The 68,470-nt window shown below is 45.7% G+C and overlaps 2 protein-coding genes across 2 annotated transcripts; both read left to right on the top strand.

Moving 5' to 3' along the window:
• Nucleotides 1-21,092: 21,092 nt before the first annotated feature.
• PIK3R6 (phosphoinositide-3-kinase regulatory subunit 6) lies at nt 21,093-59,590 on the top strand (the record flags this gene model as incomplete). Its single annotated transcript, XM_084237917.1, has 19 exons — nt 21,093-21,171; nt 22,517-22,600; nt 23,181-23,272; nt 24,312-24,380; nt 24,811-24,943; nt 25,126-25,195; nt 26,184-26,367; nt 28,704-28,869; nt 30,625-30,711; nt 31,747-32,170; nt 32,572-32,650; nt 33,322-33,444; nt 38,570-38,680; nt 41,866-41,953; nt 43,706-43,776; nt 44,225-44,315; nt 46,891-47,006; nt 58,795-58,907; nt 59,440-59,590. The coding sequence occupies 19 exons, from the start codon at nt 21,093-21,095 to the stop codon at nt 59,588-59,590; spliced, it is 2,331 nt and encodes a 776-aa protein (XP_084094043.1).
• Nucleotides 59,591-62,672: 3,082 nt separating this feature from the next.
• Nucleotides 62,673-64,534, top strand: MFSD6L (major facilitator superfamily domain containing 6 like; the record flags this gene model as incomplete). Its single annotated transcript, XM_084238637.1, has 1 exon — nt 62,673-64,534. Exon 1 carries the CDS (start codon nt 62,747-62,749, stop codon nt 64,532-64,534), a length of 1,788 nt encoding a protein of 595 aa, XP_084094763.1. The 5' UTR covers nt 62,673-62,746.
• Nucleotides 64,535-68,470: the final 3,936 nt, after the last annotated feature.

The raw sequence follows: 68,470 nt of genomic DNA, 5'->3' as shown, positions 1-68,470 counted from the left end.
TCTCTGGAGGGTAACTTTGCTTCCACTGACTGACCAGGTAATGTGGGAACTAGAGCAATAAATATAGACAGCCCTAAAAAAAATTAAAAAAAAAATAAAAATACTTGTTCTTGCACCACTGGCTATATATATTCAATAAAATAACCTCACAGTTCTAGAAAATAAATAAATAAATAAAGCCCTAACTCTCAGTTCTGATGCTGATGGCCCATATGGCCTTGCTGAAGGAGGGGAGGACAGGGGCTGTTTCTGGGAAATGGTGCAGATGAGAAACCTGACAACAGCACAGCCTGGAAAACCCAGATTAAACAAACTCTAGGGACAGCATTGAGAAAGAAGGCATGGCTGGAATGGGTCAAAGAAGCAGTGCTGCCCCGCCTGGGTGATGATATGGGTGGTGAACAGTGGGTAGATAGGGGGGCCTCCGTCTTTCTGCTGTCTACCTCCCCCTGGCTCTCTCCTGTTCTGGCTGGCCATTCACTATGTGTCCTCAAAAATGAAGGCCCTTTAGTTCCTCCTTGCAGGGGACAGCTCTAGGGCTGTCCACAGTCACCAGCTGTACCACAGTCCATGTAGTTACAAGATAGCAGCTGATAAGAGGAGCAGCAATGCAGCCCCGCAAAGTCAGTGTCAGCTTGTGATTTCCGATTCAGTTAGACCAGAACTGATAAAGATAGGGAGCTGCCCTCACTGGCCACATTGCTCGACTGCTGCTGAGTCCTGAACCTGTACAGGCTGAGTTTTTGGTCCCTTTATTATGTCCTGGAATTACTCATTTCATTCACCCATTCACTCAACCATTCATTCATTTGCTTTATTTAACAAGCCAAGTATTCTCTTAATATTTTGTTACCCTGTGATGGGTGGATTATAAGATCTAGCCTCTCCTTTCCCAGAACTTATTGTGGGTGGAGTGGGGGACGAAGCAGACATGTGACCTGAGAACTCTCATACAAAGATGCAAGATAGAATGTGATTCAAGTCACAAGAGGCAGGGTGGGGAGGGAGTCAGAAAAGTACTTATGGGAGAAAGAAGGAGACAGAATCATAGAGTAAATGATCTAAATTTATGGATTTTTCTGTTTTCAAGTGGTCTGTTATATAAAAATAAGGAATGGAACAGAACCATTCAAGCTGTTGTGGTAAAAGACCAGCAACTTCTCCTTCTGTGACAAGTGACAGAAACCCAACACAAACAAGCTTTATCAAAAAGGAGGGAGTGTATTGGGTCACATAGTGGAACAACTTTAGTAGATCAAGGGGTCAGGGTTTCAGGTACAGCTGAATCCAGGTGTTCAAATAGTGTCACCAGCGATCTGTCTATATCCAGACCGATTAGGTCAGGCAGGAGGAGAACTTAGGATCTGTGAGCATTTCAAAGGTCTAAAATTGCCTTGAAGTTCTTCAAAATATTGTTTGGCTTCAAAATATAAGTAGAAGAAAGACTGACAAAATAGCAAACGTGTCATTTGGCGGTGATGTGCTTTCTCAGTACTGCTTCCCTGGTTCTGCTGTCTGCTAGTTGCATTGAGAAAAAAGGCAAGGCTGGAATGGCACAGCTGCAGTCTGGAGACGGCACAGCTGCTCAGCTTCTCTAAGAAGCTATCTTTGATGCTCTTGGCTGTCCTCTTCTCCTGGACACTCTCTCTGCCCCCAGCTTTGGAAACACTCCACTTTTCCTCCTGCTTCCCTGACTTGTTTTTCGCTCTTCTCTGTTGAACAGAGGATAACTAGGGGTGAGCCAGAAGAAGCGTTGGGAAAAGAATCCTACACGTGGATTGTAGAGGAACTGTGATTGTTGAGAATGTCAGAGAGGGGTTAGAGTGAGGAAACAAAGCCTGAGTTTGGAGAGTAAGGAAGTACTAGATCAAGAAGGGCCTTGCAAGTCACTCCAAGGATTTAGGTCATTTTCTTGAAGGAAATAGGGAGGCACTGAAGGTTGTAACAGGTATAATATTATCAGAATTGTGTTTCACCCTCAGAATGAGAGCTTTGACTGAGAAGAGGAGGGAAGATTAGAGGTAGATGTCAGACAGATGCAGTACTTCAGGAGAAAGACATCAGTGGCTTCATGAAGCAGTGATGGTGTGCAGATGGAAAAAAGGGGGTTGATTCGTGAGATATTGAGAGGACTTGGTGCTGGTTAGTGTAACCAGAATGAAAGGGAGGTGTTGAGCATGAAGACCAGGTTTTTGCTTCTGAGGTAAAAAACAGAGAAGTGGGTGCAGAAGGGGAAATGATGAGCGTATTTTTTACACATTGAGTTGGAGGTGCTTGAGAGCACTCTGGCTGACAATGTCAGGGTGGGGGGCAGGGACAGTTGGTGAGTTCAGGAGAGAGGTCAAGTCTCCCAGCATTACTAGTAAATTAGCAAATTAGCACCAGAGAGGGGCCCTATGGAGCTGCCCCTCCTGCCTGGTTGGAATAAAGAAACTCCAGTGACCATAGATGACCACAGATGCTTCTTTAGAAAGCAACCTCATGGCAGGATGTGTTCTGGGAGGAGCTTTGAGAGCCATGGGGAAGGGAAAGGAAGAGGAGGGGACAGGCCAATGTGACACTAGGCTTTTCTCTGCAGATCCGGAGACGGCACAGCTGCTCAGCTTCTCTAAGACCCTGGGTTCTTGGGACTGGTCGCCCCCCTGGGCAGGACTATGAAGATCTAATCTGGGAGCTGAGCTGCAGCAGTCAAGCTAAGGTACTGTGCTGGCTGGGACTGGGAGGGAGTTGGGAGAGGTAGATCTGAGCAGAACATGTGGAGGGATGCTGGAAGGGGAGCCCGTGGGGGCAGGGGGCGGCGAGACACCCCTAGCTCTTTGGAACCCAAGGCTCGTCCTTCTGAGGAGGGTTATCCTGATGTGGGGGCCACTAGAGTCACTGCCAAATTAAGATAATTCATTTTCAAAAGCGGGAAGGACATGGGACTCTGTGAGAAATCTCTTTCTTCTCTATATCCTATAAATGCCAATAATAATAGGACTAATCAAACATGCCTAGTGCTGCAGAGTATACTCACTCTCCCATTAGATTCTCAGGAGCAATTGGAGGTAAGGTGAATGAATCTTAATGCCCATTTCATAGGTCAGAAGACTGAGGTTTAGAGAGATACAGCATCTTGCCAAAGATTTCAGAGTAGGTAGCAAGGCACAGGACTCAGAGAGAATCTTCTGGGTTCCTAGGGTGCTCCCTTTTGGGGACATCATCTGAGGAAGTTGGTGATTGTCGTGCTGATCTGGATTGACCATCTTCCGCATGGGCGGCCAGGGTCTGACCAGATCTCCATTCTTGAGAAGCTGACCACGTGATTGAGGGGTTGAGACACCACTGTGAGTAACTAACATGGAAATTTTGGTGTGCCTGGCCTCAGGGAGGCAAGGTGGGTGCACAGGGGAGACGCCATTAGGTGCAGGATCAGGGAGGACTTGGCAGAAGATGGCACCTGAGCCTGGGAGAAGGTCTGTGTGCAGAGGTGAGGTGACAGGCATCCCAGTGAGCAGAACAAAGTGCACAAACCCAAGAGTGGGAAAGTGGGTAGGAAAGCCGGGAGGAAGAGAGAGGGCCGCCAGAGATTCCATCTGACTGCTAAGGATGTACAGGCATAGGCATGTCGGTTCCATTTCTTATTTTAGTTCTAAGTGGATTTTGAATTTCGTCTCATTTAGTCCCCTCACGGGGTTACTGTGAAGTAGGTGCTATAAGGGCTCCTTTAAAAACAGAGCAGCTGAGGCACAAATGTTTTAAGCAAATAGCCCAAGTCGCCATGGCAACAGAGAGCCTTGGCACCAGGCAGCCCAGTATCAAATGTGATCGATCTGCTTAGCCACTTTACTGCCCAACCTCTCACCAGGGCCAAGCTCAGATAACGTGGTAGACGTGAATGCCAGGCTGCATGCATCTCCATCTGGCCCCGGGACTCCCAGTCTGTTTTTGAGCCTCATTAGATTCCTCCCAGGCTCCCTGCCTCGGGGAACAATGCTTCCCTCCCTCGTTGCCCCCACCAGACTGCTTCACTCACATCCAGGTGTTTCCTTCCCCGTCAATGGCAGACACAATAGCGGAAACAGGCTGGCCAGGGAAGCTGAGCCCTCATCTACCCGGCCCCTGGGAATCTCGGAAGCCCAAGTGGGCCTGGTGATGAGTTTTAAGGTTGAGAGAGATAGGATGCAGGGGGGCAGTCCTGGGAAACTCTATCTTTTCTTCCCAGTTTTAGTCTGGAAGGGATGGCCACAGGGAAGTTTGGGTGGCAAGTTCTTCTGTCTGCACAGCGTGGGCTAGGATCCAAGAATGGGGGTTAGGGTGCTGGGTTGGGCAGGGTTCATCAGAAGCTGGGTTCTTCGTTGTTGAAACACTGACTCTGGGCCAGGTCCTCTCATATCCTCCTCTAAATCCTGCTTTCTTCTGTCCTTCCCCAAGGACTAAAGTCTTTCCCAAGTTATCTTGCACCACCTGTGGGTAGCAGCTGCTGCAAACAGGCCTCCCCACAACCTTGTCTGCTTCCTCCTGCTGCACCTCGCTGAACCACCTCTGGTCCTGGAGTTATTTCCCTCCAAGGTAGGGGCTAGCTGTGTGTTTGTACCTGCCAAGGGAGTGTTCCTTGTGAATGTTCTGTTTTTTAAGAATGCCCTCTGAATTCCAATTCATTCGTGATTCTTTGTCGTGGGTCTCATATCTGTCAAGAAGTTGGAAGGGTGTGAGATTTCATTCTACTTGTAACAACCAAGTTAGCCTGCCACAGTTTCAGAAAACACCAGATTCTAGATGTGTTACTCAAAGCACAACAACTAGCATGAATGTTAAGCTTTTGGTTTCCCCTTGCCCCCCAAGTGTCATGGGGACAGCAGAGGCTGTGTATCATAGCCCTGAACTTAGGAAACTCCAGTTTCCACAATGGGCTATTATAAGCAAACTTGCCCAACCTTTGATCTGGCTGAAGACGCTGCCTCTACTATACCAGACAGCAAATAAAACAGCCCTCTGCCCTGAAGGAAGACACTAGCTCTCTCTTCTGAGGCTGTTCACAATACAAATATTCTTGAAGAGGTGATATGGAACAAAAGTTCTCAAGGCGTGCACAAACACAAACCATGGAGGATTATCTCTCAACACCCTCCCACTGTTCCCGTGCTATTACATTCCTGCCACACTTGAAAGTCTCAGCCACCTCTCACTTCAGAGCTTGGCCCCAGTGATGCCTTTCCTGGGACTGTGTTTCTTGCAGAGTTCACCTGTCTTGCTGATTTCCTCCTGCAGGTTTCTATTCAGTTATACCTTTTCAGTGAAACCTCCCATCACCTTTTTTTTTTAAAAAGATTTATTTATTCATGCATACAAAAACCAGGGTACAAGCCAGATGTGCAGGAGGGTGAGAGGACCCACCAGAGACAGATTGGAGAACAGAACTGGCAGACAGACCAAACATACTGCTGAAGGGAGCAGTGGGCGAGAGAGGAGAGGTCTGCCGTGCCATGTGGCTATCTCCCTGGCTGGCCAGGATCAAACCCAGCCTGCAGAGGCTGCGGACAGCTTCACAGCGCTGCGCTCAACTGCCTGTGCCACCAGGGAGGCCCTCCCATTACCCTTTTAAAAATTCTACCCCCAGCTCTGGAACTCCACATTCCCCTTCCCAGTCTTATGGGCTTCTTACATCAGCATCTAAAAGAGAAGTCTTTAAAAAAACTTATTGAAGTATCACTTCAAAAATACAATTTAATTATTGTGTGTGTTCTCTGTCCTTTCCATCCTTAATACATACCCACTAGAACTGATGGGTATGCATACACAGTGGAATTTTACTGAGCAATCAAAAAAGATAAACTCATGAATTTGCAGCAACATGGATAGAGTTAGAAAGGATAATGCTAGGTGCAATAAGTCAGAAGGAGAAAGATAAATACCGAATGATATCACTAATATGTGGAATATAGAGAGACCAAACTAAGGGTTAGATAAAGACAAGCTTAAAAGCCAGCCCTTGAAAGCTGACTATAGAAATGAAGCATCTAGAGGGGAGAGGGGTTGGGGAAGGAGTAAGAAAGAGGGAAGGAAGCACAGTGGACTATGGTGGTAGACTATGGGTGATTTGGTGATGGGTGCCCTATGGTGGCAACCCGATGGAGAAGATTCTAATGTCATCTCAATTTAAAAAATATTTAGGGCCTCTCTGGTGGTGCAGGGGGTTGAGAAAACCTTCAGAGGTGTATTCTAGAGCTTAAACAGGCAAGCTTTATTTCCTAAGAAATTCATCCCATTCCTGGAGTAAAGACAAATGAGGTGTTGATGCATTTTAAGAATGACCTGAGTTCTGCTTGTTTCCATTTCCTGTCTCAGAGCAACTTTGCCCCCCACCAAGGCTCTCCCCCACACTGGTGCGGTCAGCAGCCCCAAAGGACAGGAAATAGATTACAGAGGTCCCTTGTGGAGAAGCAAGGGGGCCCTCACAAAGCATGCCCAGCACCTGCACAAAGATAGTTGAGCACTGAAGAATGCTTCGTGAGTAAGTGACAGAATGAGCGAATGAATGAATGAATGAAGCTTTCTGATAATGACTATTAGTTTAAACTTTGTAGAATTTTGTTTTCAATTAAAAATCAATCCAGAACACCCTCAGCTTTACACAGTAACTCCTGACACATGTGATCCTCTTTTGGTTTGCATCTCATGATTTCTTCTCCTTTGAGGCTGAGCATTCATTTTATTTCACTAGGGCAGTGGATGCTCTGAGCTTTGAAGGCATGGAAGAAGGGATGTTAAGGCTAAGGAGGTGGCCACACATCCAGGTTGAGATCTGAGCTCTAGGCCTAGTTTCATCATTCAATGGCCTAGTGACTTTTGGAAAGACACTTTACCTTTGTTCACTCATCAAATACTTGTCAAAAAAATTTATTCATTTTCTACTGAATGGCCAAAACTTCCCTAGATGATGGAAATGCTATAGTGAATAAGACACAACAGAACCCAGGGTTTGGTGTACTCACAATTGATACAGTTGCCAAGAAAACCAATCATACACAGGACAATTTCCAATACTGATAAATGATAAGAATAAAATAAAAGACGTGCTAGATCACTGCCAGGTAAGCTATTAGAGTGATGAGAATAGATCGCTGTAAGGAGGTGACATTTAAAATGAGACCTTTATACTGTGGGGAAAACTGAGGGAAAGGCAGAGGTATGCAAAGGCCCTGAGGTAGGACTGGACTTGGCAAATTGAAGCCATACAAAAAGACACCCATGAGGTGAGAAGATGGCAAACCAGAGGGAGAAGGGGAAGAGGCGAAGCTGGAGAGGAATTCTTGGGCAGAGTGAGGACCTAAGAGATGCCATTGGAGGGCTTTAATTAGAGACTGGATGGTAGAAGAGAACAGTGACCCACTGGGGGCACTGCAGTAAGCAAAGCAAGAGAGGCTGGTGACTTGGACCCAACAGGTGCCATGGGGCTGAAGCATTTGTCACTACCATCATTCTCCACAAACACACAGTTAAAAGAGGGTAACCTGGGAACTTAACTTTCTGGGTCCCCTTTGAGAAGCTTCTCTTAGCCCCTCCCCCACTACCACTGGATATGGGGTTGGGACCTGTCCACCTGTGTGGTGACTCTGACTGCAGTGTTGCCACTTTCCACCTCTCCCCCTAGTATAGGAACCACCCGAAGGCAGCCAGTCTTCATTCAGGGCCAGATTTTCATTTTGAATTTTCTTTTTAAAAAAATTAAATTTATTTATTTATTTTCTTACATCCGTGTTAATTTTGGGATAGTATTTGTCTTCTCCCCTCAGGTTATAGTCCCCGTAGTTCTCCCACCACCATTGCACCCGCGATGCATTTTTTTTTAATGTTCTTTCTAAAATTTTTTTTTACATCATTGTTCATTTTTAAACAATATTTGCTTCCCCCCCCACCTCCCTCGGGTGTAGTCCCCATAGAATTTCCTTCCCCAAGGCACCCGTGCACCATCACCTCAGTCCCCTGTGCTCCTCCCTCCCTCCCTCTGCTGCCTCTCCCTCCTCCTCGCCTGCAGGATGTCTCTGGTTTCTAATTGTTTTGGTTTTGTTGTGTTTTGTATTGGTATTATTTTTTTACATTTATGTCTTATTTGGTTCCCTTATATTCCTCCTATAAGAGAAACCATCTGATATTTTTCTTTTTCTTTCTGACATATCTCACTGAGCATAATTCCTTCTAGCTCCTCAGTCTACTAAAAATGGAGCTACCATATGACCCAGCAATTCTACTCCTAGGGATCTATCTACCCAAAGGACGCAAAAACATTGATTCAGAAGACCATCTGTACCCCTATGTTTATTGCAGCACTATTTATAATAGGTAAAATTTGGAAACAACCCAAATGCCCACAATGCATTTTGAATCTTCATAGCTCATTCAGAGGTGGAGATCTACTCTGACCTACAACATTGTACCATCCAGCATTTTTAGAGATAGTGTGAAGGCATGGCACAGTGCTCTCTTAGTGGAGTTCTGGGTTGGTGACCTCCACGCTGGTGTTTCATCAGATGTCATGGTGCCGTGACATAGCTGACATGTGACCTGAGTGCACACCTCACAAAGATGGAGAAAGGGTCACACATGGGGAGCTGGGAACTGAAACTTGAGCTCGATCCTTCACATCCTAGTTCATCCGCCTCACAGCTCAGCAGTCTTGAGAGCTGGGAAGGGAGACAAGAGCAATTATTTTAATAGCTTTATTGTCTCTCCCTCACCCCTATTTTGCCATGGCTGTGTTCTAATGCCATTCAGCTTCACAACTTACCTTTATGTCAGTGTTCCTCTTTTGGGTACCATATGCCACCTAATAAAAATAATGTCAAACATAATATTAAGTCATCAGAAGGAGTAGAAATGTATGAAAATTAGCTGCAAGAGAATGCAGCAGAAGTTACCCCGTGCTGGTTCTAAGCCGAAATCTATGAAGGCCCAACAGCTTTCACTCATAATGGGCCCCCTCCATTTAACTTCCCATATGCCCTTACCACCACCCCATCTTCCTTGCAATCAAGATAACAGAGCGTTTGTTCTGTAGAGTTGTTCTGGGTCTGGAAGTTTTATCCTGGAATTAGTGTGTATCAGCAAGTCCTGTGTTACCTATAAAATGGTGATTGGATATGGAGGCATATTTGTATTTAGAATATACAAAGCATGCACAAAAAATGTAATGGTAAAACCAAGTTCCTGGAACCTTGGGGTGGGCAGGGGTTTGGGAGGGCAGGGGCACAGACCCCCTATGCAGTCAAAATCTGCCTACTTATCGCTGGTCCTTCATATCTGCAGGTTCCACATTTCTGAATTCACTCAACCAATATGTGCAGTTGGTGGATTAAAAAAAAAGTCTGCGTATAGTGGATCCTGCAGTTCAAACTCCTGTTGTTCAAAGGTGAACTGTATATTGAAATGTCAGTCACCTTCCCACCCCAGTTCCTCAGGGTATCCCCAGGGACAGCATGTGTCTTTCGTGTACGTGTACGTGATCTGGTTTTATAAAACCAGGAGAAGGCCTTCCCTGGTGGCGCAGGCAGTTGCGCTCAGCGCTGTGAAGCTGTCCACAGCCTCTGCAGCGCCGGTTCCATCCCGGCCACCGGCGTGCGTCCCACATGGCGCAGCAGACCTCTGCCGACTCGCCTGCTGCTCCCCTCAGCAGTGTATTTCAGTCAGTCTGCCTGTTCTGTTCCCAGCTCTGTCTCTGGTGAATCCTCTCACCCTCCCACACATCTGGCCTATACCCCGCTTCTGGTATAAATAAAAACCTTTAAAAAAAAAAACCGGGAGAACTTTATAAAATAATCTTGTGTTTTGGAAGATACAAACAGTATTCTTTTTTTTTTTTTTTTGTAAAGTCTGGTATTGTATATTAACCTCATATCCTATGACCTCGCTAAATTCCTTATTGTTTTAGGAGAATTTTTGTAGATTCTTTGGGGTTTTCTAAGTAGATTTATCACCTGAAAATTGGGTCATATTATTTTCAAATTTTATTTGAAATTTCATTTCCTTTCATATATATATACCTCTTTCCCTATCTTTTTTTCTTTTGTTCCTTTTTATATTGGTTAGAACTTGTAACATTATGTTAAATAGGAATGTTGAGGATAGATATACTTGTCTTTTCCTAGTCTTTTAGGAGATACTCTTTTATCAATGGGGTTTTTGGTTGCTGCCCTTTATCTGATTATTAAAGTTCCCTTTTATTCCTAATTTGTTCTACGTTGTTATCATGAATGAGTATTGAAATTTGTCAAAAATTTTTACTGTAATAATTGTTAGGATCACATATGTGTGGTTTTTCGTTTTTAGTCTCTGTGTGATAGCTCACACTGACTGACTTTCAAAGATGGAAGCAGCCTTAACTCCTGGAATAGGCCCCAGGAGGTGATTGTGTGTTATTCTTCTTATATAATGTTTGACGTGATTTGCTATATTTTGTTGAGAAGTTTTCCATATGTGTTCAAAAGGGATATCATTTTTTTTTCTTCCCTTGTACCATCTTTGTATAGTTTCTTTATCGGGCTAATGCTAGGCACATACAAAGCTGGAGAGTGTTCCCTCTTTGATTTTCTGAGCTCATGGATTATTGTTTAATATCCAAGTGTTTGGGGATTTTCTAGTTATCATTGTGTTTGCTGATTTCAAGTATAATCTTATTATGTACAGATAATCTACTTAGTATGATTTCAATATTGTAAATTTGCTAAGGCTTATTTTATGCCCCATGGAATGTTTGATCTTGGTAAATGTTTCATGTACATGTGAAAAGAAGTTATAGCGCACTTCATGCTATACGTAGTAATCTATAAATGTTAGTAAACTCACTTGCTTGGTAGTATTCAGTTTTTCTCTATTCTTGCTGGCTTTTCATTTGCTAGTTCTAGCAATTCCTGAGGGAGCTATTAAATATCTCTAACTATAATTGTGGAATTGTTTGCTTAGTTTTTCCTTCGTGTATTTTTGAAGCCCTGCTATTAGGTGCTTACAAGTTTAAGATTGTTATAGCTTCTTCATGCATGGACCCTTTAATCATTAGGAAATGTTGTTCTTTATTCCTGGTAATTTTACTTGCTCTGAAATCTATTTTGTCTCATTTTAATATAGTCAAGTCAGTTTTTTTTTTGGTTAGTGTTTCCGTAATAATTTTTCTTTTGTTTTTAGCATATCTATATTGCTATATTTGAAATGAATTTATGGTGGACAGCATAGTTGGTTCCGTTTTTTTAATTTAAAATTAAAAAGTTTAAAGAAAATGTCTGTTTTTTAAATGTCTGGGGTTTTTTGTTGTTGTTGTTTTCCAAAGATTTATTTACTTATTTATTTATACAAGCACTGGGCACAGTCAGAAGCGTGGGAGGGCAAGAGAATTCACCAGAGCCAGAGCCGGAAACAGAACAGGCAGGAGGACCAAAGTACACTGCTGAGGGGAGCAGTGGGTGCAGCAGGAGAGGTCTGCGTGCCATGCAGGACCCTTGCCCAGCGGCCGGTGATCAAACCGGTGCTACAGAGACTGCGGGCAGCCTCGCAGCCCAGTGCTCAACCGCTGTGTCACCAGGGAGACCCTAAATGTCTGTTTTTTAATGGTGTGTTCAGACCATTTATATCTAATGTAATTAATTTGCTTTTATTTAGATTTACCATTTTATTATTAATTTTCTGTTTGCTATTTTTGGTTTTTTTGATACAGAAAAAAAAAAAGCAATAGGATTCTTCCCATGTCTTACGGTCCATAGTTCTTATAGCCAGATAGAAGAATTCTCCTTCCTCCAAATTTTAGGCACTGGCATGGCCACCATCACTGTTGCTGTTGTAACTATTGAAGGACTGCCTGGGGGCTATCACAGGAGAAAATGGAAAAGAAAAGGGGAATTGCCCCAACTTTGTAAATCTTAGGGAGCCTTTTACTTTTTTGTTCCTCAGATAAGATAAAAAGGCTTTTCCTCTAGCTATTTCTGCCTGCCCTTGGTGTGTACTTCTGTGTTTTAGGTTGCCTTTGTGTTTGGGCCAAGGTACAACATAGGTGGGAAAAGCAGAAAACTCATTGCCAAATTTTCTTACTTCAGGTACTTGTTTCCTTCTCCATTCTATCTGCTACCATTTACTTTCTAGAATTCTCAGATAGCTAGTCCATACATATTATCTAGAGTAGTTAGCTGTATTCAGGAGGAGAACTATAGTGGAGTGGACTTATTCTGTTTTAGCCAGAACTAGAACCTCCAGTGTCACATTTTCATGTTCAGTTTTCCTGACCTTTTTAATGCATATATGCAAATTTAGAAACATGCTTTACAAAATTAATGTATTAGAAATGTTAGCTGTTTTATTACCTAATGTTTAAAATGCACAATTCTGACAATTATTTTTAATTCAGTAAATATAGATAGACATAATTATTTTTAATTCAGTAGATGTAGATACTTTTTAAAAAAAAAAAAAGATTTATTTATTTATTTATACAAGCATTGGGTACAGTCAGAAGCATGGGAGGGTGAGAGAATTCACCAGAGCCAGACCGGAGAAGAGAACAGGTAGACTGACGAAGCACACTGCTGAGGGGAGCAGCGGGCAGCAGGAGAGGTCTGTGCGCCATGTGGGACCCTCACCCGGTGGCCAGGGATCGAACTGACACAGCAGAGGCTGCAGGCAGCTTCGCAACCCAGCACTCAACCACTGCGCCACCGGGAAGGCCCTAGATAGACATTTTTATGACTGCATACTACTCTACTACCCAGATTACTCAGATTCACTTGATACTCTATAGTTGGGTCTTTAAGGTTCTCCTGTTTTTTCTCCATTATAGACAGCTTTTATGGTTATTGTTGCACATACTCTTTATTTATCTGTGCAATTATTTCCTTACAATAAATTCCTGTAACTGGATTTGCTTGGGCAAAAATTACTCACTTTTAAAAATTTTATACCAATTGCTCAGGTGCCTTCCCGAAAAGCTATACCAATTTCCATTCTCACCAAATGAGTAAGATAGAGAAATTTTTTTCAAATCCTCACCTACCTTGAATGTTATTTTATTTTTTCTAACTTTTGCCCATCGTTTCACAGAGAGATACTCATTTCTATGATCATCAAAGGCTAAAATTATTCATAGTGCTTTCTTTTGATTTGTTGAATTCAATGAATTGATAATAATTTTAAAATATTACATCTATACTTATGGTGATCCTGGTCTATTTTTTTTATTACCTATTTACCATTTTAACCATTTGTAGTATAAAATTCACTGACTCACTTGTATTTACTTGATCCACCTGCCCAGATATGAGAACTCACTTGCTTGAACCCCAAGACTTGCAGGCTGCTGAACTAGACACTGAAAATAATAACAAAAATGTGCCTTACCCATAAGATTAATATTAATATTAAAGAGCACATTGTGCTGTTGGATCATCAGGGCTATTCATATTCAAAATTGGGTATTCATTTCCAAAATTTTCTTCATCACTCCAAACAGAAATTCTGTATCCATTAAACAATAGCTCCCATTCTTTCTACCCCCCACAGCTCCTGGTAACCTCCATTATACTTTCTGTCTCTATGAATTTGCCTATTTTAGATAAGTGGAATCATATAGTATGTGTTCTTTTGTGTCTTTCTACTTGTTGGGGGAACAGTATGTTCTGAATGAACTCCACCCACTAACCTTTTAAGGACTCCACCTCCACCCTCATGCCACAGAGATCCCAGGTGCCGGAGGACTACAACTCCCATGACTCTTCACTTCTTGAAGCAGGGATTGCTGGGAACGAAGTGTGGAGTTATGCAGCCATGCTTGGTATAAAGCTGAACATAAGTATATGGGCCTGCAGGGGTCTTGGTTTTGCCTGCCTTCAGCATGCGTCCAGGGTCCCAGCTCAGATAGTATTACTGGTAGGACTGTTGACCAATTAATCCCTTTCTCTGTGCTCCCCTTCTCCTCATTTCCCTTGTAAACAAACCTTTTACTAACCTTTCTCTGTGTGCTTATCCTTTGGTCTTGTCCTGAGTTTTAGTAAGCACTTGAGTGAGGACTCACACCCAAGCCATCCCATTTCCCTTTGGGGTTGCCCAGTAACATTATTTCTCTTAACCTGATGTTTCCAAAGTTCATCTATGTTATAGCATGTATCAGAATTTTTTTCCTTTTTTGAGCCTCCCTGGTAACTTAGGGCTTAGGTCTCAGTGTTGTCACCACTACAGCCTGGGTTCGAGCCCCAGCCACGGAGCTACCCACATGGCACAGCAGACCTCTTCTGACTCGCCCTCTGCTCCCCTCAGCAGTGTATTTCAGTAGATCTGCCTGTTCTGCTACCCACTCCGTCTTTAGTGAATCCTCTCACACCCTGCACCTCTGGCCTACACCCCAGTTCTCCTATGCAAAAATAAATAAAAATTAAAAAAAAAAATCTCTTTCCTATTTCAGACTGAATAATTTTCCTTTTTCTGTGTATGACACATTTTCTTATCCACTTTATCAGCTGATAAACATCTGAATTATTTCTATCATTTGGCTATTTAGAATAATGCTGCTATGAACATTGCTATGCAAGTATCTCTTACAGAATCTATGTTCAATTCTTTTATATATTTACCTAGAAGTGGAATTTCTGGGTCTATGGTAATAATGTTTAACTTTTTTTTTTCCAAAGATTTATTTATACAAGCAATGGGCACAGTCAGAAGCACGGGAGGGTGAGAGAACTCACCAGAGCCAGAGTTGAGAAATCACCATATTGTTTTTGACAGGAGTGGCACCATTTATAATTCCAGCCAGCAATGGATCAGCGCTCTAATTTTGCCACACGCTCACCAACGCTTGTTGTTTTTCTATTTAAAATAGCCATCCCAATAGGTGTGAAGTTATCTTCAAGTTTTTTTTTAAGCTATCTTTACTAGATTTTGGTATCAAGAGACTCTTTCCTTCTTTTTTGCACTTTGGAATATTTCAAATAACATAGACATTTTCTTTCCTCTGAGGGTTGAAAGAACTTATCAGAGGAACTGTCTGAGCCAGATTATTTTCTCTATTTCCTCACTGATTAATAATATAAGAAACTTCTCTAACTTTTCTGGAGCCTTTTGGGTAGTTTTTGTTTTCCTAAAAAATTACGTATGATTTTTGTATTATACATATGTACGTATGTATATATGACATGAAGGGTTCGGATTTTCTTTTTCACTACAAATATATATATGTGATATTTGTCATTTCTAATATTGTCTCATTGCTCTCTCTCTCTCTCTCTCTCTCTCTCTCTCTCTCTCTCTGTCTCTCTCTTAGCTTTCTTAGGTATGAATTTTTTTCTCCAAAGAACAAGCTCTTGGAATTTTTCAGAGTTCCTCTGCTTTTCAGTTGTTGTCAGGTTTGTTGCTCTAGGGAGCAGACTTTGGGAGTGCCTCCCTCAGGGGTCTCAGTCACTATGGGAGTGCCCCCTCACAGGGCAGCCGGGGGTCATGATGAGAGCATAAGCTTTGGTGCCATTGGTCTGAGTTCAACTGGTCATTCCTTTATTTCCCAGCTATATGACCTTGACTTAACCTCTCTGTGCTTTTGTTCCTCCATCTGCAGAATGGGGACAATACAGTGCCTGCTTCATAAGGTCAATATTAATATTAAAGAGTTGATCTCTGTGAGCTCTTAGCAGAGTAGCTGGCACATAGCAAAACCATATAAATATTTCTTTTTTTTTTTTACATTTCACCCTTTTATTATTTTTAAGATTTTATGCTCCTTACTCAATTTTTATTATCTTTTCTAATTGAGATAGCATTGGTTTACAAAACTGTATGTGATATAGAGGAATAGGTTCACAATTCTGTTTTTTTAATGCATAATCTTATTTTATTTTTAAACAATATTTGCTTCCCTCCACCCCCTCAGATTGAGTCCCCATAGAATTACCTTCTCCAAGGCACCGTGCACCATCACCCCGTGCACCATCACCACAGTCCCTTGTGCTCCTCCCTTCCTCCCTCTGATGCCTCTCCCTCCTCCTCCCTGCAGGATGTCTCTGATTTATAATTGTCTGTTTTTGCTTTGTTGCATTTTGTACTGTTATTATAATTTTTTACACTGATGTCTTATTTGGTTCCCCTTTATTCCTGTTATAAGTGAAACCATCCGATATTTTTCTTTTTCCTTCTGGCTTATTTTACTGAGCATAATTCCTTCTAGCTCTATCCACATTGCTGCAAATATTTCTTAAATAAATCTAAACTTCCCTCCAGCATGCTAAAAGCCTGGGTCCCCTTGGAGCCTCTCCATTCCCCATATACACTGTATACCCCTTCCCACTACTTACACTAGCTGCCTCTTCTTTTGCAGTACTACCTCTGTACAGAAAAACAACCACATAACTTTCCATTCTGCCGCCTGAGACAACCACTTCCTCCTCACATGCTGCAGGCCCCGATGGAGAGCTCAGGTCAGTATGATCAGGGGAGGGGGTCTGGGCACTTGAGAAGAATGTTCCCAGAGCTGGCGCGACCGCCGCCATCAGCCAGGCTGTGAGACTCCAATTCCAATGTGAGAATAATGACAGTAATAACTAAGAATTACTACCGAACATGAGTACTTACTGAACAAAAATGTACATAGTGCTAATAATATATTAAGCAGTGATAAAAGCACTTGATAATTATTAACTCACTTAGTCTTCATAATGATTGCATAAGATAGGTATTGTTATAACTCATTTTATAGATGGGGGAAGTATTGTCCCCAAGGTGGGGACAAGAAGGGTGGATATGGGGCCTCCCTGGTGGCACAGGGGTTAAGTCTCAGTGCTATCAAGCTAATACCAGCACTGAGGCTTGAGTTTGATCCTCAGGCAGGGAGATGACCCACATGGCACAGCAGACCTCTCCTGACTCACCCACTGCTCCCCTCAGTGTATTTCAGTAGATCCACTTGTTCTGCTCACCAATCTGTCACTGGTGAATCCTCTTACCCCCTGCACTTCTGGCCTAAACCCCAGTTTTTGTATGGATAAATAAATAAAAATAAATCTTTAAAAATAAAAGAAGTGTAGTCCCCATGGTCACATAGATATTGGATTGTTGAATTAGGACTGAAACTCAGTAATGTAGTGTCCAGGCTCATTTAATGACTTCATTATGGATTGCCTCATGCAAATGTCAGAAGGAATCTATAAAAACAGGGTGATCAGCATTATTAAACTCATTTTACTGGAAGAGATACTGAGGTTTATAGAGGTTAGGTTATACTGCAAAGACTCATAGCTAATAAGTGGCAGAGCCAAGATTGGAATTCAGGTTTACTTGATCCAAAATCCAGATTCTTCACCCTATGACCCCTTCATCCAGATATGTATTATCTAGTGGTCACCTGACATGTCAGAGACCACTTCTGAGGCCACCTGCAATGCCCTGGGAGATCCCCGTCCTGGGGAAGGGGAATGAATACCCAAAGGCAGGGAGACCTATCAGGTTATTATTCCCAAACGTGCATTCCTTCCACTCACCCTTAGAGAGCCTCGCCCGGTCAGAAGCACTGGCTGAGTAGGGCAGCCCAGTGAATCCCAGTGTTGTACTATCCAGGTTGTCTTTAATCAACTGGGGTTTGGACTGGGAGAACAGGTCTGGCCCAGCGCTGTAAAATCTTCTAAATATCTCAATATCGACTTACTTTGCACTTATTTTAATTATAACAATAAATGCACTCTGTTTTAGGAGTACTGATATAGTTTCTTTGGATACAGGCAATAGAAACCCATGTAGGTCATTTAATTTATAAATAATAAGGTGGCCAAGCATGGAAGGAGAAGCTGGTACCAGGCACCAGACTGTCCTCTGTGAACTATGAGCATTTTGTCATTGATTCCTTCTTTAACTAATAGAACACTTATCTGGAACTCCAAGCTTATCACCTGAGACAATAATTCCCATTCTAGCTCTATACTAGATTTTCCTGGGGGACTATTAAAAATTTGATCCCTCCCACCCCCAGCTCTGACTTTACTGGTTTGAGTTCGGCTGCACATTGGTAATTTTTAAAGCTTTCCAAGTGAGTCTAATGTGCAGCTGGGAACTAGGAGAAAGGCAAAACCTCTTAAGAGGGACATGGGGAAAGATCACCTCTCTAATATGGAAGGACAATGGAGAGCTGGAATTGCTGGGTCCTAGGCCAGCTTAGAATGGCCTGAAATTGAGGAACAGACCTTGAACTATGAGGATCCTATCATGGTCAGGACCCCATAGTGCTTTTTTCTCTCTACCTTCCTCCAGATTGTCTCCCTAGCTGTAATAATACCTAGCTTGAAGATGGAGAGCCTTTACTCAGGAGATGTTACCAGGAGCATTTACTTCTGCATTCAAGCCCCAGGCACACATAGATGGACATAGACTCATAGTCTCACCTGGATATTCCTCTTCTCGCATCCAGGCAGGTAAATGGTCACCTGTAAGAATGCAGTTTAGAGGAGGAGCATTTGACAAAGACAAAGTTCTGCTCCAACAGCTCTATGGCCATGCAAACATCTCTTCCCTCTGAGTCTCATCACCCCATCTATAAAATGGAAAGGGAGCCCCTGAGGTCCTTTTAGGTCTGATCTTCTGTGGTTGGAGAGGCAATATAAGACCAGGGTGAGGCTCTCATCCTAGAATCTATAAAATAGGGAGAACAGTATTTATCCTACCAAACTCATGGGGCTCTTGTCAGAATCAAATGAGAGAATGTATTAGAGAATAGTTGTGTACCTGTGAATAAGTCAGGGAATTGCTAGCTGCTATAACAAATGACCTCAACATTAGTGGATTCATAAAACAAATGCTTATTTATCACTACATCAAAGAGTCCAATCTAGGCCCCAAAGGGTCTTTAGAATTTGAGACTTCTCTCTTTGGCACCATCTTTTTTAACATGTGCCTTCCAAGGTTCCTTCCAAGGAAGTGGAAGAGAGAGCTTGGAGGATACTGCAGGAGATTTCATAAGTAGGCTTGAGTGGCATAAATCACTTCCACCACGTACCAATGGCCACTGCTCTGTCACATGGCTACTATCTAATCACGGGGAAGTGTGGGAAATGTAGTCTTCTTATCCACTTAGAACAAAAATGAAATTAATTCAATGAACACATGACATTATCTTGCCACACCTATATAAGACTGTGTATCTTTCAAGTGTTATTTAAATGTTAGGAATTAATAGCAATATTGATACCCCACTTTTCTGAATGGAAGATGGAACAGAGGATAATAATAATATCATTCATTTTTGGCTATTCCTTCAAGAATAATGTTAGACATGCATATTATATATAAATAACCCTGGGACATATATTTGCACATGAAATATTTGTCTTTTGCTTAATCAAGTCAAATCCAACCTGAAGCTTTCATTTTCCAAGGTCATTGTGAATTCATTGTCACAGCAGTGCCTCTACCTCCTCCTTGAAGTCTTGTGAGAAGCCCAGGGCTTACAAAGTCTGATGATGGGAAAAGGTTGAGTTCTTCAGTCCACTGTGGCTACAGCTTCCAGAATAGTTCAGACAGGCTTGCATGGTCCATAAGGAGAGAGGGTCCTCTTTTGGGGACCTTCTTGTGCTGACGTGAAGGTGGGCCAGATGATCACAGCAGTGGCACACAGAGTTGAGTGTTTAACCACCTTCAGCTGAGACCTTTGCCACTACTGTTAAGCTATATCCCAGCCAGCCCTAGTCTGCCTCATTCTCTGGGTCCCCATAACCCCTGTACCTTTGAAGTCTTGGGGAATCTAGCCTCTCTTGCTGCTCTCCTCTTTAAATAGAAGCAGCAACCTTCCTCCGTGTCCTTTGTGGACAATGCAGGCTTGACTGTCTCAGTCAGATAGCCAAGGATCTGAAATTCAAATGACCAGGTAGAGGATGTAAGTGAATGAAACTTGGAGCTTGGGAACTGTAAGATCTGGAGAAGATGTGGCCCTGTTGTATGTCATATGTGAGAAGGATGCATGCCCAGTGTCAACAGATTTTCGAGATATGCCAGAAACCCAAACTTTTATGCAAAGTCTCCTGATTTGTAAATGTTGGCAGCTAATTCATTTTTTTTCAAGACTCTCTACAAGTCCAAACAAAACACGTCTGCAAGCCAGATGTGGACCCAAGCCTGAGAGTTTGTTCCGGCTGCCCAGACTTTCGAAAACAAAGTTTATTTGGGGTTGTCTCCCAGGGCTACTGGCAACTTCTCTGTTTTTCTCTGAAACATAAAAACTTTGCTCCCTCTGCAAAGCAGGGGAAACTAGGGTTCAGAAGACAAAAGCTTGGCTGCCCTTCCAGAGATAGGGAGGAAATCACAGCAATCACAGGTTTAAGTCTGTGTGCAGTCTATGGTTCAGGGGGTGGGGGAGGAGCAATGAAGGGGGGCAGAGAGAGAGAGGAGAGAGAAGAAAGAAAACATTTGAATCTTCATGCAAAGTGGAGATGGTAGATGGAAGGACAGCTCGTAACATGGTTTTCTCCAGCTTGGGAGGATGCTGTACAGCTCAGCGTAGTGGCAAGATGGGCTGTAATAGGCTGCCCACTACCTGCCTGCTTTCATCTTGGAGTTGACTGAAAATCAGTCCTTGACATGGTCCTGGGGGACAAGTGGGAAGCAAGGGGAATGTGAGGATTTCAGATATACCAGGTGACCCCACACACGTGGCCCACCCCTAAATCATGGAGTGTCCAGCCTGTGAGTGCCAAGGCCTAAACAAATTCTGACTCCCGAACCATATTCTAACTGACTAAAATTTGTAATCGCTAGCCTGCCTACTTCTAAAGGAATCAGAAGCCATTAAGACACATGTTTAGTAGAACATAAAGCAAACATGCCTAAGGGAAGTCTGTGCCACTCGAAATGAGCCCATTTTTTGAGGTTGGCCTCAACTTAGCTGTAATTTCCTGACAACTATGACAAAAGGGGAACCCCTGGGCCATGTGGTTTGTCTTATCTTACTCCAGAGAATGTGCATTTGCCTATAAAGAGACTCTTGGTTGGAGCTGATCATAAAGAGCAATTTGTTGTTCAGGGTGGGTCTCCCATACTACTGGTGTTAGTCCAGTGCTTCCTGGAAGAAGATACCAAGGCAGGGTTATACCCCCAAGAATTTATGGGGATAGAAAATGGAGAAGAAGCTGTCAGACCCTGATGGAAATCTGACTCCATATAAGGCGAAAAGGAAGAAGGATTGGGTGGAAATACGTTAGACTGATGGGTGTTGGAGAAAGGCTCAGCGGGGCAGTTGGGAAATCCTTGAGCCAAAGTCAGCCTTTCAGGAAGGCCTGTGAAATCTCACTGGAAGAGTCTTTTGATACTCCCCACTGCTTTCTGTATGGGCTGGGAAGCATGGCCTGGGCACAAAGCCCCCCCCCCCCCCCTCATTCCTTTGGTCAAGCAAATGCCTTATGGTGAGAGATGAGTGAGGCACATTTCTGGACTACACATTTTCCAGATGTCAGTTATTCCTGTACTACCTCACACCATTGTGATGTCAACTTGTCACACAGTTGAATTAAAATATACTGACACTTTTTTTTTAAAGATTTATTTATTTATTTATACAAGCACTGGTATAGTCAGAAGCGCAGGAGGGTGAGAGAATTCACCAGAGCCATAGCGGGGAATAGAACAGGCAGATTGACAAAACACACTTCTGAGGGGAGCAGAGAGCGTGGCAGGAGAGGTCTGTTGCACCATGTGGGACCCTCGCTGGTGGCCGGGGGTTGAACGGGCGCTGCAGAGGCTGCGGGCACCTTCGCAGCCCAGTGCTCAACCGCTGCACCACCAGGGGAGGCCCTACTCTGACACTTTTTAAAATGGTTGGGAAGACTTTACTCAAGACTATTCCAACAAGGGAGAAAGACGGGGCTCAACTCTGAATTAGCCAAAGAGAGCTGGAGATTCAGAACCAATGAACAGAGTGAAGGGTTAGTGGGTAGAGGTGGGGGGCTCTTGCTAAAGTAATCTAACAGGATTCTTGCTAGAGGTATGTCAAGGACTTAGAAATCAAAGGTAGGGGGTTGAGGAACTCGATCAGATATCAAGGATGGGGGTTTCTCTATAAATGACAGCGGGATTATTGTCGAAAGTGGGCTAGGCAGAGCAAAGACAAGCCAGGGGCCAAGGTCAGGACCTAATGGAGAAGGGAACTCACAGGAGTGTTAGTGACGTTTGGTCATGGAGAGAATTATTTGTTTATTTGACTTTAAATTTTAGTTTCACGTAAAGGTTGGAGAACTAGTTATTTTTTTCTCATACACATGAAAGTAAGTGCATGATGATTCAAATTTTAGTATAGGTTGTGTACCATCTAAAATTGTCTTGTACATCACTGGAGATACACAGTGGTACTTAGGAAATGCTGGTTTTACAAAGAGCACAGAAATGCTGATTGAAGGGCTATGTCTGGTCCTAGCCCTATGCTGGCCACCAGCTCTAGGCTGATTTATTCCTAGAGGGGATAAAGACATTCTCAGGGAGAGAGGAGGTAAGACCAATGGGGGCTGAGCTCGAAGCACCTGACCTCAAAGCACCCCACCCCACCCAGATGTGGAACTGGACCTCCAGCGGAGCGTGCAGGCTGTGCTCCGGGAGCTCAGCACCCAGGCCCCTGCCCTGCAGAGCAATCAAGGTAAGAGCCAGCAGGCAGGTGTCTGTCTGCTCCCCCACCTTGAACCCCTCCAACTCTGCTCCCATGATCCAGGAAAGTGCCCCAGCCTGAAGCTCATAGAGTGAGGGTCTTCCCACAAGCCCCCTTTCTGCAGGAAATGCCTAGAGCCTAGAGAACCAAGAAGAGTTCTCTGTACCCACCTCCCCTGTGACTGTAGCAGTGCATATTGGGGATCTGCCGCCCCCTCTCTTAACCACCTTCCCCAATTCTCCTTGAGAACAAAATTCCCCTTAGCACTCCAGGCCCACATGACTTCCAAAACTGCAACCATTGTTGCGCCATAAGCCACACGCGCATGCCTGTCCCCACCAGTTTCCCACCTCCCCCCTTTCTGCCCTGTAATTCGCTGTCCACAAAGGGTGACTTGTCAGAACTCCCACGTGGAAGAAGCTTACCCTTGTGCTCCTGGAGCCAAGCACTTGCCTGAAGGGTCAAAGCCATGGTCCCCAGGGGCTCCAGGGCTCAGGGACCTGCTCGGAGGGTCTTTCTAAGGACCCGCACCTCACCTGGTTGCTCTGGGCTCCCCTTTTTCCTGGCCCAGGTATGTGGAGATGGTCCCTGCACAAGAAGGTGGAGCGAGATCCTCATAAGAGCCCGGCACTGGTCCGAATTCTACTCAGAGAACTTGAGAAGGTGGGTTTGAGGGCTTGGGTGGGAGTGGAGCAGGACAGGATGAGCAGAAGAGGCAGTCAATCTGACTGGGGTCTCAGTCCCATCAGCACTGTGTCCCCACAAACTTTGGTCTTTGATAGACCACCTGCAAGATAATGGCAGCATTTCTCTCCCTGCTGTGCCTTTTTATAAGCATCATTGTATTTTCACTGACTCCCATTGTTTTTTGTTTTGTTTTGTTTTGTTTTTAATTTTTTTAATTAATTTATTTGTTTGTTTGTTTTGTTTATACAAGCACTGGGTACAGTCAGAAGCGCGGGAGGGTGAGAGAATTCACCAGAGCCAGAGCGGGGAGCAGAGCAGGCAGAAGGACCGAAGTACACTGCTGAGGGGAGCAGTGGGCGGCAGGAGAGGTCTGCGCGCCATGTGGGACCCTCCTCCGGTGGCCTGGGAGCAGCTGGGGATCGAACCAGCGCTGCAGAGGCCGCGGGCAGCTTCGCAACCCAGCGCTCAACTGCTGCGCCACTGGGGAGGCCCTGATTCCCATTGTTTTACTTGAATTAACTCGAAAGGAAACTCTATGACAGGTCCATAAATGGAAAACTCACATCACTTGTCAGAAACAAAAAGCACTTAGAAATATAAATGTATAACAATTAAAAAATTCCAAAATGATCATTATACCACCTAAAATTATCCTCCAACCAGCCAGTGCTCTAGGATGTGTAGGGTGACTGTGTAGGGTGACTGCATTCAAGGGGTCCTCCAAGCTGGGGACTTTTACTTGCCATTTTGCTGACAACTCCTGCCCTGAGTGATGCTGCCCCTCAAAGCTCCCCCATACCTTCACAGCTGTGCCCCCACACCCATGCTCTTGCCCCACCCCCTTACTCTGCCCAAGATGGACTATGGCCCTCTTTCTTTGCCCGTGGTCTGGTGGGACACTGCCTTCCACTCCATGTCCCGCCTGCCCCTTACCCCCCAAAAATGCCTCTTGAAAGGATGAGGCAAGCCCCCCTCAACCCTCAGCTCAATAATTGCCCTATGATCTATTTTCTAGGCAGAAAGGGAGGATCTCCGGCATGTCATCATTCCCTTGCTGCACACTCTAATGTACGTGCTAGCTAAGGTAAGCTGGGCTAAGAGTTGGGGTGGCGTGGTGACCCCCAAGTGGTAGGTCAGGACACTCTCCTCTCCCTTCCATGGACACCCCCTCTCAGCCTCAAAGAGCTCTTGGATTGCCTGCGCTGAACTGGCTTCTCTGCACTCCTGCACCCTCTTCCTAGTACCTACAGAGATGAAATTGGGGAGACCCTGGGGAAATGCATTGCCCTGACAGAGCAGAGAGTTCTGGAGAGGAGTTGATCTGCTGGTGAGATGAATTTCCATCTTGGTAGGAAGTCTGGCAGATGCTAGGAGAACAGGCTGAAGGTGTAGAATTGGAAGAGACGTGTGAGCCCAGTCCAGCAGGCCCAACCTCCCTCTTCTCTTAATCCACCCCACTCAGGGTCTGTTGTGACCTGGAGTGCTGGGTACCCCAACTTCTCCCTGTCACACAGGCCACAGGGGTCACGGAGGAGCTCTACAGGAGAACCTACACCTTTTGCATGCGGTTACTGACCCTGCCCGCCCCCTACTGCACGGTGGCCCTGGACTGTGCCATTAGGCTGAAAACCGAGACAGCAGTCCCAGGTAAGACCTGCCCGAGGCTTCCCGGGTCCCCTGTGCAGCTCCACCCAAGTTACTGCTCTTTTCTCTAGATTCCGGAGTAGTCAGAAGTCACAGCATCTATTTGCTGTGGGAAAGCGGGAGTGGGAATCAGAGACTCAGGGTTGATCAACTTCACAGAGACTCAGGGTTGATTGATTTCACAGGGACGCTGTACCAAAGGCTGGTCATTGCTGAACAGAACTTGACGAGTGAACTGTATCCCTACCAGGAAAGGTGAGTGGCCCCAGGAAGGATGCTGGGGCCCAGGTGCTGGGACCGCATGACTGCTTCCTGAGGAGGACGAGAGGAGGCTGGATTGAGCGAGGCCTGCAGTGCAATCAATCATTGGCCCAGCGGGGGGTGGGGGGGTGACTTTCCAAGGGTGGACAGGTGTGACTGCCAGCAGCTTAGGCCATTCTTGGAATGGATTCAGAGTCATCCTGCCCAATGCAGAGGGTGGACATGACCATTGGACCGCTCTGGAGTTCCATTGTTCCACCTCCATCCTGCCCTTTGCCATGGTAGGGAATCAACAAGCCAGGCAGCAGCTTATCCATATAGAGGATGTTCAGGCCCTACTCACACCATGAAATATGGGGGGCTTTCATCTGTGTGTGCCTAGCCCTTTAGATAAGACTGAGGAAATGTCCACTATTCATGTTGGGGAGAGCAGGTGATAGAGTTGGGGTACATAGCTTCCTCCCTTGCAGGTACCTCACTGAACTGGCACTGAAAGGCACAGCTTGAGGTTGTGTGTTCGAGGATACAGAGAGGTGAAGGGATCCAGAGGAATTAGCATTGGAGAGGTTGGGCCGACACAGTTGAATGTGGAGGGGGTGGGAAGTTTTCTGAGTGGTAAGGCTGTTGAGAGAAGGTGCTCAGAATCCAGAGCTCCAGTTTCAGCAGGAAGGATTTAGGGTCCCTCTTAGAGGTAATGTGGTTAATGGGCTATGACACTGAGGGAACAAGATTCAGGTTGGAACTTACCTAAACATGAGACTAGGGCAACCTAGAGGGATCAGTGCCCTAGTCGAAGGGCCATGCACACTTTTATTTGCCACAGTTTCCACCACTCCCTATTGTGCCCTGCTATAGACTTTTTATAGACTTTTTTGAGGAACTAAATAACTGGAGGGCTACAAGACTCTGAGAGTGCCCCTCCAGTGCTCCTTCTCCCAGGCGTCATCTGTGTTGGTTTCCCCACCCCCACCTCTGCCCTCAGAGTATTCCTCTTCGTGGATCCTGAGCTGGTATCGCCTTCAGTGTGCAGTGCCCTGCTGCTGGAGATCGAGGCGGCCCAGGTGCAGCAGACTCCGGAGGCCTGCATGCGCCATGTGGTCTCACACGCCCTGCAGGCGGCCCTGGGGGAGGCCTGCCACACCGGGGCTCTGCAGAGGAAGCTGCAGGTAACAGCCCGACCTAGCCCTGGTTGGTTCTGGCCCAGGTCCTTACACAAAACTGGTATTCCCCCTTCTGTTTACTTATCACCTCTTTCCCTAAATCAAAAACAAACACATATTTGCCATGGAAAACCTGGTTTAAAAAAAAATGCAGTTTAGTTATAGAAGAAAATAAAACTCACCTCCCTCTACCCAGACATAGTAGCAATGTACATTTTGATACATTTCTTTAATAATGATGATGGTAATCATAATGGCTACCTTTGTAGTCTAGGCACTGTGTTAAACACTTTACATGAGTCACATTTTTAAAGTTTTCACCTCAACATTGTGAAATGAATAATATTACCCAAGCTAAAGCACAGAGAAATTGATGACCTACTCACAGTCACACAGATACAAAGTGACCGTGTCAGGGTTGGTACCAGCACTCAGCCACATTGTGGAGGAATGCCCTTCCCAATTGTACCTAAGCCCCATCTTGGTTTTAGCACAGATGCCCATAGTCCCTAACGTGGTCTACTGTCCCCTCTCCCTGAATCTGGCCGTGGCTCTCAGGAGCCTGGGGAGGGGAGGACATTTCCTGACCATAATCTGTCTGCTGCCCCCACTTGCCCCTCCAGGAGCTCTGGCCATTGTTTCTCATTCACCAAACAGGCCATAGTGAAGGTGTCATTTTGACTTAATCAAGAGGCTCTCTAGCGCATGTCAGCTACCCTTCCCAAACCTTCTGAGGCCTCCTGCTCCCGTATCTAAAATTCGGGGATGCCATTCCTAGTCATACTTTGCTGGCTCCACGACAGATGGGCCTGGGAGAGGTGACTCGGCTGGTCACTGTCTGGGGGGTAGGTCTTCTCTAACCACCAGCCCACATCCTGTCTGCTGAGGGCCAGGTCTGAGGTCCACATGGGGAGTAGATGGGTCTCCTACTTGTCCACTGACAAGATCTCAATACTGGAAGGTCAGCTTGGGATAACCTGCCTCTCTGATCTTCTAAACTATGTTCTAGGTGGGGAAGATGGGGTGTCTCTGGGTACAGAGACCCAGGGGAGGCTTCTTTGCAAAGCCTTGAAGCCAGGGGTTTTGGAGAGATGTGGGAACGAGGGCCAAGGAGATGTGTCTGGAGACACAGCATTGAGAACTAGCTCCCGGTGGGTTGGCAGCGAGGCTTGAAACCAGCTTCTTGGGCTCTGAGGTTCCTCTTTCCCTTGCTTCTTTATTCTACTGAACTCCATGAAGAATTTCCCTACGACTGATTCCATAGTTGAGCTGGTCATGTAGAGTTGTACCAAATTAGGGCAAAGGACCTTGTCTGCTGGTCATTGGATATAGACTATCCCCAGGATGGGGGACTTGACCCCAGGTGGCTTTCTTCAGTTGAAGGCAATTTGGGAGAGCTGTCAGCTGCCTGCACTCTCAGCAGCACCAGGGCTAATGAGTCCTCAGTCCTGCAAGTGGGAATCTGGTGGCCACCACACATCTACCACAGCATGTCACACAGAGTCAAAGCCAATGTCGTTCAGTGGCCAATAAGACCCTTCTGATCTGCCCCCAACTCCTTTCCTCTCTGATCCATCTCCTGTTCTCTCTCTCTTTTTCTCTCAACACTCATCTACACAGCATTCCTTATTGTCCCTCAAACAAGCCAGACATGCTTATGCCCCAGAGCCTTTGCATTTGTGGTTCTTTATGCTTAAAATGTTCAGTTTTCCACATGGCTTTCTCTTTCACTCCCTTCAGGTCTTTGCTTAAAGCTCACCTTTCAGTGAGACTTTCCTGATCCTACACTATCTAAAATTTCATCCCCCCCTTCCCCCGCCAATTTCACAACCTCTTCTGATATATTTTCTCTTCAGCACTTATTGTTATTTATCATGCCATAAATTGTAGTTATATGTCTACTATCACACACACACACAGATACACTACAATCTAAGCCCAGTGAGGACAGTGCTTCGTTCACTGCACACCTGACACCTACTATGTGCCAGGAGATGTTTTAGGTGCTGGGGACAGAGCTGTAAACAAAACAGACAAAACCGTAGCCTTCTCGGAGTTACAGCCTGGGAGGGGTAGGACATTGATCCAAGAGCTTGGAGATGCTCCAAGGAGAGAGCGATGCTCCAGGGCACCAAGATGTGAAGGGGCACCGCAGCTGCATGCAGCATCCCGCAACATCTTTGGTGGCGCAGGAGCTGGGGCCCAGGAGGTACCAGGCAGAGACCTTCCTAAGCAGCTCCCCCGAGCCCCGGGGTGGAGCCAAGGCCTTACGGACTTGAGGTGGGATCTGCGGAGGGTGGGTGCTGGGCCAGGACCCAGTGTCTGACGTCGTTTTCCAACAGGCCAGCTCCCGCCGCGCCCTGGTGCGCTATTTCCACGCGGTGGTGGCCGCGGTGGAGCAGATGGCCAACGAGCCCAACCCCAGCCGGGAGGGACACCTGGAGCGCCTGGAGGAAATCTACAGCTCGCTGCTGGGCCCAGCGGCCGCCGCCAGGGGGCGCTGCGGCGGTAAGCGACGGGCGGATCGGAGGAGGCTGAGATCTGGGGGACCCTGCATGGGGGCGCTAGAGAGCAGCGCTGCACTGCCCAGGGCTTGCATGAATGTGGGCAGCGCGGCACGAGACCCTAGGCTGCTCCTGGGAATGCGAGGACTGTGGACAAGTTCCAAGCTCCTGGGCTAAGAAGGTGGGCAATTCAGGCAGGTAACAGCTGATACCTACAGGGCACCAGTTGTTCTAAACACTGTATGTATTTAAATTTAGTACATAAATTAAATCAATGAATCCTTAGAGTGTGATTTTAAAAACTATTATTAATCCCCATGTTATAGATAAGAAAACTGAATTAGAAAGTGGCTAAAGCACTTGCCCAGGACCACCCAGCTGTTACGTGGCAGAGCATAGATTGAAACCCTGACTGTCTAGTTCTCCGCCACTATACTGTAGGAGCCGGAGCATGCACAGATCATGAGAAGCACAGCTAAAATAACAGCGGAGTCAACATCAATTACACTGCATGGCAGCACAGATTATTATTCCGCACACTTGCATTCTACTTAGATTTTTATGAGATGATGCTGGTAGGAAGCTAGTCCGTATACATTGGGAAACCCCGAAATGAGCTCAGAGAAGTGTCCCAGAATGTGTATTTCTGGCTGTTACCCTGGTTTTTGTCCCTTTCCGTGGTCACCCAAAGTACTCTTGGAATTTGCCCGCCACATCCAGACCTGCCTCCCACCCAGACTTGCCCTGCTCAGCTTGATCACCAGCCAGCACCTCTGTTGGGCCTACAAGGGCAGCATGGGAAATGGTTATGAGTACAGTGTCTTGGGTGAGAACATGGACTCAGCTGCCTGGACATGGACTCATTCTGGCTCTACTACTTACTCTATGATCTTGGGCCACTTAGCCTCTTTGTGCACCAATCTCCTCTGTAAGGTGGGGATAATAACAGTACCTGTGACCCAGACAGATAATGATGTACACAGGAGGTGATGAACAGTGCCTGGCAGGAGTAAGTGTTCCCTGAAGGTTGGCTGTTCTCTCCTAAGGAAGCTCGCAGCCTCACTGAGGAGGAGGCAGGCTATAAAGAAGTGAAACAGGCAAATGAGAGCCGAAACCCAAGGCTTACAAGTCAGGTGTGCTCAAGTGTGCGGCCAATGTGGTCCCTGGGGAGTGAGTGACCTTGGGCTGGAATGGCCAGGAAGTTTCTGGAAGGAGAAGAGGGGGAAGGGCTGTTCCAGGCTCGCCCTGGACTGCCAGATTCCTGCTGTCCTTAGCACTTGGCTGACAAAGTCTCTTCAGCATCACGCATAGGAGCACATTTTGAGTGTCTGCTGTGTGCAAGAGACTAGGTGAGGCCCTGAGAAATACAGAGGCCTCTTCCTCATCTGGATGTAGACAGGCCTCTGAGAGCAATGGGAGAGGCAGCAGGGGCAAGGAGGGCAGGGAGGGGCTGGCAGAAGCAGTGGGAGAAAAGCTGGGGAAAGACACCGTTATTAGTGCAGGGTCCTAAAGACTGAGCTAGGAAGTTTGCAGGCAACAGGGAGGGGCAGGGACAGGCCAGCTCAGGGTTAGGCCCTGGATGAACTGAGGTGAGGCAGAGAGGGAGAAGAAGACTCACAAGACCTGATTTGAAAGAGAGGTTCTCTGCCACCCCCTATAAGCCCCATACAGGAGCTGGGGTTATCCAGGAGGTGAGAAGGCAGAGGAAACGCCCACAATCCTCTCCTCCATGGTTTCCACAGCCTGCTCCTTCCTTCAGGTAGCACCCTGCAAGACCGGCCGCCAAGCATCCCTCTGCCCAGCCCACACATCTCCTTCCACCTGTGGACAGATGAGGAACAGCTCTGTAAGTGCTATGACCTTGGCTTCCTCTGTGGGCAGCTGTGTGTGTGTGTGCATGCACGCGCACACATGTGTGTGTTCCTTGTGGTCTGGAAGGACACATTCTCTATGTCAGAATAGCTCAGTGCATTAGCCACTGGCCTCACCTGCCTTGATGACACCAGTGCACAGTGCATGTCCCAAGAGGGAAGCAGTCACAAAAAGATATGGTTCCTGGGCCTGGGAGGTCTGCCAGAGAAATGCCCTTGTCTCACATGCACCTCCACACTGGGGTTGCTGTCTCACTGTTCCCCTGGCTCTTACCAAGGGAGATGGGAGGAAAAGGGTTAAGGTTGAAATGGGAGGTGCTTGACTGGTGAACTGGGTCACCCTAGGCTCTGTTCTCTATGGGCCTCAGTTTCCCCAGGGATAGGAAAGTGGATTAGAAAGCCTGTCTGTCACCTGTGTCCTGGGTAGGTTATGGGGCATGGAGAACAGGGATATAAAAGAGGACTGGAGGGGGCCTCCCTGGTGGCTCAGGGGTTAAAGACAGTGCTATCAAGCTATTGCCAGCCACTACAGCACAAGTTCGATCCCTGGCAGTCCAGGGAGCTACCCACACGGCACAGCAGACCTCTCCTGTCTCACCCGCTGCTCCCCTCATTAGTGTATTTCTGTAGATCTGCCTGTTTGGCTCCCCACTCTGTCTCTGGTGAATCCTCTCACCTCTGCATGCCTGGCTTACACCCCAGTTCTTATATGCATAAATAAATCTTAAAAAAACAAAAAGAGGACTGGAGAGTTCAGAGGTCCTGGATTAAGCTGTTTTCTTTACTGCAGGACTTCTCAGAGCCTTGAGCATGTTTACTTGGGGAACTCAACAAGAATTGTCAGTCTTTGCTGGCCACGGGACCTTCGTTTTTGTCGGGGCATCTTGTGGGGCTTCTGTTCAGCTGAGCAGTGTTGGAGGAACACAGGACCTCTGGCCTTGTGGGGGTGAGGCCCTGCTGGTTTAATGCCTCCTCGCTACCCTGACAGTTGCTTTTTCCTTGCACGCCAGGGAAGGAACTGGTGCACTTCCTGCGCCCACATTCCCAACTGCGCCTCAGTGCTGATTTGGAAGCCTTGGATCTGCAGGGCCTCCTGCCGGACCTGGAGTTGGCCCGGGCGTCAGTGCTGTCCACTGACAGTGGCATCGAGCGGGACCTTCCTTTTGGGACTGACGAGCTTCCCTCGCCCAGCAGCCCTGAGATGGAGCGTGGGGGGCTACAGCGCAAAGGGGGCATCAAGAAGCGAGCATGGCCCCCATACATCCTGATGCCCAGCAGCTGGGATGTGCCCCCAGGGTTGCACCGGAGGACAGGCAGGCCCAGTGGGGATGGGGAACTGCTGCCCGGTGTCTCCCGCCTGCACACGGCTCGGGTGCTGGTTCTGGGGGACGACAGGATGCTGGGGCGCCTGGCCAGGGCCTACCACAACCTCAGGTAGGGCTCTGAGGGGGGCATCTGGGGGCTGGTATGGTGGGGCACAGGTGGGCCTGGTATGGGCTGGTGAAGGATGAAGTAGTGGTGAAGAAGGATCAGGAGGCAGAGCCAGGGTGGGGTGGGAAGTTTGGTGCCCCCTCCATCTTGCGACCACTGCTGAGAAGCAGGGAGCACTGCTGAGAAGCAGGCCCAGGCTCACTGCTTTATGTTTGTGAGCCTCATAATCCTCATTGTGACCTCCCACACGCCGGCCTATAGAGGAGAAAACAGGCATGGAGAGATGGAGGAAACTGTCCAAAGTCAAGAGCTAGTAAATAGGAAGACCAAGGATGTGGAACCTTCACCAAGGCTGTGAAGCCACAATCCCTGCCCTCACCACCATGTTCTGCTGCTCCTTGCAGGAAACAAGAGACCCAGAAGTTCTGCCTCACCCCCAGGCTCAGCCTGCAGATCTACTACATCCCTGTGCTGGCGCCTAAGGTAGCTGGGCTGCGGGAGGGGGGGTGGCATGAAAAGGGGGAGGGGAGGGATGAGGTGGAGGGGGTGTCGGGAGCGGAGGATCGGGATTAGGGGCTGCATAGGGACACAGTGCAGCCTCCCACCCAATTTCCAGGGGCCAGGATCGCCCTTCCTAGGAGATGGAGCTGAGAGAGGCATGGACATGGCCCTGGGAACTGAAAGTGGTCGGAGATATGTTCTCTCAAGGCGGCAGCTGCCCGCGGCTGGTTTTTGCTTTGCTTCTCTAATGAAATTAATTGCAAGCTTCTCCTCCTCAAAGGGTTGCTCACACACATGCAGAACCGCTTCCTGGATCACAGAAAAGGAAATTTCCAGCAGTGGAAGCCCGTTGATCTGTTGGGGGAGGTGAAGGCACACTTGCCATGTTTGTTTCTATTGCATACTCTGCTTCTTATTGGGGAGCACTCAAGGCAAAATGATACTCTGCCCTCCCCTTAAGAGGCTGGTGGTCACTTTCCAACTCCCTGAGATATAAAACAGTCTTCACACGTTGTAGAAATCAAGGCCCAAAGAGCTTTAAGGGATTTGGCCACATCCACAAAGCTAGTACTAAGTTTGCCTAGGTCTGGTACCTGGGGGGCCTCTGGAAGAAAGTGCCAGAGGGTTTGCCACATTCCCTGTCCCCCATTCAGGTGCCTGCTGCTTATGCCACTTCTGAGCTGGGAGAGCTAGCTGCCTTCCTGGGCCGGGCAGACCCGTGGTATGAGATAACTGTGAACACCCTGTGCCCCGCCATCCACAAGCTGGCAGAGATGGTAAGGACAGCAAGGGCAGAGGGCAGGAGGGTGTGGGAGGGAACAATGTCCAGATACTACCTTTGACACCTGATCTTTGACACCAAGGACCTCCCTCCCCATCCCCTACCTCTCCCACATCCCCTCCAGGTGGGAGGAAGCAGGAAGCGAAAGCAGGATGGAACCAGTTGGGGTTGGAGTTTGCTAAGAACACTTACATTGGGACAGACCACGGTGCAAAAGACAAGTTCAGCATTCTGGCATGTGTAGACCACTTATAGTCCTTCTTTTGTGAGTTTCCTGTGATCTTATCTCCGATTGACCGAGCTCATGTTTCCTGAACCTGATGTGTGCCAGGCACTGTTCTGAGCACTTAGATGCAGCACTCTGGCACCCAAGTAGGCACTCTTGCCAGCAGGGGCGATGATCACCGTATCCCTATTTTACAGATCAAGCAGTCGAGGCACCAAGAGTTCAGGTCGCTTTCCCAAAGTAACCAAGAGTGGCTAATTCCCACATGGAGCCAGGGAGCTTGATTCCAGAGCCTGTTCCATGAGTCACACATCTAGTGCCACCCTCAGCCCCAGCCCCCGGGAGGGAGCTCATCTTTTAATGGTTTACAAAGGCCTCTGGGAACATTAAGAGAAGCTTCTCCTTTTTTCTTCTCGTGTGTTGCATATTTCCCCCACACACACACTTTGTTCTTTGCCTTATCAATTTTGTCAGTAGTGTTTTTGACTTACAAAAGTTGGGTATTTTTATTAATGCATAGATAGCACTTTTACCCTTTATGGTATTTTCATCTGGAGGCGTGCTTTGAAAGACCTCTGCTCCAAAATTAAATATTCACTGACAATTTACTGCTTTTAATGTCTCCGATTTTACATTTAAATAACCCATCTGCAATTAATTTCAGCATTCAGTATGAAGCATGCAATTTTATTTTTTCCAAATGTTCAGCCAGTTGTCCTAAAGTTATTTATTGCAGAATCCATCTTGCCCCGTCAATTTGAATACCACTTCTATCCTTTACTAAATTCTTACATATGCTTGGACTTATTTCTGGATACCTATTCTTTCTCATTGATCTAGTCATTTCTATACAAATTAGCACTCTATATTTTAATATCTGGCAGAGTAAACCTACCCCTTCACTCTTCTTTTTCAAAACTTTTCAGACTGTGCATGTTTATGTATCTTTCCAAATAAATTTTTAAATTTTGTTGTCAGGTTTTTTTGTAATACCTTTAGTGATTTTGATTGAAGTTTGGAGGAACACTAGCATCTCTGGCAAATTAGGTTACCCTCTCTGGGAACATGAAATAACTCTGCATTTATTTATTTAAGTCTCCTCATAAATCCCACAGTATAGGAATACGGTTTTCATCATCCAGCTTTCACTCATTTCTTACTAAATTTATTCCTCGTGTTTGATAGTTTTTCCTTACAGTTGTGGATGCCTCTTTCTCCCATTATTTTTGAGTAGCTTTGCTCCTAGTATAAAAGAAACCTATTGGTTTTTACATATTTATTTTGTAACTTGCCACTTTACTGAGCTCTCTGTTTCACTTTATTGCTTGCTTGATTGGGGTGCATCTTATAGCTCTTACTCTAATGAAGAAGTTGGGGGGAGATGTATTTTTGAATCATTGCTTATCTGAAAATGTCTCTGCATATACATAAAGGACCATTCAACTGTGTATCAAAGACACCTTTTTCTAAAAACTTGTAGGCTATTGTAGGAAGAACATCTACTGTACACCCTGCTGTTGGTAGCTGGAAATTGTTTGTGCATTGTTAGCAATGACAGCATTATTAGCATAAGGCTATAGTTCTTCATTGTCACCTTTTGGAAGGAAATAATATTCCCATAAACCATACATGATGTCACAAGAGATATTATAGCATCTGATATGAGATGGATGAGAAAAACTCTGAGCTTCTTTCCAACTCTGTTCCAATCTTTCTACCAGGTTTCACGTAGACATTCTGTTTTGTTTGGCTAAAATACCTAGTCATTATGCTTTATAATCACGGGGTTAGGGAGGGCCTATAGGGCATGGCACCAGTCCTTACCCAATAACGTATAGACATAAATCAGATACCTCAAAAACTGAAATTCCTAATTTTTATTAATTCAGAATTCAGTTTATTATTTTTAAAAAGATTTATTTTATTTATTTATACATACAAGAACTGGGTGTAGGCCTGAGGTGTGGAGTGTGAGAGGATTCACCAGAGACATAGCAGGGAGCAGAACAGGCATATGTACTGAAATAAACTCCTGAGGGGAGCAGCGGGGGAGACAGAAGAGTTCTGCTGAACCATGTGGGTAGCTCCCTGCCTGGGAGACTGAACTCATGCCACAGGGGCTGGTGATAACTTTAACCCCTGGACCACCAGGGAGGCCCCAGTTTATTCTTTTTTTTTTTTAATTTGACTGCATTTTGCAATCATCTTGGGAGTTTCATTTTTATTTACTTAAGAAAAAGTTTATTTTTCTTTCTTTCTTATACCCCTTGGCTCTTTTTTTCTCTCCCCTCCCTTTTAACTTCAGAAATCTCACTTTATTTATCAATGTCTGCTACTTTTTGTAAGTATTTTGCATGTCAAATTGTCCACTATGTAAACATGCCTTTCTTGATTTTGCCATTCTTATTTGCCTTACTACACATAATTCCCTCAAATATTTTCCATTTTGCTGCAAATATTAACATTTCATCTTTCCTGAGGTCAAAGCAAACAAAGATACCCTAGAAAAGGGGCTAGAAAATGTAGGAATAATCTTTTTTATTTCTATTGGAGTAGGAGAACTTTCAGAATCGAATTGTTCCTAGTGTACCAACCTCATAGCATCACAGCATCTTTTGTGTGTTTACATAGAGCTTTCAGACTATTCTCTTATTTGACCCTCTCCAAGATCCTGGAAGGATAGGCAAGGTGGTCATGAATAGCCCTATTTTTGGGCCTCCCCGGTGGCACAGCGGTTGAGCGCTGGGCTACGAAGCTGCCCGCAGCCTCTGCAGCACCTGTTCGATCCCTGGCCACCGGCGAGGGTCCCACATAGAGCGCAGACCTCTCCTGCCGTGCCCGCTGCTCCCCTCAGCAGTGTGTTTTGTAAGTCTGTCTGTTCTGCTCCCCGCTCTGGCTTTGGTGAATTCTCTCACCCTCCCGCACTTCTGACTATACCCAGTGCTTGCATAAATAAATAAATAAATCTTTTAAAAAGCCCTATTTTTCTCATGATTCAACTGTTACTATCGCAATTAAAAATAATACAATAAAAAATTACAAAAAAATGACAGTACATTGTAAACTGTAAAGCAATAGTTGCTTGTGAAATTTATTTATTCTTTCTCTTTCTAAAAAGAATGGGTGGTACTTTTAGTGTTATTGCACTTTATTTTTTTTTAAAGATTGATTTATTTATTTATACAAGCACTGGGTACAGTCAGAAGCATGGGAGGGCGAGAGAATTCACCAGAGCCAGAGCAGGGAGCAGAACAGGCAGAAGGACCGAGGTACACTGCTGAGGGGAGCAGCGGGTGGCAGGAGAGTTCTGTCGCGCCATGTGGGACCCTCGCCGGTAGCCGGGGATCGAACCAGTGCTGCAGAGGCTGCGGGCAGCTTCGCAGCCCAGCGCTCAACCGCTGCGCCACCAGGGGAGGCCCTGTTATTGCACTTTATTCTTCATATTTATTGAAGAATAAATGGGCAGCTTCGCAGCCCATATTCTTCAGATTTATTGAAATATTACTATAATCATTGACATACAATAAATTTCACATATTTCAAAAATGCAATTTGATATACACACATACAGCTGTTATATCATCACCACAATCAAATAGTAAATATATCAAACACGCTGAAAAAAAACACATTACATCTTTCCTTATTGCTGAAGAAGTGGTGAGAGTGGGCATCCTTGTTTTGTTCCTGATATTAAAGGGAAAACTTTTAGTTTTTCAGCATTATCTCTTATGTAGACTGTAGGTTTGTGATATAGGGCCTTTATTGTGTTGAGGTAGGTCCTCTATTCCCATCTTGTTTAGAGGTTTTTATCATAAATGGATATTGAACCTTATCAAATTATGTCTCTGCATCTATTAATATTATCATAGGATTTTAATTTCTTTTGTTGATGATTGATTTACATGCATTAAACCATCCTTGCATCTCTGGTATACATCCCACTTGATCACGATGTATAGTCCCTGTAATGTATTGTCGAATGCAATTTGCTTGTATTTTGATGAAGTCTTTTGCATCAGTGTTCATTAGAACTATTGGTCTATAGTTTGCTTGTCTTGTTTCTATATGGTTTCAGTATTATGGTGATGTTGCCATAAAACGTATTAGGGAACATTCCCTTTTGGATTTTAGAGATAATTTGAGCAAGATGGGCATAAGTTCTTCTTTAAAGCGTTGATAGAATTTACTTGTAAAGCTGTCTGGCCCTGGGTTTTTGTTTTGGGGGAGATTTACTGTTTCAATATCCATGATTGTGATTGGTTCATTCAATTCTTCTGTTTCTCTCTGGTTTAGTCTCTGTGAACCGTATTGCTCTAGAAATTTGTCCATTTCTTCAATGTTATTGAGTTTATTGACATGTAATTGTAATTGCTTATGATATTTTTCCTTTCTATGCCATCTGTAGTAATTTCTCATCTTTCATCTCTAATTCTGTTTATTAATTCTCCCTTTCTTCTTTGCTAGCCTAGCTAGTTAATTTTGCTTATCTTCTCAAACCAACTCAGATACCACAAAAACTGAAAGCTATATCAGACAATCAGGTCTTACTCCCAGGGCTACCTGGCTGGCGAGAGTAGCTGATCCAAACCTGGAACCCATTCCAGACCCTTTCATCACCAGTTATATTCTCAAGCGTCTTGTCTGCCCCAAGCACTCAGCACAGTGCCTTCCATACAGAATTACTCAATATTTCTTTTGCAATTGGAATAAATCAGGATCCCTGAGGACATGGGACTTTTAATTAGGATTAGAAATAGGGTGGTAGGTATGTTGAAGGACCCGTTGGGCTAGTATATCACAGAGGGCATGTGGGGCCTTAGAATTTCTCTTAGAAAATAGCACTTCTCAGAGTTGTTGAAGGAAGGTGGCCAAGACATTCTCTCCCTCACAGCCTCCTGCCCTGGACACATCCCGCACTGTGGACCCCTTCATCCTGGATGTCATCACCTACTATGTCCGCATGGGCACCCAACCCATCTATTTCCAGATCTACACAGTCAAGGTAAACTTCCCACCCAGGGCTCAAAAATGTCACCAGGACTCTCTCCCTCTCTGTCACATTATCTGTCATCTTGGTGTGAAAGCATCCACCAGAAGTTCCAAGGCTACATCTGGCTTTGCAGCCCTGATAGGAAGAGGGCTTTCCTTTCCAATAGTTGCAGAAAAGTCCCAGGATGGCGACAAGTACTTATACCTGCACTAGTCCCTATGATCTCTTGGATCACCTGTCACCTGTGCCAGCGGGGCGGGGTCCCCATCTCCATTTCCTTATGACTCACTTGACCTTCATACCATGGCAGTCTGGCTCCCCTAAATCCATTCTTGCCTCTAACTATCATAGCTGCAGATGTGTGTCACTCCCCACTAAAAGTATGGATCCCCCAAGATAAGGGACTATACTTCATTCTTCTTTGGAGCTCCTGCTACTAATACAATAAATTCTGTGTGTGTGCGTGTGTGCATGTGTGTGTGTATCAGAGTGGGTCATGTGTTACTGGGGGACAGGCAAAGGGGTTTGGGTGTAGAGCTAAGGCATTTTGGGGTAGTAAAAAGTTCATGGTTTTGTGTGCTGGTTCCTCCACTTGTTAGCTAGCTTATCACAGCCACCTCTACCTCTCTTATTCCCCGTCTTTAATATGGGAATAATAATCCCCCCCTTGCATGAGGGTTCATGAGAATTCAAATGAGTAGAAGAATAGTAAATAGATGGGGGAAGACTGAGGCAAGGAGGTTAAGTACACAAAGGGTCTGCTCTAGTGGTCAAGAACTTGAATGGAAACCTCAGCTGTGCTACTGTGACTCTGGGCAAGTTATTTAACATCTCTGAGCCTCAGTTTGGAGGTCCCTAAAATAAGGTTAATGACACCTACCTCCCAGGGTTAAATGGGGTCCTGTCTATCAGCTCTGAGAGGATCCAGCACACAGTCAGATGTCCACAAAGGGGACTTGAGTTCCTCTCCCCCAGCTCCCTGTCACTTGTTCCCACATGCCTTCTGCCCTGTTCACCATCCTCCCCCGGCCCCACTCACATCCCCACAGCAAACCTTAGCCATGGACACTTGGACATACATGTGGAATTCAAGTGAAGGTCCCTTGCTTATAAAAATCTAGCAACCATTGCCTTGACTGGCCATTCCTTATTTCTAGGGACACCCCATGATACCCACTCTCCTGAGATTTTTGTGTCTGGGAACTAATTTCTCATGGCACCTCTGCTGCTATCTTCCTATCTTACTGGATTCTTGTTCTTCACTCTGCATCCAGTGGTAGAACTTCTGTATGTCACCTTCCTGATTTTGACCTAAGAGAGAAATTCAGATTTCTTTCTTTGATTTCCAAAATGCAAGCCAAGACAACATGAACCAAACAAATAAATGGGAAATCCCCCTCAAGCTGGTAAAGGAAGTCAATGTCCCAGCAATGCAAATATCTCAAAGACCAGGCACTGGTCACTGCTGTTCAGCCAGAGGCTCCTGGAGCACATCTGTGGCCACAATGGACTGTGGTGTTGGACAAGGGGTGATTTGGTGGTGGGAGAACTACAGTGACCACACCTGAGGGGAGAAATCCTACACTGTCAAAAAATTTACAACGGTGTAAGAAAAAAGCACATCAGGACCTCCCTGGTGGTGCAAGGAGTTAAGCATAGCACTAAGAAGCCTCTGCAGCACAAGTTTGATCCCCAGCCGGCCAGGGAGCTGACCCACATGGTGCAGCAGACCTCCTCTGGCTCACCCACTGCTCCCCTCAGCAGTGTATTTCAGTTAGTCTGTCTGTTCTGTTCCCCACTCTGTCTCTGGTGAATCCTCTCACCCCCCACACCTCTGGCCTGTACCCCAGTTCTTCTGTGAATAGATAAATAAATCTTTAAAAAAAGAAAAAAGAAAAGAAAAAGCACATCACTAAAAAATAAATTAATAAAAAAAAGTTGGGGGCCTTCCTGTTGTCACAGCGGGTTGAGCACAGCGCTGTGAAGCTCTCGGCAGCCTCTACAGTGCAGATTTGATCCCGGCCAGCCAGGGAGATACCCACATGGCGCAGCAGACCTCTCCTGTCGTGCCCCCTGCTCCCCTCAGCAATGTATTTCGGTCATCTGCCTGTTCTGCTCCCTGCTCTGTCTGGTGAATCCTCTCACCCTCCTGCACCTCTGGCCTGTACCCCAGCTTTTGTAAAAAATATATAAATCTTAAAAAATAATAAAATAAAAAAGGTTGGATTTCTGGACATGTTGCAGTGAGGAAATGAACCCTTGGAGAACTGTGAAGCATCTTGGGAAGGGGTTTAGAAAGAAGAGGTTATAGGGCTTGGACTTACGTTAGGGGATTTGGGAGTGGGTTCCAAAAAGCAGGACCTTACTCTGGACTGGATGCCTGCAGGAAGTAGGAATAATTCTATGTTTGGATTCCTCAGTTGTTCTTACCACAATTCTTTGATTCTAAGAAGCAGCAGCTGCTCACGTTTGCTGCCATGGGAGGGTAGGTGGACATGGCCTGCGTTGTATTCCTGGTATTGCCTGTGTTTGAACATGATTGTGATGTGTCTGATGCCTACAATGTTGGCACCTTTGAAACTGTGCACGGCCAAGGTCTCACTGAGTGCCAGCCCTGCTCCCGGCTCTTCACTCCTCATTTCAAAAACTCCAGTGATCATTATTCCCTGTTGTTTTGACATCTCCTCTCTTGTCCTGTCACACTTTGCCTCGACCTCTTCTTGGTCCTGCTTCCCTCAGGTCCCTCTCCACCCCCCATATTTCCTCAAACAGTTCTCCCTAGCTCTCCCCTCTGCACGTGCTGCATGTCCAGGACAGCCAAGTTCTCCTTTCTGGCCCCCACCCTTTCATCCTTGCCTTCCAGTGTCCACAAGGGACTATTACTCTTCGCTTATGTGCATTTTTGTCCCCTCACTCCCACCATATTGTTTACAGGGAATCTGGGTTTCAATAGTAGTTTCTCCCACTATTTGTAAATATGCTAGATAGCTGAAGATGGGATAAATGGGTAGCTGTCTGGATAGAGTCAGATCCAGTAATCACTGGGTACAGCTCAGAATCTAGCATTCACAGAATGTCCTCTGCCCTGGACTGTCTCTAATCACCCACATCCTTGGGCTTTGGGGGCTACAGGGAGAGAGGGGAGCTGCCTCTGACAGAGAGTTGGCCTTCTCCAAACCTCCTCCCTTCCTCTCCAGATCTTCAGCAACCTGAACCCAGACCCTACAGAGGACATCTTCCTCACAGAGCTGAAGGTAAAGATTCAAGACGCCAAGCTCCCCAGAGGTGAGCATCTGTTTCCCTTTCTAAAGTTCACCCTGATGTGTGGAGATTTCTGGACCTACTAAACATAGAGCTTCCATATGATCCAGCAATTCCACTCCTAGGTATTTACCCAAAGGACACAGAAACATCAATTCCAAAGAACACCTGCACCCCTATGTTTATAGCAGCACTGTTTACAATAGCTAAGCTTTGGAAGCAACCCAAATGCCCAAAAATAGATGACTGGATCAAGAAGATGTGGTACATATATACCATGGAATATTACTCAGCATTCAAAAAAGATAAACACATGCAATTTGCAGCAACATGGATGGCGCTGGAAGGGATCATGCTCAGCGAAATAAGCCAAAAAGAAAAAGAAAAATACCGGATGGTCTCACTCATAGCAGGAATCTAGAAAACTTAAATAAGGGACCAGGAAAATGAATAACTATAAGAAAGTGAAAATCAAAATCAACAGAAAACTATGAACCAGAGACACTTTTAGGGGGGCGGGGGCGGGAGGGGAGGGATTGGGGTCAGAATGGGGGGGCTGCAATTGTATGGGGAATATAACAATAAAATTTATAAAAAAATAAAATAAATAAATAAAAATAAAAATCGTCCCCCAAAGGAATATTGGTCCTTAGCATGATTGCACTTAACACCACTCTATAAAGAACCTATTTGTGACATTTATCTTTGGTATAGCTCAGAAAGCTATGCTTTGGTACTGAACAGGTCAAGTCTTAGAATGTCCACAGTGCCTTCTGAGAAAATCTGACTCTAATCCATCCTCGGATGCCTAAGAAATAATATTTTGTGCCTCAAGATTGCCACAAGACCTGTCAAATCATAGATGGGCTAATGCATGGCCTAGCAACTATAAAAAATAAATGTTCTGAAATGTCATTCACTTCCTGGAATTTGAACTAGAAATACCAGCTTAATTGTTGGAAGCTAAGAGATTCAAAGCTGAGGAGTCCTTGGAAAAGAGTTGGGCCATCAGAGTCACTGCATGCTGATATCTGCCATGACTGGCTTTTCTGCTCTGCCTCTATCTCTTAGAATTACCTCACCTTCTCAAGGGTGAGATCCCAGCAGCCATGTTTCATTGAGTAGCCTTCTGTTTGCTCATATTTTTAATTGAACACTTCTCCCAAGATGGAATTGCAGTCATCTATTTTTGGGCATTTGGGTTGCTTGCATAGCTTAGATATTGTAAATAGTACTGCTATAAACATAGGGGTGCAGGTAATTGGATCAAGAAGATGTGGTACATATACACAATGGAATATTACTCAGCAATCAAAAAAGACAAACACATGCAGTTTGCAGCAACATGGATGGAGCTAGAAGGGATCATGCTCAGCAAAATAAGTCAGAAAGAAAAAGAATAATACCAGATGGTCTCACTCATAGCAGGAATTTAGAAAACCTAAATAAGGGACCAGGAAAAAGACTAATCAATACAAAGTAAAAATCAAAATCAACAAGCAAAAAAAAAAAAAAATAAAGTTCACCCTGACTCAGTTTCCCCAAGCCCCATTTCAGAACATCCTCTCACCTCTCACCTAATGAACCCCCATCCCATTTCTGTTGAGTACCAGGTGCCCTTGGCTTCCTTCAAACTCAAGGGCAGCTGGCACCAGTGGGGTGCCGCCCTTCCATCTAATGAGCGCTTAGCTGAAGCCTCAGTGTGGAGGGGAAGCCAAAGCCGGGAGGGGTGGGAAGGGCTGGAAGTCCCACTTGCAGCCTCTTCTGATTCCTCAGAAGGTATTTCGCCCAGAAGAAGAGGGATGACCGAGGTTCCAGGGGCAGAGCTCTCCATTTGCTACCAGAAGGTCAGTGGCCAGGGAGTATGCTGCATGGAAGCAGGTGTCAGGGGCCTGGGGGGAGTGGGGAGCAGATGAAGCCAAAGGAACCAAATGTTCTTTTCCTGAGGCTGCCCCAGAGTTTTCCAGCCTTTGCAGAGTTTTGTAAGGATGGGTGGGTTGCAACTGGCCTTATACATAGATGAATAGACCTTATACATAGATAAGTAGTCCCTTGCCTAAAACAATTGTCTTTACTAGCTGACCAGATGTGCTGGAGACCTAACCCTTTGGGTCTGGAAGGTTAAGCATGCTCCCGAGGCAAGGAGTGCGCGAAGGCGTTATTAGCTAGCCCCTTACTGAGCATCAGTGACAGACAGGGCTCTTGGGGCAGAGGCGGGAAGCAGGATTGTTAATGTGAGGTGCATGCATTGTCCTGCATGAGGACCCCCATACATCCTTGCATCCCCCTCCCCAGGCACTACTCAGCCACCGGGCCCGAGAGGTCACCGTTTCCCTGCGGGCCACCGGGCTGGTCCTGAAGGCCCTTCCAGCCAGTGACACTGAAGGTGAGGAGCTAGGAGAAGAGAGAGAGAAAGAAGAAGGGTGGAAAGGAGAGAGGGTTGGATGACCAGAGGCTGGACGAGCCTCCCAGATGTCCCTCCCCCTCGGACCACAGAGTGAAACTCAACATGGTAAAGTGGAGGGGGGTGCTGCCAGGATAAAGAAAGGTCCCACACTCGCTCTTAACTGTGGAGCTTGCATTCTGACACTGGACAGCCCCTCTGCAGCCGTGGGGACCAGCAAGAAGGTGGAGGGACCACGTGCACTCACCCCCCTGCCTCTGCATGGGGCTGCAGACTAGTGGCATATTGTGTGGAAATTTTTGATTTTGAAGTTTGTTCCATGGGGCAAGGCAAGTACTCTGCAGTTCACAGAAGTCACCATGAGTTGAAATGACCTAATTTTAACTCATTATTTAATTATAGATGTACATTAGATATTGTAAGTTGCCAGTTATCTACATCTAAACTATAGAAGATAAAACATACCAATTCTCGTGCATACAATAAATTATAAATGAGCTCTTATTAGGTCCCTGGTCACCTGGAATAACGCAAATGTTGATAATGTGGATTACTAACCACTGCACACGTTTAACTATGGCAATATCTCTGTCAAACTTACTCTTTTAAACGTGTTAACATTATGAGATCGGTATTATAAGTATTAGCAAATTTATTACCAGAGAGGACACTGAAGCAAAAAAAACCAAAGAATTTACCCAAGGTCACATCCATGAGGAAGAGTCAGAGCTGGGACTTGGCGCCAGGGAATCTCACACAGATCCCATGTCCCTTACCGACTCCTCTCATGGCCTCCCCTGGGACTGCCAAATCTCAACAGGTCAGACTTCAGGAATATCACCCACAGAGATACTTCAAGGAGATGGTTTCAGAGCAAACAGGAAGTTTACCTAGGCAGAGATTTATCTGCTTCAGTACTTCACCCCCAGTGCCTAGCACATGTCCTGGTAGAGTAGATACTCAATAACATTTGCTAAATAAACAAAGTGCTACTTTACACCCAAACTTTGTTTTAAAAAATGAACCAATCTGGAAAATTCCACAAGAAATACAGAATGAAGATACATATTAGCCAGGCTGGAATGCCTGTGATAATCCTCTCCTGTTCCTCTTCTCCTATCCAAATATGAGTAACCACTCTGTCTCTAAAATCCTCCATGGCTTTGCTAGCCTTCCCACTGTGACACCTCTGTCTGTAAAGCCGTTCTTTTATTATATGGGCATCATTGCTCTCGTAAGAGCCATGGCATCTGGCACAAAAAAGAAACCCAAGAAATAATGATTGATTTGATTACTTCCTGATAAAATGACTTCCAAGTGCATTGAAATTGTAGATGATAGGAAACTATCAGCAAGACATTCTTGCTGATTTTTTAAAAAGATTTATTTTATTTATTTATGCATACAAGAGCTGGGGTACAGGCCAGAGGTGTGGGGGGTGAGAGGATTCATCAGAAACAGAGTAAGGAACAGAACAGGCAGATCTACTGAAACACACTGCTGAGGGGAGCAGCGGGAGAGACAGGAGAGGTCTCCTGCGCCATGTGGGTCACCTCCCTGGCCCGGGATAGAGCTCGTGCTGCAGTGGTTGTGGATAACCTCATAGTGCTGAGACTTAACCCCTTGTGCCACCAGGGAGGCCCCTTGCTGATCTTTAATACCATGAAGGAGAGGTATTATTTAGGCCACAGGTCTTAGCCTTGGGTTCCCGGTAGCATCACAGAGTGAGTGGGTCAAGAGCAGAGATCCTAGAACCAGATGGGCAGTCTTCCAAGTCCAGCTTTGCTACTTACCATCAGTGTGACCTTGGGCAAGTTACTTGTGACCTCTTTACCGGTTTTGTCATTTCTTAAGTGGAGATAAGAAAAGATAATGATTTATGTGCATATAGTAAACTATAATGTTAGCTCTTATTGTTTCAATTGTATTTCTTCATAGACCTCTTTCTACCCACCCAACTCTAATGTGTGTGCTTTCTCCAAATTTTCTATCACAAAACCCAATCAGAACTGGTCTGATGATGCTAGAAGCCTCCTATGACATCTAAGAACTCTCCTTAGTTGGCCGAAAGGGAATGTGTACCAGGCTTTCCTGGTACACATGATGAGCTATTACAGAAGTCAGGGGAGACTCAACTTGTTGGCACTAATGCTCCCCTACCTCCTTCAGTGCCTCTGTTGTACACCAAATCCTGAGCAGGTGTTCCCTCCATTCTTAGCTTCCAGGGGAGTTAAACAGAATGTTCTTGGGGGGACAAAGAGGTACAGAAGGAGGTGAAGAAAGGTGTTGGCTTGGTGGTGGCTATGATGCCTGAGGATACAGAAACACTGGATTCACCAGGGAAGAGAGATGCATGATTAAAGGGAACTGAAACTTGGCTAGGATGGAGGTGGAGTAGGGGAGTGGGGACTGAGCAGAGTGTAAGGGTAGGTTAGAATGGGGAAAAGGGGGACAAGGGGTTCATGGAAGTCTTCTTCGAGCCTAGAATTGCAAACCCTCCCATTTCTCTGGATGTCCATACACAGCTGTCCCCAACCACCCATCTCTTTCCTTCCAGTTTCAGGGCCCACCTACTGCTCCCCAAATGCTGCTCCAGTTACTGACCACATGTGCCTAAATGTCAGCGTGATGGAGGTTGTCAAGTCCTCCAACTTGGCAGGACGGTCCTTCTCGGTAAGCACTGGGTACCCAACCAAGTTGCATGACTGGGAGCCCCAGGGGAAGGGTGATCAGAGACCAGAAAATGACAGCGGAACACATAAACAACAGCCCAACCTAATCAAGCCAGCCCTTTCAACCTCATTGCCTGTACTGCTGCCCTTTCACTTTATTGATACTTATTTATAGGGATTTCCTTATTGATAAAGACACAGTACACATCCTTTTACCTTCCTGATGGCCCCTTTGGACTTTACTTCCCTGCTCGGCTTGGTCTTGGATTCCATGATCACACCCGAACCATGTTCTTGGACACCCTCACTTCCCCAACACCACCCACCAGGCAAACGCTCACTTCAAGCCACCTATTCAGGGATATGCCAAGTGCTTCTGGAATCAATGAATCCATCCTACATTCATGTAGAAATTGGCCATCACAAATCCATGACCTCCTACCTCAACTGGATCCTTAGCACCACTCAATCCTCCTCTGTCTCTTCCAGGCTCTTCTCCATCTGTTTCCAGTTCTTTGTTCTCCAGCTTTGACCTCTCCCCCTCCATTCCCTTCCTCTCAGCCCATAACCATGCTCAGCTCTTTTCCATGACAAAAAGAAAACTCTCTATCATGACCCAGCTACCTTTCCAGTTACCACTGAATCTCCTTCCTTCGCTTCTTGGATTCTTGGGACACCCTTAGGGGTCCCTTCCAAAGACTGTCCTACCCATTGCCCTCTACTCACAACCCATCCCACTGTAGGAAAGTCACCCCCATGTTGCCAAGGTCACTCTTTACCCCTTCTATTTCTTTATCCTCCCCTTCCCTATAAGCAAAAGTTTAGTCATTCATTTTGGAAAGTGCAAAAAACACAAAGAAGTAGATCTGCTAATATTCCACTACCTAGAGAAGGAAGAATTATTATTAACATTTTGAGGTATAAACATCCAGCCTTTTTTTCCTATGTGTTTTTACACAGTTGATTGCTGCAATCACACTGGTCTATAACTTGACATTTTTACTCAAAAATATACTAAAGCATTGTGAATATGTCTTGGTAGGGTCTTACTTGGGTCATTATTCTGTGTGTCATTAAGTATATTTCATGTAGTATTTGTTCTATGATGGCTACATTGGCCATTTAATTGATTTCTTATTATACATTTAAGTTTTCATTTCTGCCTATTATAAGCTAGAGTGTGAGGAACATACTTAGGGAAAAATATTTGCTAAAAATCATGGTTATTTACTTTTTTAAAAAATGCTTTCAAGTGCCATCACTCAGTTAAATGGCATTTATACTGTAGGAATTTTTATGTATTTTACCAAATTGTTCTGCATATGTTCCCCCCTTACCATAGTGTTTAAGAGTTCCAGTTTCACTGTACAATGACTAACTTTTTTTATCTCTCCAAATGTAATTGTCAAAATTTTCATTATTTCAATTAATATTTTTTTCTTTACCAATGGAGCTGAGTAAGTTATTTTTATTGATAATTTCTATTTCTTCATTGTCCATTTCCTGTTTTATTCTTTTTTAAAAAAATATTTATTTATTTGTGTATGCAAGAACTGGGGTACAGGCCAGAGGTGTAGGGGGTGAGAGGATTCACCAGAGACAGAGTGGGGAGTAGAACAGGCAGATCCACTGAAACACCCTGCTGAGGGGAGCAGCAGGCAAGCCAGGAGAGGTCTGCTGCACCATGTGGGTTGCTCCCTGGCCGGCCAGGGATCGAACTTGTGCTGCAGAGGCTGGTGATAGCTTGGTAACACTGTCTGTAACCCCTATGCCACCAGGGAGTCCCTCCTGTTTTATTTTTGTCCTATATTAGTGTTGTGATATCCCTTTTTTATGATATGAAAACACTAACCCCTTATTTGTCATATGTTTCTCAACTTTTTAACGTTTTTTTGGTTTGTTTGTTTTGTTTTTTTAAAATAAATTTTATTTTTATATTCCCCATACAATTGCAACCCCCTTATTTTGACCCCAATCCCTCTCCTCCCCGCCCCCCAACCCCCATAGAGTCTCTCTGGTTCATAGTTGTTGATTTTGATTTTCACTTTCTTATAGTTATTCATTTTCCTGGTCCCTTATTTAAGTTTTCTAGATTCCTGCTATGAGTGAGACCATCCAGTATTTTTTTTTTCTTCTGGCTTATTTCGCTGAGCATGATCCCTTCCAGCGCCATCCATGTTGCTGCAAATTGCATGTGTTTATCTTTTTTGAATGCTGAGTAATATTCCATGGTGTATATGGACCACATCTTCTTGATCCAGTCATCTATTTTTGGGCATTTGGGTTGTTTCCAAAGTTTAGCTATTGTAAACAGTGCTGCTATAAACATAGGGGTGCAGGTGCTCTTTGGAATTGATGTTTCTGTGTCCTTTGGGTAAATACCTAGGAGTGGAATTGCTGGATCACATGGGAGCTCTATGTTTAGTAGGTCCAGAAATCTCCACACAGCTCTCTATAGTGGTTGGACCAGTTTGCACTCCCACCAACAGTGCAGGAGAGTTCCTTTTTCTCCACATCCTCACCAAGATTTGTTGTTGGTAGTTTTTTAATATGTGTCATTCTCACTGGTGTAAGATGGTATCTCATTGTAGTTTTGATTTGCATTTCCCTGATTACAAGTGATGTTGAACATTTTTTCATATGCCTGTTGGCCATTTGCATTTCCTCTTCAGAGAAGTTTCTTTTTAGCTCTTCTGCCCATTTTTTGACAGGATTATTTTCTTTGTTGTTGTTGAGTCTCAGCAGCTCTTTGCAGATTTTTGTGATCAGTCCTTTATCATTAGTGTTGTGTGCAAAAACGTTCTCCCAGTCTGTGGGGTTTCTCTTTGTTTTGGTTATTGTCTCTTGTGCTGTGCAGAAGCTCTTTAATTTGATGTAGTCCCAGCTGTTTATCTTTGCCTTTACTATCACTGCTTTGGGTGATGTGTCTGTAAAAATGTCTTTGATGTGCATATCATGTAGTGTTTCGCCTCTATTTCCTTCTATGTTTTATGGTTTCAGGTCTTATGTCTAGTTCTTTAATCCATTTTGAGTTGATTTTTGTGTATGGTGTGAGGTAGTAGTCAAGCTTCATTCTTTTGCATGTAGCGACCCAGTTTTCCCAGCACCATTTACTGAACAAACTTTCTTTGCTCCAATGCATATTCTTTGCTCCTTTGTCAAAGATTAGTTGACCATAAATCTGTGGGTTTACTTCTGTATTTTCTATTCGATTCCATTGGTCTGTGTGTCTGTTCTTGTTCCAATACCATGCAGTTTTGATGATTATGGCTTTGTAGTATAGTTTGAAGTCTGGGAGTGTGATGCCTCCATTCCCTTCTTTTTTTTTTTTCAGGAGAGCTTTGGCTATTCGGGGGTTTTGGTGATTCCATATGAATTTCATCAATAATTGTTCTATGTCTTTGAAGAATGACATTGAACTTTTGATTGGAATAGCATTGAATCTGTATATTGCTTTTGGTAGGATGGCCATTTTAATAATGTTTATTCTTCCAATCCATGAGCAGGGGATGTGTTTCCATTTTTTTGTGTCTTCTATTTCTTTTAACAGTGTTTTATAGTTTTCTTTGTATGGATCCTTTACCTCTTTTGTTAGATTTATTCCCAAGTATTTGGTTTTTTTTGTTTTGATAATAAAAGGGATTTTTTTTTTATTTCTTCTTCTTCAGATTTACTGTTTGTGTATAGGAAGGCTACTGACTTTCGCATGTTGATTTGTATCCTGCCACTTTACTGAACTGATTGATGAGTTGAATTAGTTTTTCTGTGTAGTTTTTGAGGTTCTCTATGTATATTATCATATCATATGCAAATAGTGATAGTTTGACTTTTTCTTTTCCTATTTGGATTCCTTGTATGTCTTTCTCTTGTCTTATTGCTCTGGCTAGGACTTCCAGTATTATATTGAAAAGCAGTGGTGAGAGTGGTCATCCTTGTCTTGTTCCAGATCTTAATGGAATTGCTTTCAGCTTTTCACCATTGAGAATGATACTGGCTGTGGCTTGTCATATATGGCCTTTATGATGTTGAGGTATGTTCCTTGTATCCCAAGAATTTCAAGGGCTTTTATCATGAATGGGTGTTGCACTTTGTCAAAAGCTTTCTCAGCATCTATTGATATTATCATATTTTTTTTTTATTTCTTTTTGTTGATGTGTTGGATAACGTTGATTGATTTTCAGATGTTGAACCATCCTTGTGTCCCTGGAATGAATCCTACTTGGTTGTGGTGAATTATCTTATGTATACATTATTGGATTCTGGTAGCTAAAATTTTATTGAGGATTTTTGCATCAGTGTTCATTAGGGAGATTGGCCTGTAGTTTTCCTTTTTTGTGTTGTCCTTGTTCGGTTTTGGTATTAGTGTAATGTTGGCTTCACAGACATGTTTGGTATTGTCCCTTCCTTCTCAATTTTTTGGAAGAGTTTGTGAAGGATAGGCACTAATTCGTCTCTGAATGTTTGGTAGAATTCATTTGTAAATCCATCAGGTCCTGGGCTTTTGTTTTTGGGGAGGTTTTTGATTACCATTTCAATTTCGCTGCTTGTAATTGGTCTGTTTAGGTGTTCTATTTCTTCTTTATCTAGCTTTGAGTGATTGTAGAGTTGTAGGAATTTGTCCATCTCCTCTAGATTGTTGAACTTGTTTCCATATAACTGTTCATAGTAGTTACTGATTATTCTTTTGATTTCTGCCGTGTCCGTTGTGATTTCTCCTCTTTCTTTTATGATCCTGTTTATTTGTGCTTTCTCCCTTTTTTCCTTCATGAGTCTGGCTAGGGGTTTGTCTATTTTATTTATTTTTTTCGAAGAACCAGCTGTTGGTTTCATTGATCCTTTGGATTGTCTTTTTAGTTTCGAATTCATTTATTTCTGCTTTGGTTTTTATTATTTCTTTTCTTCTACTGGTTTTGGGTTTTTTTGTTGTTGTTGTTGTTCTTTTTCTAGATCTTTGAGCTTCAAGATTAGGTTGTTTCTTTGAGTTCTTTCTTGTTTCTTGATGTGAGCCTCTTTTGCTATATATTTTCCTCTTTTTACTGCTTTTGCTGCATCCCATACATTTAGGAAATTGGTGTCCTCCTTGTCATTCAATTCAAAGAATTTTTTAATTTCTTCTTTGATCTCCTCGTTAGTCCAGTGGTCTTCCAGAAGTGTGATTTTCAATCTCCATGAGGTAGGAGTGTTCCTTGCCTTCTTTTTATGGTTTATTTCTAGTTTGATGCCTTCATGGTCAGAAAAGATGGTTGGTATGATTACAATCTTGGTGTATCTGTTGATGTTTGTCTTGTGTCCCAGTATGTGATTGATCCTGGAGAATGATCCACGCGCACTTGAGAAAAATGTGTACTCAGATTTTTTTGGGTTTAGTGTTCTATAGATGTCTGTTAAGCCCAAGCACTCTAGATCCTTATTTAGAGCTTAGTGTCTTTACTTATTTTTTGTCTCATTGATCTATCCATTGTTGATAGTGGTGTGTTGAAGTCTCCCACTACGTATGTGTTTTCTCTGATGTCTGTTTTCAGAGACGACAATAGTTGTCTGATATATATTGGTGCTCCTTCATTTGGTGAATATATGTTAATGAGTGTTATTTCTTCTTGAAGTATTGTCCCCTTGATCACAATGTAGTGACCATTGGGGTCTCTTTTTACCTTTTTGAGTTTGAAATCTGTTTTATCTGATATAAGTATAGCTGTTCCTGCTTTCTTTTTTGGTCCATTTGCTTGTAGGATTGTTTTCCATCCTTTAACTTTGAGTCTATTTTTATCTTTTGTAGCTAAATGTGTTTCCTGGAGACAGCAAAAGGTTGGGTTTTGTTTCTTAATCCAGCCTGCGACTCTGTGTCTTTTTATTGAAGAGTTTAGTCCATTTACATTTAGAGTTAATATTGATATGTTAGCATCTGTATTTGCCATTGTGTTTGTCTTTCCTTTGATTTTATTTATTTTTTCTTTTAATAACTTTTTTTTTTTTTTTGGCCTTCTTTCATTGTAATTCGTCCCTCTGAGGTTCTGGCTTTAGGACTCCTTGTAGTATTTTTTGGAGTGGGGGTTTAGTTGTAATGAAATTCCAGAGTTTCTGTTTGTCTGGGAAGGTCCTTATTCTTTCTTCATAGAAGAAGGAGAGCTTTGCAGGATAGAGTATTCTTGGTTGGCATCTGTTTTCTTGGAGTCTGTTGACTATGTCCCTCCACTCTCTCCTTGCCTGTAGTGTTTCTTTGGAGAAGTCTGATGTCAGCCTGATTGGTTTCCCTTTGAATGTTATCTGTTTCTTCCCTCTTGTCACCTTCATTATTTTTTTCCTTGTCTTGGATTCTTGGGAGCTTTACTATTATGTGTCTTGCTGTGTTTTTCCTTTTGTCGTGGAAGTTTGGTGTTCTTCTTGCTTCTTGTATATCAATTTTCAGCTCCTTTTTCGTGTTTGGGAAGTTCTCTTCAATTATATCCATGAATATTTTCTCTGTTCCTACATCTCTCTCCTCTCCTTCTGGGATTCCTATAACTCTTATATTTCCTTTCCTCATGGAGTCAGATAGTTCCCGAAGTCTTTCTTCTGTCTTTTTCCTTCGTACTTCTCTTTCCTTTTCTGTGTTGTATCTTTTTATTTATGTGTCTTCAAGAGTACTTAGTCGTTCTTCCATTTCATCTATTTCTGCTTTCATTGCTTTTCCCAGAGTTCTTTAGTGCCTCCATTAATTCTTTGATCTCCTGCATTTCTTTTACTTACCCCTTTAGGGACTCAATTTCATTCTTCTAATCGTTGATTATTTTTCCCTTATCATTGTTTTCCTTTATGACTTCTGTCAGTTTTTTAATCATGGCAATTTTAAATTCTCTTTCTGGAAGGTTCAGAAGTTTTTCCAAGTTACTGTTGTTGCAATCCAGGGGGTGGTTTTCTTTCTGTGGTGTGCTTTTTTCCTGAGGAGTTGCTGGGTTGTGTGTGGTTCTTCCACTCCCTACTGTCTGTTTTCTAATTTGCCATATGCATTGGGACACTGTGTTGCTGGGACTGGCCGGCATCTTGGGTGAACTTCTCCGCTCCCCTCTGGCTCCTCCAGGAGCCATCTGTCGGTTTCAAGCAGTCTTTACTGAAGAAAGGTCCCTGTTCTAAAATGCCGATGTGGGGACATGCTCCCCTGCGCACCTGGTCTGCCCCAGTGGTGGGTTCCCACTCCCCCTCTGGGCTGGGACTGCAGGCTAGAAGGGGCCTGGGGTGGCCGAACTTCCCAGCTCACCTCTGGCTCCTCCGGAGCCTTCTGCTGGTTTCAGGCAGTCTTTACTGGAGAAATGTCCCTGTTCTAAAATGGCGGTGCGGGACGTACTCCCTGCGCGCCTGGTCTGTGAATCAACTTTTTAATGTTTTTATGATTTTTTTATCTAAGATAGATTTATATTTTAATACCGAAAAATACACAGAATTTTCCTTTGGTGATTTCTGCCTCTGGTATGAGTATACAGTCCATATGTTTGCTTCTTTTTCAAATATTATATTTCATCAAATTAAAGACATATCATTTTATATTACGCTAAGAAACAATGCCTCCTAAACTTCATGAACAATGCTTTCTTATCTTATAGTTGCAAAATACTTACTAATTTCATAGATGTTAAAATGTGGTTGGGGGAGTTTTAAAATCAATGAAAATGATATGCCTTTTAAAAGGAATATTGTTCATTTCCCATGGTTTTTGTTCCTTCTCATATCTCTTTATTCATTTTAAATATTTTATCTAATAGTCTGATTTATGTAATTACACTATAATTACTGAGAGCCTGATCCTTCCATTTATTAGGTCCACAAAGTGCATGGTCATTTAGTTCCTTGTATGTATCCTCAACTATGAGCTCATCTTCATTATCGTTTTATCTATGGGAAACCTGAGTGGAAAACATCCTTCTAGAGAGATTGTGTGTTTGCCTTTGCTAAGTGCCTCAGTGATGGTATCAGTCCAGGAGCCTATATCTACTTAATTTTTTGGCTCAAAAATTTTGAGCCATGCAGACAGTGTAAATGTGTAGTCCTAAACCAAAGGTTAGCAGCTCAGAATCTCTTGAGGGAACTTTACAGCTTAGAGAGTGCCTGCCCAAGTCAGAGCTAGGTATGTGTTAACCGTTGTTTTTATTCCATCCCTTCCTCCCCTGTGTCTCTCATTTTAGTGGCACTGTCATTCACCAGTCAGATACCTGGAAACCTGCTTGAAATCTGGGAGTCATCTCAGATGCCTCCTCTTCCTTATGGCCCCATGTCCTGCTGGTTGTCTCTCTTAAACACTTCTCAAATCTCCCTTCCTCTCGGGTCTCCTTCTGGTCTAGCTAGGATGATTGGCTGTCCCAAGTAGCCTGGCACTAAGTGGTAAAAACAGGAAAGTTCCAAACACATCAGGACAAGTTAGTCACCTAAGTTGACACCCTCATCCACCCCCTTTTCCTAGATCCAAATGCCATTGCTTCCAGCTGCTCTCCCTGATCCCAAGCCAATGCTCTTTAGTCTACCTTCCACATCTCTGCTGAATACAGGACTTGAATATGTCACACTGTGCTTGAAACTCCTCATCCTCTATCTATGGCTACGGCCACCCCTTGCAGGCCCTGTGATCCTGGTGTTTGCAGATGTCCTGGCTGTCACACCTCTGCCTTTGCTCATGTATGCCCTTTGCTTGCCCTGAGACCCATTCTCCCCATCTCTTCCCCATCTTCCTTCCCATAATTCCTGTTTCTCCTTCCAGATGAAACTCAAGTGCCATCTCCCCCAGGAAGCCTTTCCTGATGCTCCTCCCCCTCCCTGTGCATCCACCATTCCCTGGTGAGCAGGGGGACCCTGACCCCACCCCACCCACCCCGGCCGTGCTCCCACAGAGCACAGAAGCCTGTGCAGTGCCATAAATCACAGACTCTTGTGTGGCAGTGGCTGGCAACTCTGGGCCCTGTTGTTCTCCCCAGCACTCCCTCACATGAAGTGACCCATGCCGGGAGATCCCTGGAGGCTTGTCACCTAGTCTACCTTCCACCTCTCAGGATCTCACCCTAAAACCAAGCTCACTTTTTTTGTGTGTTTTTTTTTAAGATTTATTTATTTATGCATACAAGAGGTGGGCTACAGACCAGAAGTGTGGGGGGTGAGAGGATTCACCAGAGACAGAGTGGGGAACAGAATAGGCAGACTGACTGAACACACTGCTGAGGGGAGCAGAGGGTGAGTCAGGAGAGGTCTGATGCACCATGTGGGTTGCTCCCTGGCTGGCTGGGGCTCGATCTCTGCTGTGGTGGCTGCCAACAGCCTGATAGCGCAGTCTTTAACCCCTGTGCCACCAAGGAGGCCCAAGGCTCACTTTTTCTGATGCAGTACTGCCTGAAGGAGAGTGGCAGTGAAATCTGCCTTCCTACTAGGCAGCTCTGGGTCTAGGCTTTAGGCTCCAAGATGGCCCTGTGTATGCCCATGTATTTCCTCTTTTGAGGTCAGTTCCTTAGAGTAATTTCTGTTTTTCAAGACCTTTTTAAACAACCTGGCTGTGGGCTTTTTGAAAATCTAAACTTATCACCCCAGTGAGTTCTCTTTCACCTCTGCAGTGACTCTCTGAGGGAAATTCCAGCAGCTCTGCTTTGCCCTGTGAGTCAGCAGGGCCAGGTACAAGTTCTGTCCAAATGGATCAGATGATAAACGCTGAGCAGCAGTGGGAGGTTGTGGTGAGCGGGGTGAGGCATTGCAGCTCAGAGAACAGCAGGGCAAGGGCATGTGAGTGGCTTGGTGAGTTTAAGGGGCAGCAATGATCTTATTTGGGGGGACTGGAAGTATGATATAGAAAACGGGTGAGAAGTGATAGAATTGGGACTTTGGGGTGTGGAACGGAGGACACCACCAGTAAACAGGAGGCAAGTAGCATGAGCCAGGACTGGGACCCTTTGCAAATTTGCATCTGGCTCTTTCAACTGATGTCATGGCCTCATTTATAGACTAAAATCCAAGACTGCTGTGGCCCTCATGGCCCCAAACCAGGAAATCCAGGTGTATCTGGATATGTAGGCCAGTAGGGGAAGCAAAGGCTTCTGCCTGCACTGTGGGCAGATGGAAGGAGAACCGAGAGGTCCTCCGTATCCTGGGTCATGGAGGCCCAGATCCTGCCAGAGACACCCAGAGCAGACAGACACAGTAGACAGAGCACTGAGTCGAAAGTCAGGGAGGTTACCGCCCGTAAACCGTCAGTGGGTCACATTCAACATCTTTACCCTGGGGACCTGGACTTTCCCTCGCCAGCTGCAGTCAGTTCAGTGGGGGCCATAAGCTATCATTAATTGTGTGCACCTGGCTCCCCCACCCCCAGCTCTCTCAGGACTCTAGCCTCTCTGCAGTCTTTCTAGGTATTTCTGGAAGGTCACTGATGACATCCCAGTGCCTGAAGTCATCCAGTTAGCTAACCAGTTAGATTCCACTGCCTGCCCCATGGCCCCCCACACCACAACTGCCCGCCATAACCAAGAGCTCCCCAACACCAAATCTGTTGCATCTTCTGTCACACAGCAGTGGGGAGGCCCCTTCCTTCTTTCTTACCAAGATTTTGGTAAATCTTTGTTTTTCTCACAACCCACCTGTCCAGACTTATTTAGGTCTATAGATAGATTGATAGCAGGAGGGGGCTTGGGTGAGAAGGCAGGCCATTGAGTGAAAGCTCCACTGTGCCTTCCACTTCCCCTCTGACAGCTGAGGCTGTTACCCAGGCTTGGCCCCTTCTCGGAAAATTATACCTAATAGTAATAAACAGCAACACTAATACAGAGTTTACCGTATCCCGGGCACTAAACATATACTATCTCTTTTAATCTTCACAGCAGTCCTATAGGTAGGACTATAATATTACCATATTTTTTTTTCCTAGATAGATGAGAAACAAAAGCACAGAGAGATTAGGAAATATGTCCAAAGTCACACCGCCAGTAGTGGCAGGGCCAGGATTAGAGCCCTGGTGGTCTGGCTGGAGACTCTGTGCTTTGACCTTCCTCTTGAGAGATTCTCGCACACTCTTGAGAGATTCTTGCATACTCTGCCCACAGACTTCTGACTGATCTGCTTCCACCCCACAAAAGTTCAGCAGAAATGCCAGGATGTGCTTGACCCCTCAGTCGAGGCTGCTGCTGTGCCTCTGCTCTATGCCAGTGCAAAGGTGGATTAGTCAGCAGTTCTCAGCCCTGCCTACAATAGGGAGCTTATTAAAAATGCCTATGCCTGGGCTCGACTCCAGACCACTTAAACCAGAGTCTCTAAGTTTATGAAAGGTGATTCTGATGAGCAGTCAGAGTGGAGAACACTTGAATGAGATGTACTCTCGGACTCTGGAGACTGGAGTGTGGTGGGTGGTGAATCGCCCGGAACTGCCGTCTGCATATGGAATGGGCCAAGCCCAGAAAGACCCCGTGAAGGCCCTGCCTGGGGCCTGGCCTGCTCCAAATCCCTGCATGGGATCAGGACTTAGAAAACACACATAACAACATACCTGTCATGGAGGAGGTGCCCCAATAACTTGAGAACCCAGTGATTATCCCCCACATCTTCCCAGGTTGTGTTGGAAATTAAGAACAACAGGTTGGGGAAAGGACTACAAAAGTAAAGCGAGACCCAAGGCCAAGGGCAACAAAGTAGCCATTTCTGTAGGTTGGTCACTATTCAGAATCACCTACAGGAAGAGTGCAGGGTACCCCATGTGCTGGACTGAGGAAACCACCAGAGTCCAGGGGAGGAGATGACCAGGGCCATCTGTCACTAAGGTGAACCTCACACAAGTGATCTCTCTGTTGTAGACGGTGACAAACACTTTCCGGACAGCCAACATCCAGATCCAGAGCCAGGACCAGAGGCTGCTGACGCTGTTTCTGGACAAGGACAGTCGGCGCACTATCAGGGATGTGGTCAGGTGAGGCTGGCCGGCTGCCCCAGGGCTCCATGGCCCTCGGGACAAAGCTAAGCAGCAGGCAGATCCTGTGGCTAGGCGGGTGGCCCTGATGGATATGAACTTGGGCCACTGCCCTATGATTTGAAGCCAGGAAGAAGAGCTAGTGAATGGCTGACCCAGGCAACATCAGCTATTACAGTTTCCTGGGATTCATATGCACACTCAGCCTACAGCCCTTCTCATCCAGCCCCAGCCCTATACTGGTTTTGACTTCTCCACACAGGCTGCCCTCTCTTGGCAGCCATGTCCCAGCTAATGCCACGCTCACTGGTTTCCCCTGAGGAGGAAGCAAGCACAGGGGAACTTGGCCAGGCTCGCGGTCCTGTTCTGGGATGTCTGCCCAGATCCCAGGTGCTCTTTCTTGTCCTGATCCTTTTTTTCTACATGAAACTTTCTCCTCTCTATCCTATAATAATGGGGCTACCTTTAAAATGCCCCAGGGAAATTGGATCGCTACAATCAGTCTCCTGAGCTGGCCTCTCTCCACCCACAGATTTGAGGTTGCTCCCTGCCCAGAACCCTGTTCTGAGGCGCAGAAGTCCAAGGGGCCATGGCCCAAGGCCCAGAAGGAGGTGGAAAGGACAACAGCCAAGTCCAAGCCCCTTCTTATGCCTATCAACACGTTCTCCGGTATCATCCAGTGAGCCTGAAAGGGCAGCGGAAGAGCTGAGTCTGAGAACAGTGTGCCTGAGAGGAAGAATACACTAACCCACCAGCCCCGAACCCCCATCAACAGCCTGCACACATCTCTCCTGGTTGAGAGGAAAATGACAGATTCAATAAATGCACACTAAAGTGTTTCTGCTCTCGTTTAACCCCAGCAGCATTTGCACTTTCATAGAACAGTCTAACCGAATGAATCCATTTAGGCCAGGTAAGAGCCCAGCTCCCCTGGGTGGCTTCTGGCCTTGACTAGCAGCCAGCACACGCCTGGGGCATGGAGAGGCCCTGGGAGTGATGGGACAGCCCAGGATGGCACCGGCAAAGTTGCACACACGCTCAAAGCCCAGCGCCTTGCACAAATGTCCACCCCTTCATTTCTTTTCAACCCCCATCTCTCCCTCTCAAGCTCCCCACCAGCCCAGCCCTTAAAACCAAGGTGAGTGCTGCTGTTTGGGCCAGGCCCTATGGACTGAAGGGACATGGGGTGTAGGCAAAGACAGCTACACCTCCTCCCTTCCAAGGCCACTGCCCACCTCCCTCAGGCCACTGCTCACCTCACCCGCTCCCAGGCGCACCTCTTTCCTGGTTGAGAGGAAAATGTCAGATTCAATAAACGCACACTAAAGTGTTTCTGCTCTTGTTTAACCCCAGCAGCATTTGTACTTTTATAGAACAGTCTAACCGAGTGAATCAATTTAGGCCAGATAAGAGTTGTGTGAAGAATTTCTGGGGTTTTCTGTACTGGGCCACCCTCTCCTCACTCACATTGCCTTAGGGACTCCTGACGGGTACTGTCCCAAAGTAGCGGTTATTGTCCAGGCTAGTTTCAAAGAAGCTAGCTATTAAAGACATCAAAATTCTTGACTTTGGAGTTAAAAGACTTACATCATAGGGATGATCAGTGACACAACACCATTTCCTCCAGGGCTAGGCATGGGGTGGGGGAGGAAGGAGCAGAACATAAAGACTTGGACACGAGTCCATCCCTTTCACCTGGTGGGTACCAGAGTAAGTGGGGAAGTAGGGAGTGGTGGAAGAATCCCTTCCAAGTTTTGTGAGTGGGGGGGGAAGGTCCCAGAGTAGAGAGGGAGGTGCTTCACCTGGTAAGCACAGGGGCAGCACTTGAGCATATTCCCTACACCTAGGAGGCTGGTGTAGAAGGGGCTGCCTGGGGTGTCTGGGTAGCCTGGCCCACAGTAGCTTTAGAGAGAATATCTATGTCCCCCTGGGGCAAGGGAAGCAGGAAGGGTTTTCTTTGGTAATTGAGATCATTGACATGCTTTTTGCATGAGCACAAAGAAGCCCACACCACCTCTCACTGTAAAAGGAAGAGGTGCAGCTGTGAGTGGCAGCAGGGACCCCAAAACCCAAAACCCAGATGTGGACTGCAACACCATGATGGGTACCAGCACTGGAATGCCGGCCTCTCCATGGAGATCAGCTCAGGACAGGTGAAGACAGAGAAGTGAGGCCCTCTGCTGAAGCTGCCCCTGCAGAATCCAGGTAGGTGAGCACTAGGGGCACCCCTCAGTGTGACTGTGGTGATTTTAAACAGGAAATAACTAATGTCACTGAATTTGAGTGAGTTCACCTGAGTGTGACTAGATTTTTTTTTCTGCCATTAGGATAATGCAAAATGATTCCTATCAATTTGGGCACTCACAGTTTTGTAAGTAAATGTTTGCAGAGTTTACAGTTGTTAGAGCTGAGTGAGGGCTCTGGTTTCCTGCCCCAACAACCTCTCTGCCAGCTTACAGTGAAAGCAAGTCATAGACCAAATTCTTCTACACGTTCAGATTTGTGTTGGCAAGTAGCCCCTGCCTCACATCCCATCAGCCAAACTGGGTGTTCTGAACAAATCCTACGTGAAAAGTTCACAGAAGCAGTGGCTGGACACTGACCCATGTTGGAATAAAGCCTATGGCATCATTCCCAAAAGTTTGGACTACTGGGATCTCTAGATTTGTATACCCTATTTGCCAAAGGAGGAAATGCCTCCAAAAACATTCTAACCAATCCATGTGGTTTGGACACCACTGATTTTGCCAGTGAAATTTTGCCAATATTATGCTAATTAACAAAGCATCTTCTGTTGATCTAAGATCATTGACATGCTTTTTGCATGTCGACATGGGTTTGCTGACTTCAGAGTGTGGTTTTTGATTAAATGTTAGCTAACCACCTCTAGAAAGTGTTCTCCCAAATTGGGCAACTAACCACCCTTAGGTCCAAACTAAAACTACCCAATACATAAATGCTATTAATTGGGATTAGGGTGGCTACCAGGATGGGGTTCTGGAGTGCCACTCCAAGACAAACCCCAGCTGTCAGCCTTCTCTAGAGATCATCCCGGCTGAAGACAACTGTCTCTCAAAGTCATGCTTCTTCTGGGGTAGCTGGCATTCAGGAAAAACAGTTCTGGGCCCTGCAGACAAAAAGAGCAGCCTTCCTTAGCGCCTTGATTCTGATGGAGACAGACAATAAGCAAGATAAACACGCGATGCCTTTGGGAAGTGTTCTGGGCAGTGATGGGTGCTAGGGAGAAAAATAAAGCAGAGAAGGGGCGGGATTTGTCAGTGACGGTGGATAGGGATCGTCCCTTGCGTTGGTGTCCTCTGATCAGGGGCGTTTGAGAAAAGACCTGAAGGAGATGAGGGAGAGAGCTCATATCATGAATTCCATTCTTTCACCGGATCTTGACTCTTCGGGGATTTAACTCAAGTTCAAGGTAGCGTCGAAGCCCTGAGCTTGGGGCGCACCCTGCAGGCGACAGGCGGCGGTCCCCCCGCACCTACGCACGGCCGGCAGGTGCGGCGGGATAGCGCGTTCACCCGGCCCGGGGAGGAGGCGGCCCCGGGACGTGGCAGGTGCAGCTGGCAGGTGTGCCCGCCCGCCCGCAGGTGCACCGCCCGGGGGCGGGGTCATTTCCGGGTCGGTAGCCGGACGTGGGGGCGGGGGAGCGGCCGTTGACCCGGAGACCACCGCGCCGCCCGAGGCCTGCAGCGCCGTCCAGCTCGCTCTTCGCCCCGCGCCTGTCTCCTGGGGGCATGGCGTCGCGCCCACCCCAGCCGCCGCCGCGCCTGCCCTGCGCCCAGCTCCGCCCGCCGCCGGCCCGGGTCTGACGCAGCCTGAGAACCATGAGCGCCAACCCCCAGTGGGACATCAGCAGGGCGCTGGGGGTGGCCAGGCTCTTCCACCTGGTCTGCGGGGTCCGGGATGCCTGCGTGGCCCCGTTCCTGACCCTCTACCTGAGGCAGCTGGGCTTGACCGCGCCCTGGGTGGGCATCCTGATGGGAACCAAGCACCTGATCGCAGCCTTCTGGGCTCCCTTCTGTGCCTTCCTGGCCCAGAGCTACCAGAAAAGGAGGGTGCTTCTGGTGGGCTCGCTGCTTGGATCGGTGGGAGCCAGCCTCTTGATGGTACTGGTGCCGCCGTTGGACAAAGACCTGGCGTACCTCTCCTGTAATGAAAGCGACTTCGTGACCACCACGATCCTACCATCAGGGGGCGCACTAACTGGGAACGTCACCTTAGCCCAAGAGCCAGCCTCAAAACACCCAGCCTCAGAGCCCAGTCTCCCAGCCAACAGCACTGGGACGGTGGAAGCCTCTGGCTTCAGAAAGGGACCCGCTGGCCAGAGAGACCAAGAACCTTTCAGTCACCCGCCTGGCTATTTTGTGGTCCCTGCTGAAGGAGCCAGGAACAGGCCCCAAGTTCTCCATCCTATCACTTCAGGAGTGAAAGGGACTCCCTGGCAAGATGCTTTGAAGCAGGTCAGTACTGCTATCCCTTTGCCTGCTGAGGATACAGCGCTGGAAAGTCCAGCCAACTTGTCCATGGCCAAGGGGGACGCCCAGGCCCTGGACCTCTCCATGGAAGGGTTGCAGTGGACTTTCACCCTCTCCTTGGGCTCCATGGTGTTCTGGGAGCTGCTGACAGCCCCTGTGGAGCAGGTGGCGGACGACAGCCTTTATGACTATCTGGATTTTGTGGACGCCACGGACCGTTACCGAAGCCTGTGGGCCTGGAGGCTGCTGGGCATGTCGGCAGGCGTGTGTGGCATCGCCGCAGTGGCGGGGCAGCTGGATTGCTTCCTGACAAACAGCCCTCAGGGTGTGGTGCACTTCTATGGCTACTCACTGGTCAGCGCTCTGGCCTTCCTGGTGAGCATTGCCTTCCCCATCCCCATTTGCAGGCGGCGGGAACCCACCTACAAAACTGTCAAAGCGCTGTCTCTCATAGGGGGCGACCCCCACCTCATCCTCCTAGCCTTCACTGTCTTCCTGATAGGCGCTGCCACCAGCACGGTGCAGAACTTTCTGTTCTGGCACATGAAGGACCATGGGAGCAGCGAGCTGGTCATGGGTTTCTCGGTCGCCCTGGGCTTGCTGGGGGAGGTTCTGCTTCATCCGCTGAAAGCGCCACTGCTCAGGAAACTGTCTAGGGTGGGCACAGTGGGGCTGGGACTGGGCTGCCTGGCAGGGCAGCTGCTGTACTACTCTTTCCTCTGGAGCTGGTGGTCTGTCCTCCCTGTTCAGATCTTGAGTGCCATCAGCAGTGGGGCTCTGTGGTGGGCAGTGGGGGCCTTGATAGCGGATCTGGCCACCCCGGGAACCGAGAGGCCTCTGAGTGCCTTGTTCCGAAGCCACTTTTTGGGGGGTGGGTCCAGCTTGGGCAGCTTTGTCGGGGGCTTCGTGGTGATGCGCTTTGGCCTGGCTGTGCTCTACCAGGCCTGCTGCGTGTCCCTGCTGCTCTGGCTGGCTTTGCTCCTCGCCATCCAGCCCAGGCTGCCCCAGGAGCGGAAGATCAACTACTCGAAGCTGCTGGCCATGGAGGCGAGTGACACGAGTGACTCTGAGCAGGGGACCGAAAGGGACTGGCTTGTGAAGGCCATGAGGGAGGAGCACTCTGACTGGAAGGGCTGAAAGTCAAGAGGTACTGCTCTGCAAAGGAGCCAAAGAACTGGATTAAACTCAACTCGCTGAAGACAGAATCCATGCATCCTCCCAGGGCTGCAGGGAGCCTTGGGAGAGAGAAAGCACGTCTATGTCAAAGCCCCACAGGATCATCTCACTGCAAGATCTTCTTACGTTTACAGTAAACGGAGATTTAACTTTTCGCTGTTGCTTTTTTTTTTTTTAATAATGGAGGAAGAATACATTTGCTTAAAAAAAAAATGAGAAAGAAAGCGTTCTCTTGGTATCTACTATATTCTGATGCATTAGGTGGGAGCTCTTAGTACTGAGTCTGGTGCTGTTGATTTCACCTAGCTGGAGAGCTGGCTATGCCCAGAAGGCAATGGGACCTGCAGGAGGCGGTTGGCAGAGGGGGCCACTGGCTTTGATGAATCACAGACATGCCCATGGGTCCTATAGGCGTGAGCCTGATCCTATAAAAGGCCAGCTATAGCAGGTAAGAATGGGGCTGAAAACTGAAATTCCTCTCTCTCCCCACACTCATACCCAACTACTCAAGTTTCCAGTTAGAGAAAAGGATGGGAAGTGTAGTATGTGTTGGTGTGGGGGAAAGGGTAGAGAGTAGTAGGTTTTCACCCTTACTCTCAAATGTCTTAGAATTGTCCTCCCTACGCATGTCAGAGCAAGGGCAATTTCAATCCCTTTGGACTCATATTTTGCACATTCCTCTTTGCAAGAGTACATGGAGATTGTCTGCGGGTGCTTGGATTAGGGTGCACTGACTTCCACAGGGTTAGGGTACTACTGAGAGCCCGTGCTATGCCTGTACCTAGCTACGTAGAAGCTGTACCTAGCTTCTGGGACTCTGCCTCCCTCTCCCCCAGGAAAGAGTTTTTTATTCCAGAAACCAACCCTAAGAGATCAATTCTTCTACCTTTTAATCAGATAAGTATAGGGTAGTGGATTAAGAAGCGGCCTCATTTTATAAAAACAGAAAATGCCTCAAAGCTGGAGAAGGGAGAAAAACATGTGACTGTCCCCTAGGTCAGACATGGTTCTAGGAACTTTATCCTTTTTTAATGCTTCCTAAGAAGTTTTCAGGTACAAATGACCTCCAGCATAACACCAAGCATTATCATGCTGAACTAGTATTTTCTAGAAGATGCTTTTGAAAACACCAATGTTGGTAATTTTCTGTGTCACCTTTTCAACTCAGCAGAGTTGGTATTTGGTGATGAAGCTGAACTTTCTCACCCAGACTGGCAAGAATCCTGGGTGTCCATGGAAGAACTTGACAAAACTTATCAAGTCAGAGGATCAACTCATTTTAGCTATGTAGGTAGCTAAGGCCCAGAAAGATAAAATATCAAAGCCTGTTCTCTTTGAACCTGTCCACTCAGCTCTTTGTTAAACCCAATTCAGACAAATGGGAAAGCTATTCCTAATAAGGGAGCAATGAACAGAGGCAGGGGCATGGCGGGGATGAGGTGCTAAGTTTGCATGTGGGTTTTGTATAAGGATTCATAGGGAAAAAGTTGGAGATGTAAGTTGAAACCAGATGTGTATGGTCTAAATGTTAACCCAAGGGAAATGGAACTCACATAGGTTAAACTGCACTTTCTAACACGTGCATATGGCAATGCTTGTGACACAATACTAGTACTCACTTTACGGTAGGGGAAACTGAGGCCCAGAGAGGTTGACTGACTTCCTTGCCCAGGGTTTTGACTGTTGGATGGTGGAGTGTGGCTTGAATGCAGCTTTGACCACTGAAAATTCTGTGGGTTTCCCTCCAAATAGCACATTGCCTCTAGGAAGTGAAGCCTTTAGCAGCCAGTGGAGAGGCACCAAAATTTCGGACATTGTCTTGCAGTTGCATTGTGAACCATGGGTCTGAGTGGGGGAGATAGATTGGGATGTTATCTATTTTTGGATACTTGAAGACTCTTCAGCTCTTGGCGCTCTGAACTACCAAAATACATGAGGACCAGGTGTCATTCCTGATCTGGGTCCAAGAGAGGTGGGTCCAGGAGAGGGACCTAGGAAAGGTGGGGGTGGCTACAAGAGTTTGCACTGGACTTGGCCAGCAAGAAACACAGGTACTACCAAGCCTGCTGTCCCAGAGCACGCCCAGGTACTTCTTCCTGTGGTCATAGAATGAATTCCTCCACAGGATCCCCATTTCTAGGGAAAATTGGAGGAGGGATCTAATGCCTTCCTTTTCTCCTCAGCAGCTCACCTTGCCTCTGTGCTAAACCATCATGGGATGTCTTAAAATCCTGCATCCCCTATGTCCTTTGCAAGGGGAAAGGACATCCTCTGGACCATGAGAAGCCATCCTACCTCCACACTGGGTGGAAAGGAGATAAACTGGGGCTGAAGAGGGCTTCTGAGAACAAACAAGACAGAGGGGCAGGCTGCGGAGGTCTGGCCCACAGTTCAGAAGCTTTCCACCAGGGGGCACCAAACACACTAGGAAAACTGTGGACCTTGATTTTGATGTAATCAAACCTTAAATTTTTCCACTTACAATTTTTTTTAAGATCTTATTTAAGAATCTTTCATACTACTCCCACTCCCAGGTTAGAAACATATGTCCCACATTTTTTAAAAATTAGCTTTATAGTTTTAATTTCTCACATTGATGTCTTTAATCCATTTGGGGTTTTTTCCTATATGCTTAAAATAGGGATCCACCTTTATATTTCTCCATTTAACCAATTTTTTAAATGTCATAAGACTAAATAAATTGCTCTTTCCTTCGCTGATTTATGGTGCTACCTCTATTTACCTACATCTGCTTCTGAATTCTCTATTTACTTTCATTCATTTATTTGTTCCTATGCAATTGACACTGTGCTTTTTATTTATTTATTTATTTATTTTTAAGTTTTTTTATTTATTTATACAAGCACTGGGTACAGTCAGAAACACGGGAGGGTGAGAGAATTCACCGGAGCCAGAGCGGGGAGCAGAGCAGGCAGAAGGACCGAAGTACACTGCTGAGGGGAGCAGCGGGCGGCAGGAGAGGTCTGCGCGCCATGTGGGACCCTCGTCGCTGCAGGGGCTGCAGGCAGCTTCGCAACCCAACGCTCAACCACTGCGCCACCGGGGAGGCCCTGACACTGTGCTTTTTAGCACTTGGATTTGTAATTTGTCTCAATATTTTGTGTGTTTTTTTTTAAAGATTTATTTATTTATGCATACAAAAGGTGGGGTACAGGCCAGAGGTGTTGGGGGTGAGAGGATTCACCAGAGACAGAGTGGGGAACAGAACAGGCAGATGGACCAGAGTACACTGCTGAGGGGAGCAGCGGGTGAGCCAGGAGAGGTCTGCTGCGCCATGTGGGTTGCTCGCTGGCGGGCCGGGTATCGAACTCATGCTGAAGAGGCTTTGGATTGCTCCATAGTGTGGTGCTCAACCCCTTGCGCCACCAGGGAGGCCCTGTCTCAATGTTTTGTAAGGTGAATTATTCCTCTTTGTTCTTTTTTTTCCAAGCTTTATTTTCCTTCATAAATTTTAGAGTAAGTCTACTGCCATCCCCTTTCTCCCCAAGTTTGAATTTTATTTTATTGGCATTGCATTGAATTTGTGCATTAATTTGGCAACTTCACAATATTCATTCACCTTACCCATGTTTGTGGTATATTTATCTCTCCATTCATTCAGGTCTTCTTTATGTCCTTTAATAGAGTTTTAAATTTTGCTTCATTAAGATCTGTGTAGTTTTCATTATAGGGAGTCCTAAATAAATATTTGATAGTTTTGGATGCTATCATGACAGGTTATTTTACTTTCTCTTATTTTTTCTGATTGGTTATTGACTATTGCTTGTTAAGGCAAACCCTATTATTCTTTGCATGTTGGGTACCATCCCCAGCTGTCTTGCTGATTCTCCTTTTAGTTCTATCGATTCACTTCGTTTATTATGTAAATCAGCATAT

The sequence above is a fragment of the Talpa europaea genome, assembly GCF_964194135.1.
Source record: "Talpa europaea genome assembly, chromosome: 7".
Lineage (NCBI taxonomy): Eukaryota > Metazoa > Chordata > Mammalia > Eulipotyphla > Talpidae > Talpa > Talpa europaea.
The sequence above is the reverse complement of the archived record's forward strand: the minus strand, read 5'-3'. Positions and strand labels throughout refer to the sequence as shown.